The 60948-nt window shown below is 34.1% G+C and overlaps 1 protein-coding gene and 1 pseudogene across 1 annotated transcript; both read right to left on the bottom strand.

The window, feature by feature from the left end:
* Positions 1-1368: 1368 nt before the first annotated feature.
* LOC127842422 (uncharacterized) lies at positions 1369-51745 on the bottom strand. Its single transcript, XM_052371918.1, has 5 exons — positions 51589-51745; positions 3903-4203; positions 3574-3677; positions 3191-3380; positions 1369-2799 (listed from the first exon to the last, which is right to left on the bottom strand). Exons 2-5 carry the CDS (start codon positions 4197-4199, stop codon positions 2665-2667), a joined length of 726 nt encoding a protein of 241 aa, XP_052227878.1. The 5' UTR covers positions 4200-4203; positions 51589-51745; the 3' UTR covers positions 1369-2664.
* LOC127842423 (uncharacterized) lies at positions 20443-21844 on the bottom strand (annotated as a pseudogene).
* Positions 51746-60948: the final 9203 nt, after the last annotated feature.

The raw sequence follows: 60948 nt of genomic DNA, 5'->3' as shown, positions 1-60948 counted from the left end.
CATTGGGGATATGATGGTTCTAGTTTTTCTTATTATACTGATAGTTACATCAATAATAATTATTATAATTATTATAAAACTGATAATAATACAAAAATATAAAAAAAATATTATGATAATAAAATAATAATAATCATAATAATAAAAATACCTTTTACAATAATGCTACTAATAATTATTATTGTTATTGTTATTCATAAAAAAAAATAACAATATCCAAGGAATTGTTCAAATTGAATGCACTGGTACGTTTGTACACTAACATTTAATTCGGTAAGAGATACGTATTTAGCCAATAAAGGGGATATTACGACAATAAAGAGCATATAACCATTAACGCCAATACAGATGATATAACCATTTCTTTTATGACAGCTATTACATAAATATTTAAAGTGTGTTTTGTCTTACAAACATGACATTTAAACAAATATTGAGTGCATGAACTGTTTTTAACATTTAACATGTTAATTTTTAATTTTGGTATAAAATACCAATGTGTTTGTTCACACACAATTATAGTATAGGTGTATGTTGATACTTTTCGAACTGACGTTAATGCCATAAATAAAACGATCATTGAAAGATCTTGAGCCGCTTTAACTTAAAAATCAGTACGCTGAACACGAACAAAGTGTAAATAATTAGACGATGAATTCAGTAATGCACAAAGGGGACGTGCATATATATTGTGCAAAACTTTCTGGTGGAATGTATTTGTATTTCAATAATGTTTTGCTTTTGAAGGGTTTACATCATCATGTGTAACTTTAACATGTATCCCATATGATATATTCGACTTCTGTGAAGTAAACTGGCGTTTATTTTAGTTCGACCTGATAAAATAATGATGAGATTTCTTTGCATTAACTCTTTTTTAAACTAGCTATGAAATTTGCAAGAAAAAGCAAAATTCATTCTGTGGTCGATTGAATCTAAATTTTGAGAATAGTTTGTAACTACAAAAAAATATAATAGATGTGATAACGATTTATAAAAATTATACGAACATTGAGTTTACTACTGCACAAGGTTTGAGTTTTACTTTGAGTTAAATACTGTATACTAGGTCTGGTAAACACACACACAACAACAAAAACGCGTTTACGGCGACCGTTAATTAAAATTCAATCGAATATATAAGTTAACGTAAATATGTAAGAATAAAATTATGTAAATTTTAATTTAACAAAAACACTAAACAAAAAATATTTCAATTTAAAAAAAAAGATTAAACATGACGTCCATTTTGAAGAAACATACTACTTATATTTTAAAAAATGACGTCCATTTTGAAGAAACATACTACTTAAATTTTATACAAATTTAATTTAAATTTGAAAAAACTGTATCGTAGGTGATGTGATTTAAACGTGATTTAAACACGATTTAAACGGATTGCGTTCGAAGTGTTACTGTCCGACTTCGAGAAATAAGATTGGGGAACATTTGCATAATCAGGTATATGAACGTAGGTTGTGTAAACGTTCTCAATATATTATTATCGGTAAGTAAACGTTTATGCAGCAAACAACAAATGTCTCTTGAACATTTCCCATAGTTTTTTAGATTCTAAAGCAAAAAGGCGTAAAGATATCTCACACCATACACAAACAAAGTATTGTTTGCGTTCTTTATATAATAAGGCATTTGGTGCAAAACGTTCATTCCTTGTTTCCCATATTTTTCAGATCCATTTATTTCAAATTTTACTCTTATCGATACTATATATTTATCTCTAAATATTGATTTGGTATATAATTACAAATATATAAACATAGTTTAGGCTTTTATGGTAGAAAATAGTGTTGTCAATTGAACTGAATAAATTATAGGCACACGAGTGTTTGTTATCATTCGGAAACCCAGAAACAAACAAATTCTATTCATTAATCATTATACAAGACTTAAAGAAAAGATCATAACATTACTCATATACATTTTCTTAGCTGAAAAAGTTTGTTTGAAAAGTAGGAACATATTTAAGTTTCACGTGGTTAATAGCTCAAGCTTCACATGCAGGTCACCCACAATGAAACAATTGCATATGTGCAGACATATTTTTAAATATGTGAACAAATGTTGATAGTTTGAACTAATCAAAATATGAAACATACAATATGTAAACATGCTACCTGCACAGGTCAGGTGGCAATTCCTTTACCTTTGAAAATGATATGAAATTCGGCAATATTAAAGTGCAAGTACACGTACCTTACATAACCTGCTAATTAAGAACTTGCTTTTTACGAATAGATGATACAAACTCAAACCCATTTCGATCGAGCTGCAAGCCTAAGTTCTGCATTGTAAACAAATGAATTGACCATAAGTAGATGTGCAGGTATGTCCTTCAAATTAACATGGAAGAGTGTTTGAACAAAAAAACATAGCCGTGAGTCTATACATCAACAGTAATAACGCATCTACGTAAAGACAAATACGTTCACACGATTTTCTTATGACAGTTCTAATAAAATGTCTTTAAAAAGAATAGAATCACTATAAACCGTATCGGGTTAACATAATACTTTTTCCATATGACATATTATACTCTTAAGTTATCCTAATATTTATTTTATTACAAAAGCAAAAACGCAAGTTAATGCCGCATCAAAACGTATCAGTGCAAGTTCTTATAACGAGATTTAGCTACTTAGTTCCTCAGTGTACAGTGTTATACGCGATGGATATGGTGTGAACTTGACAGGCGTTACAATACACTTCCATTGTGTTGGTCTCATTTGCAAGCAGGACTGGAATCTGGTATGTCATGACGTCAAAGGAATCCATCAAAACCTGAGGACACAAAATAGTATTTTTGATAAATATCATGACTTAAAGAAAAACAACTTGGAAAAGAATGCAACCATGTGTACGTTCTTATCGCCGTTTGCCGTTTTACATTTGCAAAATTCCACGTATTCGTTAAATTATTTATTAAACAATTCCAATTGCGGACTTTGGTGGTGGTGAGGATGATTAAACGATGATGATTACGACGATTACGATGACGACGATGATGACGATGACGATTACGATGACGACGATGATGACGATGACGCTGATGATGATGGTGATCAGCCGAATTGATATGAAAAAAAACTAGGAATTACACTGGTCAGATGAGAGAAAAATAGACCGTAAGACGCCTTCTATAAAGTTGCCAAATAAAAGTATGAATTGTTACCCGAATGTGGTCCTGGTCCACGATAATGAAGGCGAATGTGTATCGTGTTTCGGCTAAGAAGTTAACTGTTATGGCGCCCGTTTCTGCTTGCCAAATTCCATTCAACATTGTGTTTAGGATTAACTTATTTCCAAAAATTCTGAGTTGTGCTAGTATGTTAGTGGCATTTTTAACGAGGTTAACGGCAAATCTGGAATAAATTAATATAAGACTGAACAAAATAGACATACATACATATTTCCGAAATGATAATAGTTGGTGATGGTCCAAAACAATGATAAAAAACCAAGAAAATAATAGCATTATTTCATCGCTAACAAATACGTACAGCCTCAGTAAACGTTAAAATGTATCGAACCACATGACGTCATATCTGTACGTACTTGGGATATGAAATTTTTGGTGTCAACGTCAAGTTGATCCTCATGCCTGTAAGGACCTCTGGAACGGGATGAAACAGTTCCACGAGGGCTTCCATTAACTGCAACTGTAACGAAGAACATTTTTTCATGGTATTTTGTATTAAAATAAGAAATATTGATGACACATAAGTCAACTGTCTTTATTTCTTTTTTTTTCCTCCTCCCTTTTCTTTCTTACTTTATTTTTCATTCAGTCAATCAAAACCGTTCCATTCGTTTATCCATTTCGTTTGTTTCTAATTTCATGAATTACATTTAAACCATTAATTTGCCAAATAAAGGATAATTACCTGTGGTATGTATGATGACACACTTCGGTACTTATTCATGTACACCGAGCCTATTGTTTCAGAGGTCAAACCATGAACAACAGCGCGGCAGCTGGACCCTTCTACAAGTAAGCTTTGTGTTCTTAGCCATGCATGTTCAACGCCACACCGGATACTGTTGTCTCTGGAAATACTGGTGGCGTCATAATCAATCACTGAATACAGTGCTGATCTTTGGATGGCGCAGATGTATGTATATGGCCTAACAAAAAGGACAGTCGCAATGCAGAACGTCAGCTTGAGCCACTTTGAATGCATCGCCCTGAAATTATGGTAATACTATGATCATCTTCATGACTTGGTAAATTATTCACTCAAAATGTAAACATAAGAATTGTAAAACAATTATATCTACTAAAGTTTACATCGTTTATTGAAGTACCTTGTTATGTAATGTGTTTTCTCATGTTCACGAGTCATAATACACGGCCGTTAATCAAGCGTGCCACCTCTTTTTTGAGATGCCTTAATAAATGAGCCAATGCTACTTCCGAGGTGGCGCTCAGGTCCGATGGTTTTAAAATTAAACAGATAGTTTTACAGGGTGAATAGGTTTTATATGGATTTTTTTCTACATAATTCGCATTATTTTTAAAAATCGGCCATTGTTGTTCTATTCAGCGATTATAAATTCAACCAAAGATGTTCAGAAACAAACAATCACAACCCATTAGGAAACGTGAGGACCTTAATAAGTTGTGTCATGGTAAAATTCGTAAAAGCAAATCGATGTATTTTGCCTGTGTGACGAGCAAATTCCCAGCCAATTAAATCGCTCATTACATAAAACGATTGCTTTAAAACTGTACAAGTTAATGCATGCACAAAAAGATCGGCCTCTAGCCGATCTAATAGATAAATTTGCATTTTTCTAAAAGAGATGGAGCCAATGCAAAGGAGGTTGCGCTCAGATTAGGAGGTGGCGCAAATGCATATGTATAGCTATTTTAAAGTGAAATATTTTATGTTATGGTTTCTATTATGTTTACATGACTTAAATTATATTTTGTTAGTTTACTACCTTTCTCAATAGATGTCGATCTCCCTAAAGAAATCCAGACCGCGCTATCACGTATATGGCCCTTTTACAAACAGGCGAAAGCAGACAACCCACGGGCGAAAGTCCAAATAGCATACCCAGCAAAACTCCTAGTTAATGGAAAGCTGCTCAGAGACGAACTACCGGACTGGGGAAGTTGATGTCCCAAAACAGATTGGCAAATCTCGATCGTTTAAGCAACATAAAATCTGCTGATCGCATGAATGAAAATGTCACTAACCAGTCTTGTTCAGCAGCAGTTTTACACCCACAGCAGTTGTTTGATGAACATATGGAGGTTCAATCTAGCGGTCTAGTCTTGGGGCTTAACGCACTTGATCAACATTGCAGGGTATCACATGACCAACAGCAAACAGCACAGCCCCGCGTTGACAACCAATTGCCGATCCACCAAGGATCAAAATCGTCATATAATGTCTCGGAAGGTAATGATTGTCTATCAACCCAGAACAATACTATCGTGAAATCTCAACCGTACGCGCAGAGTTACGCTGCTCTCGATCTGAGCCTCTCTGACACACAGTTGAATAGACATAATGCAACAGTATGCAATGCCCACAAAGTCCCAACGGAATATCCGTCACTGGAGAGCACGTTTCAAATACAAACAGCGGAGCCATCGATGCCACTGAACGTTCAGCCCGCTGCACAACATACAAGAGAACTTCCGGTACCACAAAATGCATGCTCTGATCTGTCATCATCACACAATGAGGAACTTCCGGTAACACAAACACCCGCTACATCTCAAGTGCATTTATCGGCAGCCGATACTCGGGCTACTAATCCATTTCTAATATCTAAAACCACAGATCAACACAGTCAGAATAATAATTATGTTGTGCCACCGATTTTTAAAACTCCACTCTTGCCAAGTGACAATCAACTTACATGCACTACAGAATGTGATATTCCTTAACAACCGTTTGTGCGTAAGTACACATAAACTAGTGCTACTAGTAGCTTAAAATCCCATGGAAGACCAGCTGCACGCAGTTCAGATGCCTCAATTAGAGCGGATCGATGATCGCTTTCATCGAAACCCTACAGCCGAGACATTAGTGCCTTTCCGTGTACACCTCGAAAAAACACGGATGCTATAAATAAAACTGGGAAAACCGGGAAACCAGAAAAAGCTGACACCGGGCTTATCCCGCCAGCTAGACTAATAAATAAGAACGATGGGAGAAGGCTACGCTTCGGTGCGTTGTTCTTAATGTACAGGGTTTAATTGCACGGAGAACTAATAAACTCTGCTCAGCTGAATTAAAAACAGTTTTTGAAAATAATGATGTACTTTTAACAGAAACTTGGACAAATATAAACTCTACTGTTATTTACATGTTAAAAACTTTGAGTAATATGTTTTGAACAGAATAGAAAATAAGAAGGGCAGTAAACGTTTTTCAGGTGGCATTGTCATGTATCTACGAAATAAATTTGTATGTGATGTGACACTAATTTTTACAAGCCAGGATGACATTATATGCATAAAAATCTCAAAGGACACATTGATGTTAGATAAAGATCTATATGTTTGTTTATGTTATGTTGTACCATATGATAGTAGTCGCCAAACAATGATCGATAACAATATTTTTGGTAGACTGACAACTTTTATTACAGAAATTGATGCGAAGTGTCGAAGCAATTGTTATATTTTACTTGCTTGAGACTTTAACTCACGCTCATCTGACTCGCCAGATAATGTAGTAGACGATTCGATTCAAATAACTCGAATCTAGATATTTTACCTGACGATTGTATTGCCGACATAGAAATCAAACGTTATACACACGATAAAGGCCGCATTAATAACAACGAGCATCAATTATTGGATTTATGTTAATCTTCAGGATAACGTATAGTTAACGGTCGAATGGGTGCCGATAAATATATTGGTAAATGTACATTTGTTGGGCATAGGGGCTCAAGCTTAGTTGATTATGTTATTTGTTCACCGGACTTATTCCCGGTTATTTATTATTTTCATGTCAACGAACCACACATACTAAGTGATCACTGTTCAATTAATTTTTTGGATTAATATGTACCGAGATGAATCGATTTCGGATGACAATAATTTAAACCTCTGTGCTGGTGGTAAAGATTATGTATATAAATGGGACTATCGGAAAAAAAACTTGTTTTGAAAATAGCATATCATCAGTCCTTGTACGCAATCAGCTGGAACACATTTGCCGTTCATTATCATGCGCTGTAAATCCAGAGGGCATAACCACATGTATTAGTGAATTTATGCTGTGTATGGATAACGTTATGTCTCCCTTGTTTAAGCGAAATCTTAATATTGCCGAACCAAGTAAAACATGATACTAAGAGTGCCAAACTGTCACAAGATACGCCCGTTTAAAGGTTTTGGACAACTTGATAACTTTACCATGACCCATATTTAAACTTGACCTACATATCATCTAGACACAACTTCTGCCCAAATTTGGTAAAGATCAGATGAAAATTACTTCAAATAGAGAGCGGACACCATGCTAAATGCTTGAAATGCATTAAGTGACTTCGTGATCTAGTTTTTGACCCGGCATAAACCATGTTTGAACTTGACCTAGATATTGTCTAGATACAACTTCTGACCAAATTTGGTAAAGATCGAATAAAAACTACTTCAATTAGAGAGCGGACACTTTGCTTAATGCTTGAAATGCACTTAGTGACCATGTGACCTAGTTTGTGACCCTGCATGACCCATATTCGAACTCGACCCAGATATTGTCCAGATACAACTTCTGACCAAGTTTGGTGAAGATCGGATAAAGACTACTTCAATAAGAGAGCGAAAACCATGCTAAATGCTTGAAATGCACTAAGTGACCCTGTGACCTAGTATTTGACCCGGCATAACCCATATTCGAACTTGACCTAGATACTGTCTAGATGAAACTTCTGACCAAGTTTGGTGAAGATCGGATTAAAAATATTTGCATTAGAGAGCGGAAACTGCTGTGTACGCCGCCCGCCCGCCGCCAAGGTGAAACTATAATACGACCCGTTTTTAAAACGGGCGTATAAAACTCATACATTTAATAATAAATGGTTTATCGAAGAATGTTATATAAAAAGGGATACGTTTTATCATATGCTAAATATTAACCGTACAAATAAATCGGATACAAATAGAGTAAATATGGTTACAGCAAGAAGTCAATATAAAACATGTTTACGTAAATGTAGGTATGAATATGATTAAAAAAAACAACCGAATTAACAAATGCTCGCTATAAAACGCGAAAGTGTATTGGAATATGTTGAAGGGCTGTGTCAATGTTAAACCATCGACAATACCTTTGTCTGATTTTGAGATGTACTTTAAAGCGGTTAATAATCCAGAAACACATTTCTTCACACCTGATGAAGATGTTCTGTTTTTATTGAAAGAAACGAGCGCGATGAGCTAACATGTATGTTTGATGAACTAAATGTTTGTATTACAACCGATGTTATTGTAAAAGCCATTAATAATTACAAAAAAAAATAGATGTGGCGGGCCAGATGATTACCTAAATGAGTGTTTCATTTATGGTAAAGCTGGGTTACTTCCTTTTTTTAGAATCATTGTTTAATTAAAAAAAATTGCAATTGGATATTTTACAACTGAATGGTCAGAGGGATTTGTAGTGCCTCTACATAAAAAGGGACATGTGAATGATGTTAACAATTATAGGGGCATAACATTACAGAGCACTTAAGGTAAATTATTTACACGAATTTTGAATTTACGCTTGTCAAATTGGGCCGAAAAATATAATGTTTACATTGAGGCACAGTCAGGATTTAGGCCGACAATGAGCACACTAGACAATATTTTTGTGTTACATGGTCTCATATCTCATATATTTAATTCATGTAAACAACTATATTGTGCCTTTATAGATTTTTCGAAGGCATTTGACTATGTTACAAGAGATAACCTGTGGTTGAAACTTATAAAATTTGTAATTAGAGGTAGGATTTTAAAAATTATACGCTCCATGTATGACTCAACTAAATCACGTGTTAAATATTTAATATGTTAAGTGAAAGTTTTCCATGCATGCTCGGGGTACGACAGGGTGAATGTTTAAGCCCGTTTTTGTTTGTCATGTTTTTAAACGATATAGAAGACATCTACCTTCACAGCGGCTTACCGGGTATTGATGTAAACACGTTCAAAATGTTTATAATTTTGTATGCTGATGATATTGTAATTTTTGCAAACAGCAGTCAAGAACTGCAAACTAGTCTTAATTTACTTGAACAATATTTTAACCAATGGAAACTCACTGTCAACACGTCAAAAACGAAAGTAATGATTTTCCGTACAGGTGGAAGAAACTATCAAAACCTAGCATTTACATATAAACATAACGCTATAGAAATTGTTCACAAATTTACATATTTAGGCATAGTTTTTACAACCGGTGGCTCATTGAATGAAGCACAGAACACCCTATCAGGGCAAGCACTTAAAGCTATATTTAAAATGAATTAATACTTATACAAATTTACTGATGTTACTGTCAAACACAGGTTAGACTTTTGAAAAAACTTATTGTTCCTATTTTAAATTATGGTAGCGAAGTCTGGGGATTTAACAAAGGCCAAGCCATTGAACGTTTACATTTACAATTTTGCAAAAATACTCTTTGCGATGAGAGAAGTACGCAGAATGATTTTGTATATGGTGAGTTGGGGAGGGTGTCCATGCAGAATATTAGGCATTTTAACATAATCAAATACTGGATCAAACTATTGCAATGCAATGAAAACAAATTTGCCGTAAAGGTTTACAATTTGCTTAAAAATGACTTTGAAAATAACCCAAACAAGACAAATTGGTGCTCACAAATTAAAGCTCTATTGTGTTCCATGGGATTTCAGGATGTCTGGATAATGCAGGACGTCGGAAATGTGAAACTTTTTTTGTCGACAGTCAATCAGCGTCTTAAAGACACGTTTGTGCAAAACTGGTCAAGTCGATTAAGTGACTCCAGTAAGGCCCTATTTTATCATAACATTTAATCTTTTGAATTCCAAGAATGTCTTAACCTTGTTAACATTAAATTAACATTTAACATATCCTCTAGGTTTATAGAAAGACGCTGTCAAGAGTAAGATACAATAATTGAATTACATACCTGACGATTTTTTGTGGTTTCTGGTGTAGACGATATCACAGGATTTCTAATTTTACGTTTATCAGATGCTGATCACATAGATTACATATTGAATCAGGCCGATGGAGTAAACCAGTAGTTACACCAGTTGAAAATAGAACGTGCTCCTTTTTTAATAAACTCGAAGATGAATACCATTTTATTATGGAATGCGATTTATATAAAGATTTACGAGATAAATATATACCATATTTTTTTCGCACAAGATCAAGTATGCATAAGTTCATACAATTACAACTTTGGCACTTATATATTCTATTCTTTTGAGTTGAGAAAACAGTACTTATATCAATTACATGCTCTATCATATACTACGGATACACTTTTAAGAAATGCTTATCTGTTTAATAACTTTGTTGTAAAATATCTCCACTTTCAACTTATAAGTTTATATTAAACTTTTGTCACCCTGTTTTCATATAATAAAACGCCGATTGCACTATCTCCACTTATATGTTTAGTATCATGTACTTTGTATGCGCTGTTTTGTTGTTTTTTGATTGAACAAGTAACATATATTGTCCTCATGGGTTTTGTTGTAAAAGATCTTCACTTCTTACTTATAAGTTTATAACTACCCTCTGTCATCCTGCTCTCATGTATTGAAACGTTTTTGTTTTTTGTTTTTTGCACTATTTCCAACTACATGTATATGTGTATTGTCATATACAGCGTACGCGCTGTCTTGCCATTTATTGCTTGTAAATATTTTGTCCTCATGGGTCTTTTGACCTTTTGGAACTTGTGAAATAAAACTAAACTACTTCAGCACACTTGAGTCGCGTGAGTTTTTAATTAGAAAAAGTAGTTTTCTAATAATGTCTTGATGGACTTAGTAAGATAAGAACATTTAACATATATTATACAAAAAAGTTAACGGAAAAAGACCGAGCTTCATTGTTTTGGGGTTGAAAGTGGGAAAAAACAGCATATATGTGCCTTATTAAGTTTTATTGACCTTGTCCTTTTAATAAATTAAGCATTTGGATTAAGTGCCACAAATCATCGTTTCAAGAAGAAGTATTATCTTATATTTATTTCGTTAATTATCATAGTGTATACAAATAGTGCTGTCGATGAATTATTTTGATAATGTTGAACATTAAATTATTGGATTTATTGAGTATTACACATTTTTGGTATACATCGAACACTATGTTTTATTCATGTTGGTGACTTCTTAATTGAGTTGATCACTTATAAATTTAAAAAACTACATCCTATTTATTATAGAATGTGTTTATGTTCTGTAAAGATTTGGGCCTTCGCATGTACGTTGAAAAATAAAATAAATATAAGAAATTGCATATCTAACAAATGTACGTCATGTGATAATGTAATTGCGATACGACTGTAAATTGATACATCATGCATTGGCGCCACCTCCTATCATAAGCGCCATCTCTTTATAAAAAATGCAAAAATATCTACTACGTCGGCAAGAAGCCAATATTTTTAAGCATGCTACATCTAGTTTATGTTGTATGCAATCGTTTGATGCCGGTATCGATTTAGTTGAGTGGACATTTTCTCGTTGTACAGGAAAAACTCATCAAAAAGCTTTTTAAAACTCGACCATGATACAATTAAGAAAGGTTCTCACGTTTTTAAATGTGTTGCGAATGTATGCTTCTGTACATTTTCAGATGAATAGATCTTCGCTGAATCGCACTACATAAAACGATTTTTAAAATAATGCGAAATACGTTAAATTCAAAAATGCTTTAAGAATGAAAATTACATTAGAAAAGCAAATTGCTTTTGAAAAAAAAAAATTGACCAGCATAATTAAAAATGGCACAACTTTGCAATAACAACTTGAAAAATCTTGCCTATATCCTCATCATCATATGATCTTTCTTTGTAGTCTTGTTTTTTTTATTGTATCTCTCTTCATTCCTCCTTTTTGCGGAAATTTAAGAAATTAGAAAAAACACCTATTGCTTTTTGATTATTTGTGTTAATGTTTATAAATTCTACCTCTCTCTTATAATTAAACATTTCTCCCCTCTCTCTTTCACTCTTCACCAAAATAATATAGCATCGTCTCAAAATGTATTTTCTGGGAACAATATCAAGCATTAGCAAATCAATGCATTTATAACGTGTCATTGTTAATATATACCCAAAACATGTGCTTGTACATAAATCGTAAATATATATATGAAACTTTGGTATGTATAACTATGTAGCTTCATATGTATAACCTTGTTGTAGTTGAGATGTATGTTGGAAATCAATAAAAAAAAGAAAAAAGAAATACGTTAAAACCATATAAAACCTTATCACCTTTTATAATTATTCATGAAATTTCAAAACATCCGGGCCTGAACGCCACCTCGGAAGTTGCATTGGCTCATTTATTAATGCATCTCAAAATACACGTGGCGTGCGTGATTACCGGCCGCGAATCTGATTTGCTTAAAGTCGTAATATAAAACGTCCCGTTCGATAAACATATTTCAATATACTAACAGTTAAATCAGGACGTTGTGGTATATCCATTTTCATATACAGGATCTAAAATGGTTTGTAAAGGTATTTCATATGTTTTCGAGTTAAGCACTTTCGTAAAACAACTGTTTCTATAACCACTTGATCATACTCTGAAAGTATCACATATCCTCTAGGTTTATAGAAAGACGTTGTCAAGAGTAAGATACAATAATTGTATTACATACCTGACGAATTATTGGTTTCTGGTGTAGACGATATCACAGGATTTCCAATTTTACATTTATCAGATGCTGATCACACGTACGTTTTGGTAAACCTGCGATGGATAAGTATAAGACTGACAATAAATATACAAGTCATCTTATTCCGGCCTTCTATCAATGAACCATGTGTTAAAGGTTCTTCTATGGCGAAGCATGAAATGAAGCACCGAAGCAACAAATGGAAACAAGCATAATTAATCATGCGTTTTTGGTGCTAGCAGCTTATTGAACTCTGAGGTGATCTACCTTTAGACAAGTAATTATAGTTTTTCAATATGCTTTAACTGAACTGATGAGGTTACAAAGGATTTTCTTGTGTTCCAGTGAAACTTATTTATTTCGCAAGCCATGCTATGCCGCTACACTTTGTAAAAACATAATTATTCGCTAAGAAGAGGCGGAGCGAACGCAGCGAAGAAAAACCGGTAAATTAGAATATAACTCTTTTCTGATTGGTTGGGTAAATGCGCTTCACGGGAACATGTGCATACTTGATAACCAAATATGATATCTTTAAAAATGTCGAAAAAGGTAATGTACAAAGCATCAAGTTATTTTCCCAAAATAGCTTGCATGAAGTCTAGTTTACTTCTTTGCAATATATACTCGAATACTAACCATATAAATACGAAAATGCATGCGTCAAAACGAAAAACGAGTTTTAATTTAGGCGAAACATATAATTGAATAACGATTACATGAACCGTTCACTGCACTTTCACAACTAATGTACTCCGTCATCCAAGAGAACCTAATGCTTCGATAATTTCCACTGGAGAGGAGATGCACGCGCGTAAACACAAAACAAATACGAGCCCGCCAGTAGACCGTGTTATATATATACATGTATGTTATTTTAAAAACTAATTCTGAGTGTTGGTCAAACCAGAAAAGTAATTAAAATAATAGATATACACAACAACCGTTTAAACCTGAGAAAAATCTCGCGCGATTGAACGATGAGACTCAGTGAATAATAATTTAAGTGCTGTAGGCGCTGAAGGCCAGGGGCTAGATTTAGTGTGCTTGGGAAGAAGTATTGTCCGAATTTCTCCCTTTGTCCGAATGTATACGGATTGACCCAAGCTCAGAGACTGTAAGAAAAGAAAATATTTCTGTATATACTACAGTGTTCATAGACGGTGGAGGACTACATGATACTGTTTGTGGGAACGATAACCTTTTGTTCAACTTTTCATATCTGGTAGAGGTTCGTCTACATAGGCGGTGAAGATATACAACAAAAACAACAACAACAACATGACCGCAAAAAACTGTTACTGTTGGCGTCAAATAATTCACTTTTAATAGCCGTAAATAGCTATTTATTGCATAGTTAACAGATCAGGAAAACATTCATACTTCCTTTTTAATGTGTATACACAAGAAAATCCACTTACCCTGATAAAGAAACGGTGTACAGATTGTGTACTTTGTCTCACGTAGAACTTTTCGCGCTCGATTTGCGCGCTCGATCTGCGCTGCGCAGTGAAATACCATTTCCGGTTACTTCATCTATTTTCGAGAATGATCGTGAATATGTGTTGTTGTTTTTTTCATTTGTTTTTTTTTTCTGGAATAATACATTCCAGAAAAAATCCACTACAAGACGTTAACGCAAAATAAAATAACAATATTTCAAAATATGTTTATAAATACCAAATGTAATGTCTTCAAAAAAATTCTCAATTTTTTTTATTATTTCTGTCTCCGAAAACACTCGTATCTTTGTGGCCTAGACCGTCAAGTTAGGAACTTATTTTCGCATGAATATGTACACAATAAAAGCTGTCGTAGCCAATGCTTAGCAATTTTGCTTCATTAATATTTTTTTACATTTTTTATGACACTGTCATGTTATATTGTGATAATCTGTATTTACAAGGTGGGTTATTGAGATCTGCAAAGAACTACTTTTAGTGCGCATGAATTAAGCGGTAAATCGGAGTTTTACGAATTTGGTTTTTGGCAGCCAGCCAATTCGGATAGGCTCAGAAATTGATATCATTACTATGGCCTTGGGGCTACGCCCCAGGCAATAAACTTAAGGTACGTTCATACCAAAGACTTCCTTTATTTGAATGAAATAAGGATAAACTCTTAAGTCGCGTGCATTTTTAAGCACTTAAAATTTGATCACTACTGATCGTGAAACGCTGTCTGAATGGAACAAGCATTTCAAAAAACATCACCTTTTTAATAACGTCATCATCGCTCGTTAGCCTTAGAAGTTTAAATATATTTTTTAAATCTATTCTTAGGCCAGGAACCTGGTAAAAATAATTTCCTGCTAGTTGAGACACATTTTTGCATTAAACAATTTTAATGATTAATTTTAGAACCTCTGGGATACCCTGCAGTCAACGAAACTTAATGGCGTAACTAATGAGCACCAAAAATATGGTTGGAATTGTTCCGGTCCCGTGGCATTCATTAACAATTCATAAATCGATGTTTTCGTATTTCTGGGCACTAACTGAGCCGTCTCTGTTAGAAAAACAAACAGTATTCCGAAGTTTACGAAAAATAGTTTCGCTGGTTGAATGCTTTATGATTCATCATTGCTAACATGACTTGAATATGGTTAGACAGATATCATTTTCCGATTCATAATCTTTGAAAATTAAGGCTGTTACATTGTTACATAACCATTTATTTATAAAGTAATACAAACAATAAACTAAATTGAGCTAGTTTAACCCAAATGATAAACAGCGATTACAATTAAAACTTTCTCATTTATAAGCTAGTCATTTTCATATCATACTTGTCCATTAAGTCCAAACGAAACAGAATGCTGTTCATTTAAAACCTTTCAATCGTAAGATTTGTTTAATAATTTCACTTACCGTTGAAGTTGAATAATGTTGAATAGTAATTTCCCTTTTTGTGTGCTCTGTTGTGTTGTGTAATGGTGTGTAATCCTCAGAAAGTTAAGTATATTATGCATGTCAGTACAATGATTCTAAATCCATGTATTTAATAAAAAACGGACATGGTGCTCATACACTGTAACACGTGGCGATTGTTTAATTTTACAACTATGCAAACATGGGATTACTTCCGTTAACTTTGGAGTTTTTATTTATCAATCTAAGTTATGATTCTCGAACATTAACCTGAGATGAATCTTTAGGTATGATTATACCAAATAACTGTTAAGATTTTATTAGGCTGATTATCGGCGTGGGCCTCGCGAAAAAGAAAGGACGACTTCAAGAAAGCCGAGTGTCTTTGATGCAAACGTCATTTTGCGGGAAAGGCCTTCATTGGAGCCGTTAAATGTCGCTGGAGCCACAGTGTTTCATGTTTCTACATCGCCACATGCAGAATGTTGTTGTTCCTCGTCAATAGCAGATTGAGAGGCTTTGAATGGTGGTAGATAGACTTTAACGACGATTAGATGAGCTCATAAGAAAGTTCAAGCCCAGCGTTTAGGCACACACGAGGTGAAAGGAAAAATGTTCGACGGTGCTATCTGTGTGGTTCAAAGAAGCACCTAAAAAGAAAATGCCCAAATGTTCGCCGAAGGACACATGGTCGTCAAAGGATGTCGACTACATTGAAGCTAGTAGAGCTTCAAAGAACAATGCAAATACTCTTGGGGACATTCGTGTTCTAAGTGAAACGCAGATGGTGTCAATTCTGGGTGCATCAACACATAATAAACTGATTCAAGGAGAAGTTGTGTTGAAAGAACCGCGCCAGAAAGCGGTTCAAACAAGATGTCTCAGCCGACATATAAAATTGCCGAAGTTATGGTTTCAGTGAAGTATAAACCAGGTGTAAAGAAAACGTTAGTGGTTTTGCTGGGAGATTCGAAGGTTAATCCTAGCACTATAATTCCAAATACTTACACGTCAGAACGATCTCGAGCAGACGTACACTGTAGACACTCCAGTGGCTTGTTCGAGTCACGTCGAAGCATAAAAGTACTGATATTTAATGATAAAACGTCGCCTACGTTTGGTCTGCATGTCAATGCAGAAGGTAGAGCATCCGGGGAAAAGGAGCTCATAGTTTTGGTGCAGGCTGCATCTGAAGGCGACCTTTAGAAAAAGAAGCTTGAAATAACTAACGAAGGTTTTAAAGTCTATGCAAGAGAGACCTTCAGTAACCCAGTAACCGGAGAATGGTCATTATGTATCGTAGAGACATGTGGATGCTCGAGAAGCCTCTGTGACGTTATCATTGGGTATGATAACGGGGGTTTTCGGTTAAGTACAAACCATGTTTGCGTGTGCCTAGTGTTGTGACATTGTGTGTGATGCATGTATGATCTCAGGACGAGTTTCGTTATTGTATTATGTCCGTTAGTTCTTTTTGAAGTTTGCTTCTGAACAGATTTATGAATTGTTGTACTGTTTTGTTTCAGAAGTTTTATATTTTGGAATCATACGGGGACTCATGTCAAATCGTAGGAGTGGGTAATGTGACGAAAAGATTTCGGTTCGAATAAGACGATTCACATGTCTTCACGATTACATTATAACAACCTCCCTTAGTTTTACACTTTTGAAATGTTTATTAAATAATACAGTAAGATATTGTTTGTGTCAAAAATGATTCATTAAGCATTTTTATAGCATTTTATATTAGAAATGTATCTAGTAAAATCCTGCATGTATATTCGGCTCGTTTCTGATGCGGGAAAGGATAATTTCAAAGCGATAACCTCCGTAAAATACAGAGAGCAGTCGGTAAGCTACGTCAAACGCGAAGGAAATTCGTTAACGTCGGTGGTTTCCGGATCGTGCCTTTCCGTTGGCTTGTGGCGCTCGGTTTGCCATTATATACAGGCTTGCAAATTCTTAAGAAAGGTCACATTTTCTGCGTATGCAATAAACAAACGGTACGGTACTTTAATGAACAATGCGCTGGGGCATTTGGGTATATACGTTAAACTTTACCAGGTGCTGCCTGGGAGCATATGGTTCCTGTTACTAGTAGAGAGGACGTTATGCGTTGGAAGTCGTACAAATGAGTGGCGGAAGCTCCATCTAGGGCGTTTCATATCAAACGCAGAAACTTCATAGAAGGCCACAGCTTCCTTGAAGGCAACAGCTTCATTGAAGGTAACAGCTTCATTGAAATGGTCCCCTTTTTGTCGCGCTGTAAATATTCTCGGCGACTTGATAAGTTTTTAATTTTCTAATCAAAAGGCAGGCAGCCTGAGGAAAATCATTTAATTATATTGTTATTTTGTAATTGGCTTTCGGGGGGGCATCGGAAGGTACATCGTCATTGTGAAGCCGCGCACATAGCGCTCGGTGGCGGCCTTAGGAAGTCGGCTTCGCGTTACATATAGTTGCGTCGTGCGACTGTCCGTCTCTACGTCTGTGTGAAATTTTCTCTTTCAGACATAAATTTATAATAAATCGATGAATTTAACAATACGTTTGCACAAATGTCAACAGGTAAGCTGGTCGCATATTGCATTATATTCATTTTCGCATGTTATGTCTATATAGGAACATTCAATTGCATCCTGACGATGATGGAGGTAGATTGAGAGGTTCAGGACAGCAATAATTCATTTACATATTAATGTAAGTTTTTCTCAAATTACATTTCACACCTTTGAAAAAAAATAAGTGAAGTATTCCTCTATCGCCGTTTTGAATCCCCTAGGGGTACTGTCAAGTCAATGGAACTCAAAACAATATATAGATATCATTGACACTTGGATGACTTTATCGATTTACACTAAGAATACTGTTAATTATGTGTTACCGATCCCTGGCAGGCATTAATCTTAAATAGAAAGGTTGTTTTCGCAATCGCATCAATAACCTATCCGTCCTGATGCGAAGATTCCCAACGAATAACTATGAGTATAGATGGAACTGCAAAACGTTGGAAACTGTATGGTTTACAATAAAACATATTATCACATTCACAATGTTTAATGCACACGATCTTTATTTTATAAGAAGCTGGACCACAAAATTAGATTGCTATAACCAGGTGAGCTGGTATTTACACACTAAACTAGGATGCAAGAACTTGAATTTACATATTGTTATATGCTAAACAAATCCAATGTGTATGTATTAATAAAAGGATTACTGGGATCCAATCCAGTTATAATTACATTTGAATTTGGTAATTGTATTATGTACAACTCTACCAAACATAGAATTAAGTAAACGATGAATACGTTATATATTTATTAGTTACATCTTTATTTTCTGTTATACGTGACGATCACTCTATCCCTCCCCATTCTGATTGCAATTGCGGATATCATTGTATATTTTAAACTTCTCATTCAATCTCGCACAGCGTTTATTATCTTTAATTATTTTTATTATTATTATAATTGTATCCAACTGATTTGTTCAGATTGAATGTATAATACAATTGCAAGTTTGTACACTTACATTTAGTCCGATAAGAGATACGAATTATGCCAATACATAAGATATGACCATTTACGCCAATAAAGAGGATATAACAATTGACGCCAATACAGAGGATATAACCATTTCCATTATGAGTGGTATTACATAAATACGTATAGTGTGTTTTTTTCTAAAAACATGACATTTAAACAAATCGTGCATGCATTAACTGTTTTCAACATTTAACATGTTAATGTTTAATTTTGGTATAGAATCACACTGTGTATGTTCACACACAATTATAGTATTGGTGCATGTATAAACACTTCGAACTGTCGTAATTGTCATTAATAAATCAAATATTTAAAAGATCTTGAGCAGCTTTAACTCAAAATAGTTCATTGATCACGAACGTATATGTTTTGAGTTATTGACATTTTAGCTGGTAGCTGAGAGGTGTTAAGAAATGTCACATCAACCGATGAATAGGAAATTCAAACAACACACTGAACACGAACAAAGTGTTCATAATTACACGATGAATTCGGTGATGCACATATGTTATATTCGACTTCCATGACGTTTTATGTTTTTATTTCGACCTGATAAAATAATAATGAGGCGTCTTTGCATTAAATCTTTCTTTAAACCAGATAAGAAATTCGCCAGAAGAAGCAAAATTCATTTTGGGGTCCATGCAAACTAAATTTAGAGAATAGGTTTTAAGTATAATTAAAATAGATGTTAAAATACATGCGATTACAATTTATAAAAATGAAATTACCATTGAGTTTAATTCTAGGTTTCTATACTAGTTTGAGTTTTACTTTGAGTTAAATACTTTATACTATGACTGGTATACACACACAACAGAAAAAACGCGTCAGCTTCTCCCGTTTAAAGTTTAAAAATCCGAGTGTCACTTGTGTTCGGAGGCACAGCACTTTAAATGAACACACATTTTTAAGACTTGTTTTGTCTTTATCAGGTGTAAATGAACACAAATTTTAAAGACTTGTTTTGTCTTTATCAGATGTAAATGTACACACATTTTATAGACTTGTTTTGTCTTTGTCAGATGTAAATGGACACACATTTTTAAGACTTGTTTTGTCTTTATCAGATGTAAATGAACACACATTTTAAAGACTTGTTTTGTCTTTATTAGATGTAAATGAACACACATTTTTAAGACTTGTTTTGTCTTTATCAGATTTTTCTTTCACTCTTCACACTTCACTCAAATGAGTCCTAGACTAAAATCTCACTTGTTCAAGTGTACATTTTTACAATTTGAGCAACATCCATTTGGGTTTCCTGAGTATTGTGTTTCACTGAAACCAAAGTGTTTGACCAGCAGCAATCTTAGACAATTAACGTCATCTTGGCAGTACTGTATAATTGAATCTGATATACCCTTCCTAGCCTTTGATATGTCATTATTATTGTAATACAAGAAAGCTTCAGAAGATTGACCTTTTCTTCCGGCTCGACCTATTTCCTGCATGTAGGCCTCCAAACTGGTAGGTGGTCTACAGTGAATTACCCTTGATATACTTGGGGCATCTAGTCTCATTCCTAAAGCAACTGTCGCAAGCACAAGGCGAATTGTTGGTTTCTTCTTGCACAAGTCACTCACAATAAAGGATTTCATTGCTTTTGTATAATCCTTATGATACTGAGCAAATATTTTATTCTCAGGAATTTCCTCACCAGTATATTGTCTTTTACCTAAATAAGAATTAAGGTACTGGTAAAAATAACCCAAAGCCTCCAAATTTTCTACATACATGATGGTTACTGGGAAGTCACTCAATTTATCAGTTAGCTCCACTGCCACTGGCTCAATCAATGAGTCCAACTTATCAAAAAAAAATTATATTTGGTAATCTTGATCTTTTACTTATATAAATATTGGGCCTTTCCGGATTAATAGACACACAGGTGTATTTCCTATATTGCAAAGTGTCTGTCAATTCATTCTTTCTTTGTTCAGTACATGTGGCTGTCAATGCCAAGTGGCAAGCATTAGGGAATATCACCGTAAGTTCACCTAATTTTCGGAATGCTGGTCGAAATTCACTTCCCCTGAAAACAGATAACACATTTACAATTTTTACAAGAAGCTTAGCTTGTCTAGTCCGTAAAATACAATATTTCAATGCTGAGCAGGATCCAAACTGTTGCCATTCTGATACATTTAGCGTTCTTTTAAAAAAATGAAGAAAACAATTTTGAAAATGCCAAAGGATGTTGGATGAATATGTGCACAGGATTAATACCTTATAATAACTTTATTCAAACTGTCAGGGCTTCAGATAAGGTATGTACATCACTACATGCGTAAATTACACATACAAATTACATGTTTACGCATGTAAATTAAATATGCAAACGTTTCTAATGATGCTGTATTGCACTCTTTGTCTAGGAGCCAATTTGACACAGGTCTGCTTTTAAAGATTTTTGACTGACAATGCTGACTTTAAATATCAGTATACAGATGCAGATCTCTTGAGAACAGCGAATTTAAAATAACATTTTTCAACATTAATATTTACCATTCTGAATTCATATGAACCTCATCAATAGCAACTGCACACACTCTCTGTTGGTACACAGATGAATGAAAGATCTTCTGAATCTTCTTTGTGTGTAGTGCTTCTGGGTGGCTATAGATTATATTGTAGCGTCCATTCTTCAGCTCTGTCAGATCAAACATCTTTCCGAGGACAGATGTAGTGGGAGATTCTGAAAGATTGATGAAAAAATAAATCAATATAATTATATACTTACCAAGCAAAACAGTAAACGTAAAAGGCCTTTTAATATAAAAGAATATATATTCAGTTATATTAAATAAGTAGCCCCAGTACCTAACGTTTATTGACACCTTAGAAAAGTCTAGTTTATCTTATTAAATTAAGAAAAGTCTTCTGAAATACAAAGGCTTGCCAGTTGTCATTTTGCCAATATCTGCATTCATATATCTGTGTGCATTCCACAAATGATGTCAGGAACCGTGAAATACATGGAGGATCGTATTGTTATGTTTGTAGTTTAACCATTATGCATTTGTAAATAACTATGTTGGAGAAAATCAAGACATTAAGCTGAACTAAATTAATAAAATCACAAAATTTGGTCCAAATTGGCAGTGGAAGCACAAATTGCATCTAAGAATTACATTATTATAACAACAACAGACCCGGTTTGATTTGGTCTGTTCGTGGTTGTAATGATAAATGCTACACCACTCACGCCACTAGTACACAAACCTTCAGTTTCTTTGTCTGAACTGTGTTCCTCAATGTCATCCTCATTATCACCAAAGGTCACTATCTCTTTGGCATCATAAGACAGATAACAGCCTTTCAGGTTTTTGGATCTTAAGCTTTGTATCTGAATAGGGGAGAAATTAATAAAATATTATAAATTTGTATTTCCCTGCATAAGGAACAACTGCATAATACCACATTCCATACTTTACATCTCTTGTAATCAATCTTAAAAAGATAGTAGGAAAGTGTGTTTTTTCAAATTAAATACATAAATACTTTTTGTGGTCAATACAATACCCAGTACCGTAAAACATTTTATAATTTAACAAGGCTTGTCACCATAGGATGACATATTCCCCCTGTTTCCCAATTTTTTCGAAAACTAAACGCAAAGTGTGACAGAATTTCAGACAGACAGACAGACGGACGGTGCAATCACTATATGCCCACGTTTGGGGGCATAAAAATAAGCTATAAATAGCATTTTTCCTGTAATAACTTTACATACGTGTATATGTTTACCAGAACATCAATCTCCTTTCAGTTTCATAATTTCTAATAAATACATTTATATTTTCTCAAGACCAGAGCTAAATCATGAATGTTAGTGAAAATCAACCACAATGAAGATGCATATATGCACTGTACCTGGTCTTCCATGATGGAATTAAGTGGTGCAACCACTATTGCTATCATATGTTCAGTTGCACCTGTTTTCTTCTGAATTAAATACGGCAGAAGTTGATATATAATACTATTGCCGAAGCCGGTTGGTAATATCGCCACGGTATCAATCCCATTCCATAATTCCTGTAGAGTTTGTACTTGCTCTGGCTTCAGAGCATAGAAAATCCCCATTTTCATCTTTGCAAAATGTAAACAACGCGCAAAGTCGGCCGTGTTTGTTTTTACTATGTAATTTTGATTCGCGTAGGCCCGCGTAGGTAGACCGCAATACCGCTTCCGAAATGTGTATTCATACTATCTCCTTCGAGGTACTTATCCGATGTTTGACGGAAAGGGCCGAGAATGTGCGATTGGCTTTTGGACGTGTACTCAATTTTTTAAAACCCCCCCTTCTAAGTACGAAGTTCACTATTTATAGGCGTCATTAAATTTTACAAACATATGACGTTGTTTTCATTCATAAATATTGTGCAAATGGCGTAACTTTTATTAAGAACAACAATCGTAGAAACTAAATGACGTCACTTTTATTGATGCAACTGAAAAGCTGACATGCTATAAATGTTTTCTTAATTACGTTTCCTAACAAATAACATTAATTGTAGGCGTAGTTATGCCACTTATCACCAAATATACAATATGTTGTTTAATTACATTTACATGCATGCTACATAATCATTTATTACATTTCTTTTAGAGCAGGATTTAGCACGTGCATTTATCTGCAATATTTTCTTTATTAATTCGGAACTATTTTCGAAACATTAAGCTCCGCCCATAATTTATTGCAGAATAACCGACAATTGAATTCCCTCTTTGTATATGGAAAACAAGTCGCGTGCCGTGTTAGAATCAATATCAATAGTGGCGCCTAATTCATGAATGCGTTCGGTGAGGTCCTAGCTTAGTCGTGACCGATCTGCATCGTTCGTATTACAGTCGCAGTAGATTCTTACACATCGTAGTGAAGTCGGGACCCTATTCGCAAGACTTCAACCGAACCCCACGACTCGTCGTAACTCAATCGTACTAGTGTCGTAACTGAATCGTAGACTGTCACGAGTCTTCCCGATTCAATAAATGTGATAAATCGTAGCGAATCGTGGGCTTGTTTTCGTAGTGGAGTAGGGCAATAAGTGGTGATCGATCTGCATCGTTCGTAGTGCAGTCGCAGTAGATTCATGCACATCGTAGTGAAGTCCCGACCCTATTCGAAAGACTTCAACCGAACCACACGATTCGTCGTAACTGAATCGTACCAGTATCGTAACTGAATCGTAGACTGTCACGAGTCTACCCGATTTAATAAATGTGATAACTCGTAGCGAATTGTGGGTTTGTTTTCTTAGTGGAATAGGGCCATTAAATAGCCATTCTATGCATCTTTTGACGATTTAAAAACCTGAAAAATATACAGAGAATATTAGGTCGGTGCCGAATAAAGCAAAGTTTATTTAGCGAGGCTTAGAAAATCTGAACCACGAGCCTTGGCGAGTGGTTCAGATTTTCGTGCCGAGCAAGATAAACTTTGCTTTATTCGGCACCGACCTAATATTCGATTTATCCCATCAATTTTCTTAATCGTAAATTATTTCTTTAAAAATAGAATAGGAAAATCGAACTAGACGGAAAATCCCAAAGTTATTTTAAGCAAACATTGTTTCATTATTTTAATCGTGTCGAGCCTAATACATTATTAAAAGATCAGTACCTTACCTGTTTTTCTGTTTATCATACCTCTACGTCCCCGATTTTTAAAAAATAATGAAAAAAGACACTAAACAACTGCATCTTTAGCGTGAAACAACGTGCATTGTGTCGTACGACGTGTTAATAATGACGTCACGAGTACGCGCACTTAATATTTGTAAATAATGTTTATTTGCTTTTTGAGTTGCATTATGTGTTAAAAATATATTAAATTTTGGTGTCAAAATGTTTGTTTCGTTCAATCTGATTCGATTTTACTACAAATGGTTACTTTATAGTTGATTCCGAGTAATATGACCATTCTTTGCCGCGCGTGACAGCTATATTTCAGCACTGCTGAAATACAGGAAACTTTATTCCACAGTGGTTTATTTCGACAATGCACGTCTGATGATGGGATAAAACGCGTTGCAACGCGAAACGATTGAATAATTTGGAAAGTTCTGTTGTTGTCGTTATATTTTGTGAAACTACGAGGATTGCTTATATAAAATATATAATACATCCTTCATTGTTTGAGCACGGATGTTCGAGTGGTCTAAATGGCAGACTTTTACTCCAGGACTTCAGGTGTAAGTGGTTCTAGCCATGTTGAGGGTTTACTTTTTTATAATTTTATTCTTGATTTTTGTACTGTAGCTTTTTAGATCCTATGTTCACATTTAACGATATACAGCATTTAATGACAAATTTCAATTCATACCAAATTATGTGAAAAGACCCCTTCAATAGATAAGTCCATTCCATTGACTTTGGTCGATTATTCATCCATGTATACTAGATTCTATATGATTTCAAAAAACCTTTTTGTTTGTGTTCGAATAATTGTACATTGTAATTGATTTAAAAACCTAAAAATTATAAAGCGTTGCAACGCGAAACGATTGAATAATTTGGAGAGTTCTGTTGTTGTCGTTATAACGTACTACGCTGGTTTAAAGTTTTAATGCAAACAAAAGCAAAAAATGGTTGAAATGTTTAATATTACGTAGGACAATCTAACTTGCTTATGTTGATATTGTCAGTCGTTTGGTAAGAGTATATTGATTGCTTTGGTTTGTTTATCAAATATTAATTATTAAAAAAAAATCGATATTATTATATCATTGTTACAAAATTAAAAAAAAACAACTCGTGTCATTTACGGTGTAGGATTGTTGCTTGATTGACAAGAAAATAAAAGTAATTATTTTGCAATGGAATGCCGTATTTGCAGTTGACTGCATGTTTGTGCATATTCGTTTCTATCAATCTTTTGTAAATAATTGTGTTTAAATGACAAACACAAAAGAAACAAAAAACGATGGTAAGGACAAAAAGATACGTGTAATTCAAAATTCACAAATCCGTTAATAAATCAACTCATATGAAAATCGTTATGAACTTATTTGGAACAGTTGTGCTGTTTTCGCGCAATTGCTGACAATACATGTGCAAGAGGACAGCTTCATCCTCAGCTTAATTATTTCAAACTGAAATGTTAAGATGATTCTGTTTCGAATCCCATAATTACGTTTTGCTTACATTTCTGTCTTCTTTCAATATTTGTGTGGTTCTCATTCTAAAACTATTTCTTCATCAAGAATAAATATGCCCAGCTAATACACTAAACATATAAAGCGACACTCTTCGAACAATTCTCTTAACCCATTTATGCCTAACGTCTAGAAAAAGGCCTTGGCAAACAGCGTAGACCCAGATGAGACGCCGCATAATGCGGAGTCTCATCAGGGTCTGTGCTGTTTGCTCAAATGAATTTCTGTACGAAATATTCTAAATATAGAAATAAATATACTAGACATCCCTAATTTTGGAAATAATTGATCAAATTTAGAAGGATGGAAGAGTCCACTAGGCATAAATGGGTTAATACAATGTAATTGTTTTCCACATGACTTTCCACATGACATATCTGATCGTATTGTATCGTAAAATGCTATCGATTCGTATTTCCGAATTGCGGTGGTCGCAGTCAATCAAATGCAAGAAGAACACCACGGCTTTCTATTACGCTCTTCTGCGAACTGTTGAATTCATGATGCTGATAGCCTTTCTGGTAGTATTTATTTTATGGTGGTCAAGTCGTGGGTCTTGTAAATACCTTCAATAAAGCAAATGAAATATATCGAAACCCATTCAAATCGTTTCGTATTTAACGCCCAGAGCGCATTGATGTTGTTAAACTAAGGGTTATTTATAATTCTCACAAAAACATATTTATTCGACGAACACGACTTTGTTGGATTAAGCTCCAATCGTGAACTCATTCGAAATACTTTATAGCCAGATAGTGACTCACAGGGTTGCCAAATTGTGAACAGAACGCAACCGAGCAAAGAAAGCGTATTAAAGAAAGCCTACGGTCAGTTACATGTTGCCAATCGTGGTGAATAAACCCATACGTGTTTCGCTAACAAAACGTTGAACTTACACATAAATTATGTAAAGAATAAAGCAAAAACGATTTATAATTCTTTAATGTTTTTTCTCTATTCTGAAGTTTGAATCATGACGACGGCAACTATTATTTTTCTTGAATATACAACAATTGTAGAAATCTTCCTATCCAGTTATTCCTATATGTGCAGGTTAAAATACGACATTTGTTAACAAGTCCCTATTATAATAAGGGACTGACAAACTTACGAACACTAGACTAAACAATTTTGTAACTAATGAATCATACACATATAAATCATGTGGCAAATGATATGATTTACCTTTAATCAAAGTCATATGTTCAATAAAAAATATCCAACACAAATAATAAAAAACATTTTTGCAAAATAACCGCACGGTTTGAATAGTGTGTCTCATTTGTTCTATTGACAAGTCAAAACTCCATAGCGTGAACAATCTTTACATGTTTATTCTTTGACGAAGTATTTGATTGTAGAAGCTGTTCGTTAAAGTCCACTTCCAATCAAATATCTGCTTAGACTTCATTGTTGATTTAGCACATTGAGTCGTTTACCCATGGAAAGCTGCTTTGAACAGCTCTCGTATGCTGTTTTGTATATTCAGTTTGTTTTGTACAACTATAATTGTAACGTACTTTATTGTTTTCACAATATTCACTTTTTAATTTGCATTATTACCAATGCACTATTTGACATTCACGATATCTAAACGACAGCTCTTTTATTAGAAATATACATTGTAAGAAACTGTGCTATAAAATCCACCGGTGTGCAATAGACAATAATCTATTTAAACGGCTATACCCCAGACAATCGCAGTTTGCACAATCTTTTTAGATGCAGGCACTTCAACAGACGAATATATATCATAGCACATTTTCCAGACGGTTTAATCCGCTGTTCGTTAAAGATATTATCCACCACGCCGTTGTTTAACACTTTGGACAAGTAGGGATTACAGTCGTGTGTATCCACACCATGTCCTCGTCCCTTTGAACGCTGCTTTAAACAAATTCCGCATGCTGTTTGTATGTGCATTTCGTACAGCTTTACTTTTTATATGCGTATCGATCGTTTTATATAAGTCTTTTCGACTGGTTGTTGGCATGTATTTATCCACGCGCACTCAATTTAAGACAACCATTAAAAGACCGCCTAAACACGTCTGTCCGCTTTACTCTCAACTTCATATTTATTTATATCACGATTGTTTCACCATACAAACCATGCCTAACATTTTAATTGCCTATTAAAATGTATTTCATTTAACAAATCACATTGTATTACCAATTTAACGGTTCACTTGATATGCACTGAATATAAACACAAGTAGTTTAATGACAGTGTCATTCTCTTTATTAATTATGATAATAATAGGCAATGCACAGACTGTTTTTGCGCGTTGTTTTATGACTGTTTTACTTAAGTGGCGGTTAACACTGTATCAATGTGTCTTTGTATACGTTGAGGAGATATACAGCTATTGAACAATCGCATTGTATAAAATTAACTTAAAAGTAACCACCATTCTTGACGATACTTCAAGGAAACACATACGCGAACGATAGAGTCTTCAATCATCAAAGCTGTTAATGAAAATATGGTTAAATTTTAACAGAAACGGAACACCACACATATACAAATTAAATTGAATTTGTATGAAGTAAAAAGTTTATTTGACCTTTGTGCGTACTTGAAGAATAATTATCGTTTTCAGTAAATTAATGTTTTAAACAGACTGGTGTCAAATTTTTCAAATATTTATTATTAAAACTATAATACAATTTATTATAATGTGACTCAGTTTCTCAAAATCGCATGATTCATTAAGGGAGTGATGATGCCGTGATTTATGTGAAACTTAAATTTATTGCTTTGCACGAGAATGCATGTTGTGTGCATTTTAATGCGTAAAAATCTTTTGTCATTAAGTGTGGTTTACAAACAAAGAATAAAACAATTACGACTGCACGCGATTGGTAAAGGAATTGAATATCCGTCGTTACATTTTGCAACTAATTGATTTAAGCGGTTAAAGACGCATACGGATTCATCTTAAAATAATGTTAATGGACTTTTGTGACGTTCATCTTAAAGGGATCTTTTCAAGGTTTGGTAAATTGACCAAATTGAAAAAAGTTGTTTCAGATTCGCAAATTTTCGGCTTAGTTATAATATTTGTGAGGAAACAGTATTACTGAACATTTGCCATGGTCTAATATAGCCATTATATGCATCTTTTGACGATTTAAAAACCTAAAAAATATAAGGCGTTGCAACGCGAAACGATTGAATAATTTGGAGAGTTCTGTTGTTGTCGTTTAAATTGGTGAAACTACGAAGATTGCTTATATAACGTATTAAATACGTATCTTATGTATGCTTGGCAGGATAGCTCAGTTGGCCAATGCGTTTTTACTTCAGGATTCCGGGGGTCATTGGTTCGAGCCCTGCTTCGGGCGACTTTTTTTCCTTTTTTAAATTTTATTTTTGATTTTTTACTGGAGCTTTTTAAATTTAATGTTTACCTTTATCAATATAAAGCATTTAATGACAAACTTCAAAACATGTCAAAATCTGTGAAAAGGCCCCTTTAAGATATATGCTCATTTATAAGTTCACTTGGTCCTAGTCATTAAAACGTTAACATGTGTACTTAAGTGTTATTTTAATGAGTTTGAACGCGATTCCGGTAACTAGTACTAAAGAGGATTTTCTCTTTACCTTATAAAATACATATAGAATAAGGAGTATTAATGAAAAGAAATTCGGATACGTGACATATTCAGGGGATATATCAAAATATTTGCATGGCCTATCTACATAAATGCGTTCGTGGCTTTAATATTTTTATTTACGTTTTATCTGTTTTTGAATATTATATGTGATCGTTCATAGCCCTTATTAAAGCGGGTACTTTACAAATACGACATTACAGTATTTAAGAAACTTGTGTTGGTTTTACAACTCACGATCAATGCGTTCATGTTTGAATATTGAAATTACCCATTTTTCAAAGCCCCTTTAAAAGCTCATTAAATTCATTCAAAGCTCTCGGAAGAGTGCGAACGTTAGCCACCGGAAAATTTCATCATATTTATTATACTGCATTTTTTAAATTAAAAATAAGTGCATTGTTTAAACGTCACACGTAAACTAGTTAACATTTAAAAAACTAGACCACATATGTATTTATTTCCTCTTACGACGTCACATTATCGAATAATACTAGTTTTATAGTATATGCTTAATTGTAGTTTGTGTTTGAAAAATTATCATTTAATACATAGTTTATTTGTATTAACTGTGTAGAACAAATTGCAGGGATGCCCTATATGGACTATCTGGAAAAACATCTGATAACCACTGTAACATTAAATATGATATAAAACGATATTTTACTTCTTTCTGGCATGCAGTGGCTTATTGGAGAATGTAACTTAAGTTATAAATATCACAATAATTGAGTTACCAGACATGAGTATTCCAAATATTTCCAAATCAATGCGAACAATTATTTACCAATGAATTCTATATTACTTATCTGGTGATGCGAAAAAGTTGTCTGATTGTGCTGATGTTAATTATGACGTTTATGATATGAGGATTGTGAATTTGCTGATGATTATAATTATGGTGATTGTAATTTTGATTATGATGATGAAGATGATTATGATGATGAAGTATGACCATGATGATGTTAATGATTACAATGATTATGATTATGATAATTGATCTGACGAAATGGGAATTAACAATGCACACTCAAATAGCGTTTTGTTACACTTATATATGTTATATTTCAAAGCACTGTGGTCGCGTGGTTATTTAGAAGACCGAAGTTGAGTGTACACCTAAGTGCGGTACTACAATGCCCTCCGTTGAGAAAATGTCAAACAAGTGCATTGCCTTCCTTCATCGCCTTGATAAATAATAGGACTAATTATAATATTGATTATTATAATGATTATAATAATAATAATAATAATAATAATAATAATAATAATAATAATAATAATAATAATACCAGTAATAATAATAATAATAAGAAGAAGAAGGAGAAGAAGAAGAAGAAGAAGAAGAATAGGACAGTTGTCGTATAATGAAACATAACTGGGTACAATTATCGACGGGACAGCCATTTCTGACGATTATGGGCGGAGTTTCGTAAGAAATAGTGCGAAGCATTTAAGAGGCATATTATTATTTATAATAAGTGTAAAGCCGCCCCAGAACCAAAAATATACATACAGGTCAAAGTGTTTTACCGCAAGTTTAAATAAGAAGGAGATTAAATAAACACTGATAAATTTATTTTTGAAACAGAGCTTGTTTTCAGTCAATCCATTTGGTTTTACGTAAGCGTCTTATTTCTAAAAAATTCCCAGGCAAAACACAATTGCAGACGTGCAGACGGTTTTATTTTTCTGGTACAATAGGAGTTCAGACATCGATATGTGATATTTGTTATACGAGATTATATTTTTTTAAATATAGAGAGAAAATAAATTGTTCAAACAGTGAGAGAGAAAATAAATTGTTCAAACAGTGATAATATTTTAACAATAATAGTAGTCTTCTGGATAATGGCACATGATGTTTGTGCAAAGAGGACGTCCTCGGTTGTTGGACCTATACTTTTGTACAAAAAAGACGAACATTCTACAAAAACTAAAATTCATACCGTAAACAGTCTGCTGTGTGCAATGAAGTGCCGTGAAAATGTCGGCTGTGCGGCATTCTTGTACAAATCTACCGGTAAGAGCATGCGTACATGATGCATTTCATTGGTCTTGTCAATTTGTTTTACAGCCTGAAGGAATGAAAGGCACTTTATCATTAAGATTTAGCTTGTTTATGACAATTCTATCAGGAATCGAAATCATTTAAATAAATCATGTTAACTGTCAATGCCCTAAATACCAAATAAAAGGACAAACAATACTCTATATTTGATAATAATGAACTAAACCCCCTAAAACAGCGTCATTATAATTCTTAAAAGTTAGTAAAATAGTGTGTTGCGAACACACATTTTTTGACACAAAATCGACTCGAGCATTTCAAATAACGCTTAGAGTTCTTCCAAACGTCAAGTTAATATATATGTTTATTATATGCCATGCCCATGTAATATAACTATTACGTATATTTTTTGTCCCATTTTTATACCGACATTGACGGTATAACACCTTATGGAATAAACCAGCCTGTCTCCCACCTTGTTGAATATACCTGTCGCGTGCACGGACTACTTTTTATTTTACCACTGAATGATTTTTCATAAGAAATCTCTAGAGTCGATAAAACTTAAGCTTTAAAATTATACGACCTTCAACCTTTAGATCTAGTCTAAGGACATACTTATTGCGTCATTTTTGTGATGTAATCTTTTGGTGTACACGAAACTAGTCATACTAGAAGTAGCCGATGTCTTGGAATAAAACATTCAACACGCGCATTTTTTTCGTGTTAATGTATCGTGGATGTTATTATGAAAAAGTGCATATTCTATGGACTACTTACCTCGGATGGAACCGGTGAGACGAAGGATTTAGATCTTCATGTAGATCTACCTTATTCGTGTGATTGATTTTCAGAATGTGCGTGCATATAAAATTTGGAAATTGGATGTAAAATTGTGTGTAGAGTATAGTGATGGGTGTGTATTTTGGTTCAGTAGTCTATTCGAATTGTTTTGCTTATGGATGTAAGTAACCGTAAGGGTATTTTCTTTGATGAATAAACTTTTTCTTTGTTATTTTATCAAAGAAAGTCTATTCAGTAAGAATTACCCGTTTGCAACAAGTGTTTCAAAGCTTAATAGAATTATTACGGATAATCTTGTGTTCGGGACACAAACTACACGATGTGAAGGCTAGATCTAGACTCCATCCATGAACAAAAAAGGCGAGTATAGTTTTTTTATAATTTATGTTTAGAACGACTCTGTGTGTAAATCTACATGTACATGTATGTTGACATCAACATCATTTTGTTAGGAGCTATCGCCGCCATATTGGATATTGATAATTTTCTTTCGAAAATAAAATGAATAAAATCTTCTTTTCGCGGTCGTAATGTGTTACAATTTGCATGCTGCGTAAAATTGAATCGATGCATATGGTGATGTTTTTTCTTGTTTTACATTTTTTGTGAATTTGTTTAAGACTATTTTGCGTACCAGAACAAATACATTCTATATCACTACGCATGGTTGCATTCGTTAGATTTTAAGCACTATTAAGAATGAAAGAATTATTCATTTATGTTTATGTAGCTCGGCTCGAACACCGAAAGCGCTCGCCAAGGCTCGCGCTCCCGGCGTTCTAAGCCTCGCAAAATAAACTTTTTTGTATTCAACGCTAGCCTAGTATTCTCTATATCTTACACATGTATGATATACTTTTAAAGCGTTTTCATTGGCTTAGTTTTCGTTTATTGACCAATCGCATTTTGTTATTTTGCTGAAATGACGTTGCAACGTCAAATGACGTAACGAAATGTAAACAACATTCGGGATTTATCATTATGTTTGCGTAAATATTTATTTAATTTGCTCATTTAAAAGCATGTGATGAAAAAGATCTTACACTCGTTCTCATAACATACCATATTTTATTAAACTCGTCCAGGAAATTTGTTAGTAAGCTCGCCAAAGGCTCGCTTACTTACAAAATTCCTGAACTCGTTTAATAAAATATGGTATGATATGACAACTCATGCCAGATCCTATATTTATTGTATGACTTATAAAAAATACAAGGTCATTTGTCCAGACAGTAGTTTGCGAACGACAATATGTCTCATATGAAAAAGATTAGGTTTTTCTCGCTCTATAAATTAGGTTCAACATCCTGCTGTTATTTTAGTTTTACATTGCTGATGTTCGTTCGTTGATGTTCGTTTCTAGACAACTAGAATTAACGGTTGTGCAAAAACAATCGGGACCTATCAATTTACGTCACGTACATGATGTCAACTACAAATTTGTTAAATGTTTTGGCGCATCAATTGTTATAACGAAAAATGCGCGCACCACGTCAGTAAGATTATCGTTAAACAGGAAACAACCATAGAATACGCTAAAACATCACTGCTGCGCCTCGGACATATTGTATTCCTGCCAGAGAATATCAGATGACCCTTTTGGCATTTATGATATAATATTTTAAAGATAATCGCTTTAAACGAATTAATGACCTAAAATATTCATATCTCGCTCACTAGAAAAACCGGACACATGTTGATACATTTCTGAGAACTTTAGTCAGTACCGTTGGAACTAGTCATATTCGCAGTCCAACATATCGTGTCAGAGATGGGATACACAAACCCCATACCAACATTCCTTCTGCATACTGAACCTTTTTCCAGAATTCAGCGTTACCAAGGCCGAGAATAACTGTCGAGATCCGAGCAAGTCTGGATACCCATGGTGTTATACGACCGACCCAAAAGTTCGCTGGCAGTGTTGTAACATATATCGATGTTTCAACGGCAATGGTATGTATATAATTTAATTTTGATTTTTATTATTTTAAAATAGGATGTATATTTGCTACGACACAAGTTTCGTCGATTAGAGTTATGGTCAAATAACGCAATCAGCATCATTACATATGCCCTTTATCTTATTCAACAGGTCGAAGCAGTTGACGGATTGTTTTCACATATATCGATGGTACAATGCCAAAGATATATAACCGCTCCACTCCCAATGATTCAGAAAAAAACATATACTATTTGAAGAAAATTTGTGAAAGTCAATTTGTCTTTGTAAAGGATTTTGTCCTCGCCACAAATATGGCGTGGTCGAAAGTTTTTCCTCTTTTTGCGTTTTATTGCTTCGTCGATGTAACATATCGGCAGAATTTCAATATTCAATAAGCATTTTTAATATTCAAAATTCAATATTATGTTTTAACCTTTATCTTTTCTTAATTGTGCAGTTTCTTTGTTTAGTTCTTTTTGTTGGCTTCAGAAAATTACATATTAAATACCATTTCTGAAAGTTTCACCAAATATATTATTGCGTTTAGATCTTTCACGATTCTGGCATAATACGATGGGTAAATCTTGATTGTTCATATAGATAAACATTTAGTTGAAAAGTTTGTTTCAGTCAACTGCAAGCTTTATAACAAGTCTGGAAATCCCTTTGAAGATGTCGAAGGATACGGCTACTTTAGAAAGACAGAGTACTTAACTGTGCGGTGTTCGATTACATATGTGAAGATTTGTTTCCGTCCAGTATGTGCTTAGACGACAACCTTTTCTTTTTTCAATTAAGCATACGTTTTATAAGATGACCTTTGTGTTCTGATGGGTTGTAACGCGTTATCATGTATTTTACTTACTGCATCTATTGCTTTGTATGTGTTTTCAATTGAAATACTTTAACACTGTCTATGTAATTTTGTAATTTTATCTTTCTCATTTTTATCTATATTAGAACACAGCTCAAATGGCTCACTGAAATAAAACATGGTGTTGACTGCGTTTTACCAGCTGTTATTAAAAACTAATTCAACGACGGGACACAATGTATTTTTACCGCAAATCCATACATAGACGACATTTTTATGTTCGAAACAATTGACCATAATAAAAAGTAGTAGTTGTAATCTCAAAATATAAACATATTGTTATCGTTGGACATTTGAGTTAACGTTGTATTTGGTTTTTCAGACAACGCTTATACGTTAGAGATTCCCCTGACTTTATTAAAATCAAGATTAGACATAATCGATCTGTCCAACCATCATAGCAATCATACCTCAATAAAACAGTTGGAACCTTTAACGAACGGGTAGCTCCGCTATTTTTCAGTGAACGCAATACCACAGATAATAGATTTATATAATTTGTATTTATTATTATTTTCAAGTTCGATCACGTTATATCTATGGATATTGAATTTACTCGTGTGTTATGTATGTTTTTTGTTACTTATTATAACTTTATTTGGTTTGTTATTTACCGCACATATATTGTGTTTACCTTAACATTATATAGAGATACCCTACTCGGACTTTAGAGACTGTTTGTCATCGTAAACACACAAATGCTGTGAATAAATATAAACGCCTGTATGATATGATTTTATATAGTGTAAAAAAGTGAGCTATTTGACTGTTTATTGTTTTGTTTCGAAAAGGCAGTCTGAACAAAGCGTTAATATACTACAGAAAACGATGCTGCGATTGTTTTATTCATTGAACAGTATCGTACATTTTTAGCTTGATATTAACGGAATTCATACAATACTAATTGAATTCCTAAACTGTCAATGAAATTATAAAATTGCAGTCCATTTTTTCATATCATTTTGTTTTAATAATATAATAGTATTATTCTCTATAAAGAATAACAGTTTACTCCCCCCACCGATATTTAATATATATCAGGTGATTCTTACAATAAAAGATAGCAAGGCTTTCCGAGCCATTGTTTTATTTCTGCCTTGGGTTAAAACATGTATTTCTGTTATTCATACATACGCCCCCATTTTTAAAGAAATAAGGACATAAAATCGATACGAAGCTTCTTGGTATTGGGTATGAATATTTTGTATGACGTTTGACATTTCAGCCATCGGATAATTAGCTTTTGCGCTTAACATTTATAAAAAATATGTTTTCTGCTATTGTTGGTGTTTTTGTTGTGTGTGAAATATATTACATCGTGGAATCAAATTGTTTGTTTTGTCGATTCTTACAATTTCGGTTCACCAAAACAATGATTTAATAGTCGATTTTGAATAATATGGGCTACCTTTAAACATTGACTGACATAAACCCTGTTGACTGATCTACAAATTATATAACACACATTTTTTTATTAGTAAATGTACATGTACATTTATCGATGTAGTGGTATAAAACATACATATTCTTGATCTTTAGCAATGAATTGTGACCTTGAAACTTCACATAGGAGCAGTTACATTTTACATGACACATGCTATTGCCATTTATTTAAATTAAAACAATTCTGGCAATGGCAAAGTAAGGGAGCGGAAATGAGATTATGAATTTTACCGTTTTCCTTTACTTTTGCGGAGGAAGGCATATTTTGTGACACATTATCCGGTCACGTGAATTGAAATTATTCGAACTTAAATTTCGATCCACGCACGGACATTAACGTTATAGATATGACTCGAAATCCACACGAACGGGTCACGAAAAGCCTCAGACCTTAGGTGCGACTAGATATAGACACACAAATAAATATATTCTAGAATCCATATTCTGTTAAATCAGTAATAATTTGGGATAATGGACAGAAACAGTCACTCAAATGCGTATTAATTGTACTAAGTAAAATACAAATAAAATAATGTCTTTCGGCGCATTGTGTGTTTTTAAATATCTTGCAAAATATCATAGATGCCTATTTCGCCACGTAATGTGTTAATCGTTGTTTTACCTCATCAAATCGTATGTACAATATGTACGTACAGTCTAAGGGTATGAAACGTATAATTAGACATTCACTGAGGTTTCTGCTTTATCACATAGCTGAATGTCGCTTAATGTAACGCTCCCGATTACTCATCTACAGTTTAAAGTAACATTACTACTCAAAATCAACGAAAATTGCGTACAATATTTCGTAAAATAAAGCTAAACAATTAAAAATCATTGTTCGTAATGGCCATTGCCGAAATTTCAACACCAGATGTGGTCTGGTAGAATAGATGTTTGTGGATAAAAAATGCTCGTTTTTATTATGGTTTTAACATGGTACCATTTTAGTGTTCGTGTGTCGTATGAATAGATATATTCGCAGGAAATTAGCATGGAATTTATTGTGGTCACAAATAAATAAAAACGAGCATTTTGTATCTGCAAAAATCTATGTAATCATACTACATCTAGCGTTGAAATTGTGGCTATTGCTATAAGGAACACTGATTGTTTAGGTGTTAACTTTATTTTACGAAATACTTTACGAAATTTTCGTTCATTTTGAGCGTTATAGAGACTTTAAGTACTTTACCGCATGGATTTCAATAACGCTTCGAAAATCAATTAATATAAAGCGCCCTACGTTTCGCCGTTTCGCTATCACCTCTGATATCTGATTCTTGTCAAACCCATACAGTTGAAATGTCGGCACAAGCGATCAGTTGAGGCCATATATCATCCGTAAATACTAATATGGCACAGAAAATAGTAATACCAGGGTGCATGATCACGTGACTTTGTTGGGTTCACAATTAAACGCTATTGAATATAAACACACCGGTGCTTTTGTCGAATAACTTTTTAAAACAATTTTTCTAGTGCATAAAAAATAGTATTTATGCTGTTTATGGCAATGTGAAATGCATCCGAATTAATCTATGTAATGAGCCTGTGATTTTGGCCGACAACAGCATTAATGTACACGTGTATTCTGCACGCGACGAGATATAATTTAGCACCGTTTTTAGACATGTCCAAAGATGTTTTCTTAAATTTTAAGATATCAGCAAAAAGGGCATGAAAAATTGCCTTTTATGCACTCACGATGTATTTCAATATTTTGAGATATTTGCACACAAAAAAGTTCTTAACGATGTGTTAATATTCTGTTCAGCCCGTGTACAAACCGCTGCGAACCCCGTTGACTCTGCACCCTGAATACTATATGTTGCACATTATATAATAACAATTGCGAAATAATGTTTAAACGCCTCAAATATTTATAAACATTTCAGTTGTTCACCGAGGCAGAATATGTACACGATCGAATATATTTTATTGATCGATGTGACGTCATTTCATGTAAACGACTTCTTATGCCAAAATATGTCTTGTGATTGGTCAATCGCATTACTAAAAACAAACGAAAATTGTATATTTCACAGATTAAGATACAACTATGATTAGTGGTTTTATTTGTTCGGCTGTTAAAATAAAGAAACAAATACACATGGGATCTCATATCTGTCTTTCAAGTGTCCGAATGTTGAAACGTCATACTGTGCTACTTTGGTATGGATCACTGAAGTGACAAATCGAAATAAGTATTATTTACAAGCGGTAACTTTGCTTGTAACCTTATTTAACGCTAAGCTGCTCTGCAACGAGGCTCATCCGCCACTTATTACCGTTCGCCCTTGTGCATCGAAGTTAGTTTACTGAAGTATGACTTGTGTGATCATGTAAACATGCCTTTTGTTGTATTGGGATTCAAGAGGTTATGTTTCCGTCGCATGCTCTTTTTGATGCATCTTTACATAAATATGAGTAAAGAAAGACATCAATAGTCGATGTTAGTTTTGTGACATCGATTTTTTTTCCGAATCGATTTTGTTCATTAATACCATTTTCAAAAATATATGTCAACAAGAGAGCAAATATTAACCCGCATTCAAGCGGAAAAACACTCAGTACTGTTGAACATTGTTAATTATTGTTATCTTGATATTTTCTATCCTAATATGTTGAATATGTTGCGGAGAGAAAATAGGTCACCTGCTCGAATTTTAGAGAAAAAAACTTGTTACCGCTCTAGAGACAGTCATTTTAACTCAATCTCAGTAGAACTTGGTCAAACTGTTAATCTTGACTTAATATAGGCCGAGTTGCAATATGGGTACGTGCCTTCAAAAAGCTAGGTAACCACCATATCGAATCTTTTTATTTCTTTTGTCGTGCATAAAGCCTGTGTAACATGTTCGACAACTCTTATTAATATTGAACATATAATTGTCTGTCATTTGACTGCAAAGATATTCATGTTAGTTCAGGTAGCTTTTGCGTATCATCTGTGTGTTATTATTATTCAAAAGGTAAATTATGTTGATGTCGCTTCCTAACAAGGCAGCATTTATATAAGTGTAATGTACGTCTGTCCGTCTATGCGATTTTTTCTCTTTCAGCCACAAATGAACTATATATCGATGGATTTAACAATAAGTTTGCACAAATTTCAACGTGTTGCATGTAGCACCCGTATTTCTAACTTAAAGGTCAATGTCACGCAAAGTTTAAAGGTCAAACTTTGCCATAAAGCAGCATGATAATTTATGTTTCGGCCGAACATTTACCATATGAGTCGTAAAGGCTAATCAGGGACGACACTTTCCACATTTATTATTTTTCGTTTAAATGACGTCTCTTCTTAGCAAAAAATCCAATTTAGGTGGAAAGTGTCGTCCCTGATTAGCATGTGCGGACTGCACAGGCTAATTTGTGGCGACACTTAACGCACATTTATTATACCCAGTTTTCTCAGAACACGTCTCATGTAGATTAGGAATGTTAGGTTAACTTGGTAAAACTAAAAACCATCCTATTGAACTAAAATGTACTCGTTTTTACAATTTCGCACTCTTGTTTATGCATTTTCCAATCTGAATAAGATTGCATGTGAACTGTTTAGAGCCAGTGGTTCACGTCTTTGAAGATATTTAAAGAACGCTACCAATTCAGAGAACGAACCCGTGACCTGTTGGTACTTGGGCGGACACAATATTTCTCACGCCCCGACAACTTTAGACGCATTCGATACATGCTGCTGTTAAAGAGCCTTTTATTTATGGGCGAGTAATATTTGAGCAGCTTTGTAATGTTTTTTTTTCTTACTTCACGGCATCAATATCGAACAGAATAGCTCTTGACTATACTGAGCGAACGCACAGACTGGTCAACAGGTTCGCTGGCTGCACCATTTTCGCATGTTTGGACTATATATGATAACCCAATATTACTTTAAACATATTTTATTTCTAAAATCGTGACATTAATGCACATTTATACATTTGGTTCATAAAAACATAATGGAGAAAGTGTTAGACCAAAAGTTTTGCAACATTATCGAGGGTCTTTCCATTGTTAAAGTTTGAACTTATTATTAAGGTGACTCACAAACACAAATTAAAATGATGTCGTTAACAACGTACACAGTAGAGAAAACAAAACGCAATAAATATAATGATTTCATTGGGGATATGATGGTTCTAGTTTTTCTTATTATACTGATAGTTACATCAATAATAATTATTATAATTATTATAAAACTGATAATAATACAAAAATATAAAAAAATTATTATGATAATAAAATAATAATAATCATAATAATAAAAATGCCTTTTACAATAATGCTACTAATAATTATTATTGTTATTGTTATTCATAAAATAAATAACAATATCCAAGGAATTGTTCAAATTGAATGCACTGGTACGTTTGTACACTAACATTTAATTCGGTAAGAGATACGTATTTAGCCAATAAAGGGGATATTACGACAATAAAGAGCATATAACCATTAACGCCAATACAGATGATATAACCATTTCTATTATGACAGCTATTACATAAATATTTAAAGTGTGTTTTGTCTTACAAACATGACATTTAAACAAATATTGAGTGCATGAACTGTTTTTAACATTTAACATTTTAATTTTTAATTTTGGTATAAAATACCAATGTGTTTGTTCACACACAATTATAGTATAGGTGTATGTTGATACTTTTCGAACTGACGTTAATGCCATAAATAAAACGATCATTAAAAGATCTTGAGCCGCTTTAACTTAAAAATCAGTACGCTGAACACGAACAAAGTGTAAATAATTAGACGATGAATTCAGTAATGCACAAAGGGAACATGCATATATATTGTGCAAAACTTTCTGGTGGAATGTATTTGTATTTCAATAATGTTTTGCTTTTGAAGTGTTTACATCATCATGTGTAACTTTAACATGTATCCCATATGATATATTCGACTTCTGTGAAGTAAACTGGCGTTTATTTTAGTTCGACCTGATAAAATAATGATGAGATTTCTTTGCATTAAATCTTTTTTTAAACTAGCTATGAAATTTGCAAGAAAAAGCAAAATTCATTCTGTGGTCGATTGAATCTAAACTTTGAGAATAGTTTGTAACTACAAAAAAATATAATAGATGTGATAACAATTTATAAAAATTATACGAACATTGAGTTTACTACTGTACACAAGGTTTGAGTTTTACTTTGAGTTAAATACTGTATACTAGGTCTGGTATACACACACACAACAACAAAAACGCGTTTACGGCGACCGTTAATTAAAATTCAATCGAATATATAAGTTAACGTAAATATGTAAGAATAAAATGATGTAAATTTTAATTTAACAAAAACACTATACAAAAAATATTTCAATTTAAAAAAAAAGATTTAACATGACGTCCATTTTGAAGAAACATATTACTTATATTTTAAAACATGACGTCCATTTTGAAGAAACATACTACTTATATTTTAAAAAATGACGTCCATTTTGAAGAAACATACTACGTATATTTTAAAACACGACGTCCATTTTGAAGAAACATACTTCTTAAATTTTATACAAATTTAATTTAAATTTGAAAAAACTGTATCGTAGGTGATGTGATTTAAACGTGATTTAGACATGATTTAAACGGATTGCGTTCGAAATGTTACTGTCCCACTTCGAGAAATTAGATTGGGGAACATTTGCATAATCAGGTATATGAACGTAGGGTGTGTAAACGTTCTCAATATATTATTAACGGTAAGTAAACGTGTATGCAGCAAACAACAAATGTCTCTTTAACATTTTCCATATTTTTTTTATATTATTAAGCAAAAAGGCGTAAAGATATCTCACACCATACACAAACAAAGTATTGATACAACCCCTTTGTGTACTATTTGCGTTCTTTATATAATAAGGCATTTGGTGCAAAACGTTCATTCCTTGTTTCCCATATTTTTCAGATCCATTTATTTCAAATTTTACTCTTATCGATACTATATATTTATCTCTAAATATTGATTTGGTATATAATTACAAATATATAAACATAGTTTAGGCTTTTATGGTAGAAAATAGTGTTGTCAATTGAACTGAATAAAATATAGGCACACGAGTGTTTATTATCATTATACAAGACTTAAAGAAAAGATCATAACATTACTCATATACATTTTCTTAGCTGAATTATTGTTTGAAAAGTAGGAACATATTTAAGTTTCACGTGGAAAATAGCTCAAGCTTCACATGCAGGTCACCCACAATGAAACAATTGCATATGTGCAGACATATTTTTAAATATGTGAACAAATGTGGATAGTTCGAACTAATCAAATTATGAAACATACTATATGTAAACATGCTACCTGCACAGGTCAGGTGGCAATTCCTTTTCCTTTGAAAATGATATGAAATTCGGCAATATTAAAGTGCAAGTACACGTACCTGACATAACCTGCTAATTAAGAACTTGCTTTTTACGAATAGATGATACAAACTCAAACCCATTTCGATCGAGCTGCACACCTAAGTTCTGCATTGTAAACAAATGAATTGACCATAAGTAGATGTGCAGGTATGTCCTTCAAATTAACATGGAAGAAAGTTTTAACAAAACAAAATAGCCGTGAGTCTATACATCAACAGTAATAACGCATCTACGTAAAGACAAATACGTTCACACGATTTTCTTATGACAGTTCTAATAAAATGTCTTTAAAAAGAATAGAATCACTATAAACCGTATCGGGTTAACATAATACACTTTCCATATGACATATTATACTCTTAAGTTATCCTAATATTTATTTTATTACAAAAGCAAAAACGCAAGTTAATGCCACATCAAAACGTATCAGAGCAAGTTCTTATAACGAGATTTAGCTACTTAGTTCCTCAGTGTACAGTGTTATTCGCGATGGATATGGTGTGAACTTGACAGGCGTTACAATACCCTTCGATTGTGTTGGCCTCATTTGCAAGCAGGACTGGAATCTTGTATGTCATGACGTCAAAGGAATCCATCAAAACCTGAGGAAACAAAATAGTATTTTTGATAAATATCATGACTTAAAGAAAAACAACTTGGAAAAGAATACAACCATGTGTACGTTCTTATCGCCGTTTGCCGTTTAACATTTGCAAAATTTCACGTATTCGTTAAATTATTTATTAAAAAATTCCAATTGCGGACTTTGGTGGTGGTGAGGATGATTAAACGATGATGATTACGACGATTACGATGACGACGATGATGACGATGATGACGATTACGATGACGACGATGATGACGATGACGATGATGATGATGGGGATCAGCCGAATCGATATGGAAAAAAAACTAAGAATTACACTGGTCAGATGAAAGAAAAATAGACCGTAAGACGCCTTCTATAAAGTTGCCAAATAAAAGTATGAATTGTTACCCGAATGTGGTTCTGGTCCACGATAATGAAGGCGAATGTGTATCGTGTTTCGGCTAAGAAGTTAACTGTTATGGCGCCCGTTTCTGCTTGCCAAATTCCATTCAACATTGTGTTTAGGATTAACTTATTTCCAAAAATTCTGAGTTGTGCTAGTATGTTAGTGGCATTTTTAACGAGGTTAACGGCAAATCTGGAATAAATTAATATAAGACTGAACAAAATAGACTTACATACATATTTCCGAAATGATAATAGTTGATGACGGTCCAAAACAACGATAAAAAAACAAGAAAATAATAGCATTATTTCATCGCTAACAAATACGTTCAGCCTCAGTAAACGTTAAAATGTATCGAACCACATGACGTCATATCTGTACGTAATTGGGATATGAAAGTTTTGGTGTCAACGTCAAGTTGATCCTCATGCCTGTTAGGACCTCTGGAACGGGATGAAACAGTTCCACGAAGGCTTCCATTACCTGCAACTGTAACGAAGAACATTTGTTCATGGTATTTTTTATTAAAATAAGAAATATTGATGACACATAAGTCAACTGTCTTCATTTCTTTTTTTTTTTCCTCCTCCCTTTTCTTTCTTACTATATTTTTCATTCAGTCAATCAAAACCGTTCCATTCGTTTATCCATTTCGTTTGTTTCTAATTTCATGAATTACATTTAAACCATTAATTTGCCAAATAAAGGATAGTTACCTGTGGTATGTATGATGACACACTTCGGTACTTATTCATGTACACCGAGCCTATTGTTTCAGAGGTCAAACCATTAACAACAGCGCGGCAGCTGGAACCTTCTACAAGTAAGCTTTGTGTTCTTAGCCATGCATGTTCAACGCCACACCGGATACTGTTGTCTCTGGAAATACTGGTGGCGTCATAATCAATCACTGAATACAGTGCTGATCTTTGGATGGCGCAGATGTATGTATATGGCCTAACAAAAAGGACAGTCGCAATGCAGAACGTCAGCTTGAGCCACTTTGAATGCATCGCCCTGAAATTATGGTAATACTATGATCATCTTCACGACTTGGTAAATTATTCACTCAAAATGTAAACATTAGAATTGTAATACAATTATATCTACTAAAGTTTACATCGTTTATTGAAGTACCATGTTATGTAATGTGTTTGCTCACATTCACGAGTCATAATACATGGCGTTAATCAAGCGTGCCACCTCTTTTTTGAGATGCCTTAATAAATGAGCCAATGCTACTTCCGAGGTGGCGTTCAGGTCCGGTTGTTTTAAAATTAAACAGATAGTTTTACAGGGTGAATAGGTTTTATATGGGGGGGGTTCTACATAATTCGCATTTTTTTTTTTAAATCGGTCATTGTTGTTCTATTCAGCGATAATAAATTCAACCAAAGATGTTCAGAAACAAACAATCACAACCCATTTGAAAACGTGAGGACCTTAATAAGTTGTGTCATGGTAAAATTCGTAAAAGCAAATCGATGTATTTTGCCTGTGTGACGAGCAAATTCCCAGCCAATTAAATCGCTCATTACATAAAACGATTGCTTTAAAACTGTACAAGTTAATGCATGCACAAAAACATCGGCTTCTAGCCGATCTAATAGATAAATTTGCATTTTTCTAAAAGAGATGGAGCCAATGCAAAGGAGGTTGCGCTCAGATTAGGAGGTGGCGCAAATGCATATGTATAGCTATTTTAAAGTGAAATATTTTATGTTATGGTTTCTATTATGTTTACATGACTTAAATTATATTTTGTTAGTTTACTACCTTCCTCAATAGATGTCGATCTCCCTAAAGAAATCCAGACAGCGCTATCACGTATATGGCCCTTTTACAAACAGTCGAAAGCAGACAACCCACGGGCGAAAGTCCAAATAGCATACCCAGCAAAACTCCTAGTTAATGGAAAGCTGCTCAGAGACGAACTACCGGACTGGGGTAGGTTGATGTCCCAAAACAGATTGGCAAATCTCGATCGTTTAAGCAACATAAAATTTGCTGATCGCATGAATGAAAATGTCACTAACCAGTCTTGTTCAGCAGCAGACTTACACCCACAGCAGTTGTTTGATGAACATATGGAAGTTCAATCTAGCGGTCTAGTCTTGGGGCATAACGCACTTGATCAACATTGCCGGGTATCACATGGCCAACAGCAAACAGCACAGCTTTGCGTTGACAACCAATTGCCGATCCACCAAGGATCAAAATCGTCATATAATGTCTAGGAAGGTAATGATTGTCTATCAACCCAGAACAATACTATCGTGAAATCTCAACCGTACGCGCAGAGTAACGCTGCTCTCGATCTGAGCCTCTCTGGCACAAAGTTGAATAGACATAATACAACAGTATGCAATGCCCACAAAGTCCCAACGGAATATCCGTCACTGGAGAGCACGTTTCGAATACAAACAACGGAGCCATCGATGCCACTGAACGTTCAGCCCGCTGCACAACATACAAGAGAACTTCCGGTACCACAAAATGCATGCTCTGATCTTTCATCATCACACAATGAGGAACTTCCGGTAACACAAACACCCGCTACATCTCAAGTGCATTTATCGGCAGCCGATACTCGGGCTACTAATCCATTTCTAATATCAAAAACCACAGATCAACACAGTCAGAATAATAATTATGTTGTGCCACCGATTTTTAAAACTCCACTCTTGCCAAGTGACAATCAACTTACATGCACTACAGAATGTGATGTTCTTAAACAACAGTTTATGCGTAAGTACACAGAAACTAGTGCTACTAGTAGCTTAAAATCCCATGGAAGACCAGCTGCACGCAGTTCAGATGCCTCAATTAGAGCGGATCGATGATCGCTTTCATCGAAACCCTACAGCCGAGACATCAGTGCCTTTCCGTGTACACCTCGAAAAAACATGGATGCTATAAATAAAACTGGGAAAACCGGGAAACCAGAAAAAGCTGACACCGGGCTTATCCCGCCAGCTAGACTAACAAATTAGAACGATGGGAGAAGGCTACGCTTCGGTGCGTTGTTCTTAATGTACAGGGTTTAATTACACGGAGAACTTATAAACTCTGCTCAGCTGAATTAAAAACAGTTTTTGAAAATAATGATGTACTTTTAACAGAAACTTGGACAAATATAAACTCTACTGTAATTTACATGTTGAAAACTTTGAGTAATATGTTTTGAACAGAATAGAAAATAAGAAGGGCAGTAAACGTTCTTCAGATGGTATTGTCATTTATCTACGAAATAAATTTGTATGTGATGAGACACTAATTTTTACAAGCCAGGATGACATTATATGCATAAAAATCTCAAAGGACACATTGATGTTAGATAAAGATCTATATGTTTGTTTATGTTATGTTGTACCAGATGATAGTAGTCGCCAAACAATGATCGATAACAATAATTTCGGTAGACTGACAATTTGTATTACAGAAATTGATGCGAAGTGTCGAAGCAATTGTTATATTTTACTTGCTTGAGACTTTAACTCACGCACATCTGACTAGCAAGATTATGTAGTAGACGATTCGATTCAAATAACTCGAATCTAGATTTTTTTCCTGACGATTGTATTGCCGACATAGAAATCAAACGTTATACACACGATAAAGGCCGCATTAATAACAACGGGCATCAATTATTGGATTTATGTAAATCTTCAGGATTACGTTTAGTTAACGGTCGAATGGGTGCCGATAAATATACAGGTAAATGTACATTTGTTGGGCATAGGGGCTCAAGCTTAGTTGATTATGTTATTTGTTCACCGGACTTATTCCCGGTTATTAATTATTTTCATGTCAACGAACCACACATACTAAGTGATCTCTGTTCAATTAATTTTTGGGATTAATATGTACCGAGATGAATCGATTTCAGATGACAATAATTTAAACCGCTGTGCTGGTGGTAAAGATTATGTATATAAATGGGACTATCGGAAAAAAATTTGTTTTGAAAATAGCATATCATCAGTCCTTGTACGCAATCAGCTGGAACACATTTGCCGTTCATTATCATGCGCTGTAAATCCAGAGGACATAACCACATGTATTAGTGAATTTATGCTGTGTATGGATAACGTTATGTTTCCCTTGTTTAAGCGAAATCTTAATATTGCCGAACCAAGTAAAACATATGATACTAAGAGTGCCAAACTGTCACAAGATACGCCCGTTTGAAGGTTTTGGACAACTTGATAACTTTACCATGACCCATATTTAAACTTGACCTACATATCATCTAGACACAACTTCTGACCAAATTTGGTGAAGATCAGATGAAAATTACTTCAATTAGAGAGCGGACACCATGCTAAATGCTTGAAATGCACTAAGTGACCATGTGATCTAGTTTGTGACCCTGCATGACCCATATTCGAGTGACCTCGTGATCAAGTTTTTGACCCGGCATAAACCATATTTGAACTTGACATAGATATTGTCTAGATACAACTTCTGACCAAATTTGGTAAAGATCGGATAAAAACTACTTCAATTAGAGAGCGGACACCATGCTTCATGCTTGAAATGCACTAAGTGACCATGTGACCTAGTTTGTGACCCTGCATGACCCATATTCGAACTCGACCCAGATATTGTCCAGATACAACTTCTGATCAAGTTTGGTGAAGATCGGATATAGACTACTTCAATAAGAGCGCGAAAACCATGCTAAATGCTTGAAATGCACTAAGTGACCCTGTGACCTAGTTTTTGACCCGGCATAACCCATATTCGAACTTGACCTAGATATTGTCAAGATGAAACTTCTGACCAAGTTTGGTAAAGATCGGATTAAAAATATTTGCATTAGAGAGCGGAAACTGCTGTGGACGCCGCCCGCCCGCCCGCCTACCCGCCCGCCCGCCGCCAAGTTGAAACTATAATACGTCCCGTTTTTAAAACGGGCGTATAAAAATCATACATTTAATAATAAATGGTTTATCGAAGAATGTTATATAAAAAGGGATACGTTTTATCATATGCTAAATATTAACCGTACAAATAAATCGGATACAAATAGAGTAAATATGGTTACAGCAAGAAGTCAATATAAAACATGTTTACGTAAATGTAGGTATGAATATGATAAAAATAGAACAACCGAATTAACAAATGCTCGCTATAAAACGCGAAAGTGTATTGGAATATGTTGAAGGGCTGTGCCAATGTTAAACCATCGACAATACCTTTGTCTGATTTTGAGATGTACTTTAAAGCGGTTAATAATCCAGAAACACATTTCTTCACACCTGATGAAGATGTTCTGTTTTTTATTGAAAGATACGAGCGCGATGAGCTAACATGTATGTTTGATGAACTAAATGTTTGTATTACAACCGATGTTATTGTAAAAGCCATTAATAATTTAAAAACAAATAGACGTGGCGGGCCAGATGATTACCTAAATGAGTGTTTCATTTATGGTAAAGCTGGGTTTCTTCCTTTGTTAGAATCATTGTTTAATAAAAAATTTGAAATTGGATATTTTACAACTGAATGGTGAGAGGGATTTGTAGTGCCTCTACATAAAAAGGGAAATGTGAATGATGTTAACAATTATAGGGGCATAGCATTACTGAGCACTTAAGGTAAATTATTTACACGAATTTTGAATTTACGCTTGTCAAATTGGGCCGAAAAATATAATGTTTACATTGAGGCACAGTCAGGATTTAGGCCGACAATGAGCAGAATAGACAATATTTTTGTGTTACATGGTCTCATATCTCATATATTTAATTCAGGTAAACAACTATATTGTGCCTTCATAGATTTTTCGAAGGCATTTGACTATGTTACAAGAGATAACCTGTGGTTGAAACTTATAAAATGTGTAATTAGAGGTAGGATTTTAAATATTATACGCTCCATGTATGACTCAACTAAATCACGTGTTAAATATTTAATATGTTAAGTGAAAGTTTTCCATGCATGCTCGGGGTACGACATGGTGAATGTTTAAGCCCGTTTTTGTTTGCCATGTTTTTAAACGATATAGAAGACATCTACCTTCACAGCGGCTTACCGGGTATTGATGTAAACACGTTCAAAATGTTTATAATTTTGTATGCTGATGATATTGTAATTTTTGCAAACAGCAGTCAATAACTGCAAACTAGTCTAAATTTACTTGAACAATATTTTAACCAATGGAAACTCACTGTCAACACGTCAAAAACGAAAGTAATGATTTTCCGTAAAGATGGAAGAAACTATCAAAACCTAGCATTTACATATAAACATAACGCTATAGAAATTGTTCACAAATTTACATATTAAGGCATAGTTTTTACAACCGGTGGCTCATTTAATGAAGCACAGAACATCCTATCAGGGCAAGCACTTAAAGCTATATTTAAAATGAATTAATGCTTATACAAATTTACAGATGTTACTGTCAAACACAGGTTAGACTTATTTGAAAAAAAACTTATTGTTCCTATTTTAAATTATGGTAGCGAAGTCTGGGGATTAAACAAAGGCCAAGCCATTGAACGTTTACATTTACAATTTTGCAAAAATACTCTTTGCGATAAGAGAAGTACGCACAATGATTTTGTATATGGTGAGTTGGGGAGGGTGTCCATGCAGAATATTAGGCATTTTAACATAATCAAATACTGGATCAAACTATTGCAATGCAATGAAAACAAATTTGCCAAAAAAGTTTACAATTTTCTGAAAAACGACTTTGAAAATAACCCAAACAAGACAAATTGGTGCTCACAAGTTAAAGCTCTATTGTGTTCCCTGGGATTTCAGGATGTCTGGATAATGCCGGGCGTCGGAAATGTGAAACTTTTCTTGTCGACAGTCAATCAGCGTCTTAAAGACACGTTTGTGCAAAACTGGTCAAGTCGATTAAGTGACTCCAGTAAGGCCCTATTTTAAAATAACATTTAATCTTTTGAATTCCAAGAATATCTTAACCTTGTTAACATTAAAAAATTTCGCATTTCACATATCCTCTAGGTTTATAGAAAGACGTTGTCAAGAGTAAGATACAATCATTGAATTACATACCTGACGATTTTTTGTGGTTTCTGGTGTAGACGATATCACAGGATTTCCAATTTTACATTTATCATGTGCTGATCACATAGATTACATATTGAATCAGGCCGATGTAGTAAACCAGTAGTTACACCAGTGGAAAATAGAACGTGCTCCTTTTTTAATAAACTCGAAGATGAATACCATTTTATTATGGAATGCGATTTATATAAAGATTTACGAGATAAATATATACCATATTTTTTTCGCACAAGATCAAGTATGCATAAGTTCATACAATTACTTCAAACAAGAAACAGAAAAGTACTTAATACATGCTTATCTGTTTAATAACTTGTTGTAAAATATCTCCACTTTCAACTTATAAGTTTATATTAAACTTTTGTCACACTGTTTTCATATAATGAAACGTCGATTGCACTATCTCCACTTATATGTTTAGTATCATGTACTTTGTTTGCGCTGTTTTGTTGTTTTTTGATTGAACAAGTAACATATATTGTCCTCATGTGTTTTGTTGTAAAAGATCTTCACTTCTTACTTATAAGTTTATAACTACCCTCTGTCATCCTGCTCTCATGTATTGAAACGTTTTTGTTTTTTGTTTTTTGCACTATTTCCAACTACATGTATATGTGTATTATCATATACTTCGTACGCGCTGTCTTGCCATTTATTGCTTGTAAATATTTTGTCCTAATGGGTCTTTTGACCTTTTGGAACTTGTGAAATAAAACTAAACTACTTCAGCACACTTGAGTCGCGTGCGTTTTTAATTAGAAAAAGTAGTTTTCTAATAATGTCTTGATGGACTTAGTGAGATAAGAACATTTAACATATATTATACAAAAAAGTTAACGGAAAAAGACCGAGCTTCATTGTTTGGGGGTTGAAAGTGGAAAAAAACAACATATATGTCCCTTATTAAGTTTCATTGACCTTGTCCTTTTAATAAATTAACCATTTGGATTAAGTGCCACAAATCATCGTTTCAAGAAGAAGTATTATCTTATATTTATTTCGTTAATTATCATAGTGTATACAAATAGTGCTGTCGATGAATTATTTTGATAATGTTGAACATTAAATTATTGGATTTATTGAGTATTACACATTTTTGGTATACATCGAACACTATGTTTTATTCGTGTTGGTGACTTCTTAATTGAGTTGATCACTTATAAATTTAAAAAACTACATTCTATTTATTATAGAATGTGTTAATGTTCTGTAAAGATTTGGGCCTTCGTATGTACGTTGAAAAATAAAATAAATATAAGAAATTGCAATCTAACAAATGTACGTCATGTGATAATGTAATTGCGATACGACTGTAAATTGATACATCATGCATTGGCGCCACCTCCTGTCATAAGCGCCATCTCTTTATAAAAAAATACAAAAATATCTACTACGTCGGCAAGAAGCCAATATTTTTAAGCATGCTGCATCTAGTTTATGTTGTATGCAATCGTTTGATGCCGGTATCGATTTATTTGAGTGGACATTTTCTCGTTGTAAAGGAAAAGTCATCAAAATGCTTTTTAAAACTCGACCATGATACAATTAAGAAAGGTTCTCACGTTTTTAAATGTGTTGAGAATGTATGCTTCTGTACATTTTTAGATGAATAGATCTTCGCTGAATCGCACTACATAAAACGATTTTTAAAATAATGCGAAATACGTTAAAACCATATAAAACCTTATCACCTTTTATAATTATCCATGAAATTTCAAAACATCCGGGCCTGAACACCACCTCGGAAGTTGCATTGGCTCATTTATTAATGCATCTCAAAATACACGTGGCGTGCGTGATTACCGGCCGCGAATCTGATTTGCTTAAAGTCGTAATATAAAACGTCCCGTTCGATAAACATATTTCAATATACTAACAGTTAAATCAGGACGTTGTAGTATATCCATTTTCATATACAGGATCTAAAATGGTTTGTAAAGGTATTCCGTATGTTTTCGAGTTCAGCACTTTAATTACCACCTTCGTAAAACAATTGTTTCTATGACCACTTGATCATACTCTGAAAGTATCACATATCCTCTAGGTTTATAGAAAGACGTTGCCAAGAGTAAGATACAATAATTGTATTACATACCTGACGAATTTTTGTGGTTTCTGGTGTAGACGATATCACAGGATTTCCAAATTTACATTTATCAGATGCTGATCACACGTACGTTTTGGTAAACCTGCGATGGATAAGTTTAAGACTGACAATAAATATACAAGTCATCTTATTCCGGCCTTCTACCAATGAACCATGTGTTAAAGGTTCTTCTATGGCGAAGCATGAAATGAAGCACCGAAGCAACAAATGGAAACAAGCATAATTAATCATGCGTTTTTGGTGCTAGCAGCTTATTGAACTCTGAGGTGATCTACCTTTAGACAAGTAATTATAGTTTTTCAATATGCTTTAACTGAACTGATGAGGTTACAAAGGATTTTCTTGTGTTCCAGTGAAACTTATTTTTTTTCGCAAGCCATGCTATGCCGCTACACTTTGTAAAAACATAATTGTTGGCTAAGAAGAGGCGGAGCGAACGCAGCGAAGAAAACCCGGTAAATTAGAATATAACTCTGTTCTGATTGGTTGGGTAAATGCGCTTCACGGGAACATGTGCATACTTGATAACCAAATATGATATCTTTAAAAATGTCGAAAAAGGTAATGTACAAAGCATCAAATTATTTTCCCAAAATAGCTTGCATGAAGTCTAGTTTACTTCTTTGCAATATATACTCGAATACTAACCATATAACTACGAAAATGCATGCGTCGAAACGAAAAACGAGTTTTAATTTAGGCGAAACATATAATTGAATAACTATTACATGAACCGTTCACTGCACTATCACAACTAATGTACTCCGTCATCCAAGAGAACCTAATGCTTCGATAATTTCCACTGGAGAGGAGATGCACGCGCGTAAACACAAAACAAATACGAGCCCGCCAGTAGACCGTGTTATATATATACATGTATGTTATTTTAAAAACTAATTCTGAGTGTTGGTCAAACCAGAAAAGTAATTAAAATAATAGATATACACAACAACCGTTGAAACCTGAGAAAAATCTCGCGCGCTTGAACGATGAGACTCAGTGAATAATAATTAAAGCGCTGTAGGCGCTGAAGGCCAGGGGCTAGATTAAGTGTGCTTGGGAAGAAGTATTTTCCGAATTTCTCCCTTTGTCCGAATGTATACGGATTGACCCAAGCTCAGAAAAGAAAATATTTCTGTATATACTACAGTGTTCATAGACGGTGGAGGACTACATGATACTGTTTGTGGGAACGATAACCTTTTGTTCAACTCTTCATATCTGGTAGAGGTTCGTCTACATAGGCGGTGAAGATATACAACAACAACAACAACAACAACATGACCGCAAAAAACTGTTATTGTTGGCGTCAAATAATTCACTTTTAATAGCCGTAAATAGCTATTTATTGCATAGTTAACAGATCAGGAAAACATTCATACTTCCTTTTTAATGTGTATACACAAGAAAATCCACTTACCCTGATAAAGAACGGTGTACAGATTGTGTACTTTGTCTCACGTAGAACTTTTCGCGCTCGATTTGCGCGCTCGATCTGCGCTGCGCAGTGAAATACCATTTCCGGTTACTTTATCTATTTCCGAGAATGATCGTGAATATGTGTTGTTGTTTTTTTCATTTGTTTTTTTTTCTGGAATAATACATTCCAGAAAAAATCCACTACAAGACGTTAACGCAAAATAAAATAACAATATTTCAAAATATGTTTATAAATACCAAATGTAATGTCTTCAAAAAAATTCTCAATTTTTTTATTATTTCTGTCTCCGTAAACACTCGTATCTTTGTGGCCTAGACCGTCAAGTTAGGAACTTATTTTCGCATGAATATGTACACAATAAAAGCTGTCGTAGCCAATGCTTAGCAATTTTGCTTCATTAATATTTTTTTACATTTTTTATGACACTGTCATGTTATATAGTGATAATCTGTATTTACAAGGTGGGTTATTGAGATCTGCAAAGAACTACTTTTAGTGCGCATGAATTAAGCGGTAAATCGGAGTTTTGGGAATTTGGTTTTTGGCAGCCAGCCAATTCGGATAGGCTCAGAAATTGATATCCTTACTATGGCCTTGGGGCTACGCCCCAGGCAATAAACTTAAGGTACGTTCGTACCAAAGACTTCCTTTATTTGAATGAAATAAGGATAAACTCTTAAGTCGCGTGCATTTTTAAGCACTTAAAATTTGATCACTACTGATCGTGAAACGCTGTCTGAAAGGAACAAGCATTTAAAAAAACATCACCTTTTAATAACGTCATCATCGCTCGTTAGCCTTAGAAGTTTAAATATATTTTTAAATCTATTCTTAGGCCAGGAACCTGGTACAAATAATTTCCTGCTAGTTGAGACACATTTTTGCATTAAACAATTTTAATGATTAATTTTAGAACCTCTGGGATACCGTGCAGTCAACGAAACTTAACGGCGTAACTAATGAGCACCAAAAATATGGTTGGAATTGTTCCGGTCCCGTGGCATTCATTAACAATTCATAAATCGATGTTTTCGTATTCTGGTCACTAACTGAGCCGTCTCTGTTAGAAAAACAAACAGTATTCCCAAGTTTACGAAAATTGTTTCGCTGGTTGAATGCTTTATGATTCATCATTGCTAACATGACTTGAATATGGTTAGACATATATCATTTTCCGATTCATAATCTTTGAAATATTGTTACATTGTTACATAACCATTTATTTATAAGTAATACAAACAATAAACTAAATTGAGCTAGTTTAACCCAAATGATAAACAGCGATTACAATTAAAACTTTCTCATGTATAAGCTAGTCATTTTCATATCATACTTGTCCATTAAGTCCAAACGAAACAGAATGCTGTTCATTTAAAACCTTTCAATCGTAAGATTTGTTTAATAAGTTCACTTACCGTTGAAGTTGAATAATGTTAATAGTAATTTCCCTTTTTGTGTGCTCTGTTGTGTTGTGTAATGGTGTGTAATCCTCAGAAAGTTAAGTATATTATGCATGTCAGTACAATGATTCTAAATCCATGTATTTAATAAAAAACGGACATGGTGCTCATACACTGTAACACGTGGCGATTGTTTAATTTACAACTATGCAAACATGGGATTACTTCCGTTAACTTTGGAGTTTTTATTTATCAATCTGAGTTATGATTCTCGAACATTAACCTGAGACGAATCTTTAGGTATGATTATACCAAATAACTGTTAGTATTTTATAGTCCTGATTATCGGCGTGGGCCTCGCGAAAAAGAAAGGACGACTTCGAGAAAGCCGAGTGTCTTTGATGCAAACGTCATTTTGCGGGAAAGGCCTTCATTGGAGCCTTTAAATGTCGCTGGAGCCACAGTGTTTCATGTTTCTACATCGCCACATGCAGAATGTTGTTGTTCCTCGTCAATAGCAGATTGAGAGGCTTTGAATGGTGGTAGATAGACTTTAACGACGATTAGATGAGCTCATGAGAAAGTTCAAGCCCTGCGTTTAGGCACACACGAGGTGAAAGGAAAAATGTTCGACGGTGCTATCTGTGTGGTTCAAAGAAGCACCTAAAAAGAAAATGCCCAAATGTTCGCCGAAGGACACAAGGTCGTCAAAGGATGTCGACTACATTGAAGCTAGTAGAGCTTCAAAATACAATGCAATACTGTTGGGGACATTCGTATTCTAAGTGAAACGCAGATGGTGTCAATTCTGGGTGCATCAACACATAATAACTGATTCAAGGAGAAGTTGTGTTGAAAGAACCGCGCCAGAAAGCGGTTCAAACAAGATGTCTCAGCCGACATATAAAATTGCCGAAGTTATGGTTTCAGTGAAGTATAAACCATGGTGTAAAGAAAACGTTAGTGGTTTTGCTGGGAGATTCGAAGGTTAATCCTAGCACTATAATTCCAAATACTTAACACGTCAGAACGATCTCGAGCAGACGTACACTGTAGACACTCCAGTGGCTTGTTCGAGTCACGTCGAAGCATAAAAGTACTGATATTTAATGATAAAACGTCGCCTACGTTTGGTCTGCATGTCAATGCAGAAGGTAGAGCATCCGGGGAAAGGATCTCATAGTTTTAGTGCAGGCTGCATCTGAAGGCGACCTTTAGAAAAAGAAGCTTGAAATAACTAACGAAGGTTATAAAGTCTATGCAAGAGAGACCTTCAGTAACCCAGTAACCGAAGAATGGTCATTATGTATCGTAGAGACATGTGGATGCTCGAGAAGCCTCTGTGACGTTATCATTGGGTATGATAACGGGGGTTTCGGTTAAGTACAAACCATGTTTGCGTGTGCCTAGTGTTGTGACATTGTGTGTGATGCATGTATGATCTCAGGACGAGTTTCGTTATTGTATTATGTCCGTTAGTTCTTTTTGAAGTTTGCTTCTGAACAGATTTATGAATTGTTGTACTGTTTTGTTTCATTAGTTTTATATTTTGGAATCATACGGGGACTCATGTCAAATCGTAGGAGTGGGTAATGTGACGAAAAGATTTCGGTTCGAATAAGATGATTCACATTTCTTCACGATTACATTATAATTACCTACCTTAGTTTTACACTTTTGATATGTTTATCAAATAATACAGTAAGATATTGTTCGTGTCAAAAATGATTAATTAAGCTTTTTTATAGCATTTAATATTAGAAATGTGTCTAGTAAAATCCTGCATGTATATTCGGCTCGTTTCTGATGCAGGAAAGGAGAATTTCATAGCGATAACCTCCGTAGAATACGGAGAGCAGTCGGTAAGCTAAGTCAAACGCGAAGGAAATTCGGTAACGTCGGTGGTGTCCGGATCGTGCTTTTCCGTTGGCTTGTGGCGCTCGGTTTGCCAGTATATACAGGCTTGCAAATTCTTAAGAAAGGTCACATTTTCTGCGTATGCAATAGCAAACGGTACGGTACTTTAATGAACAATGCGCTGGGGCATTTGGGTATATACGTTAAACTTTAAACAGTGCTGCCTGGGAGCATATGGTTCCTGTTACTAGTAGAGAGGACGTTATACGTTGGAAGTCGTACAATGAGTGGCGGAAGCTCCATCTAGGGCGTTGGATATCAAACGCAGAAGCTTCATAGAAGGCCACAGCTTCCTTGAAGGCAACAACTTCATTGAAGGTAACAGCTTCATTGAAATGGTCCCCTTTTTTTCGCGCTGAAAATATTCTCGGCGACTTGATTAGTTTTTAATTTTCTTATCAAAAGGCAGGCAGCCTGAGGAAAATCATTTAATTATATTGTTATTATGTAATTGGCCTTCGGGGGGCATCGGAAGGTACATCGTCATTGTGAAGCCGCGCACATAGCGCTCGGTGGCGGCCTCAGGAAGTCGGCTCCGCGTTACATATAGTTGCGTCGTGCGACTGTCCGTCTCTACGTCTGTGTGAAATCAGTGTATATTGTAAACTTCTTATTCAATCTCGCACAGCGTTTATTCTAATTGCAAATATTTGAAGTACCATTATGCCTTGACTTGATTAGTTGTTTCGTGTGTGTTGGGTCACTTAATGCATGTACGATCAACTTATACAAGTATAATTGAGTAAATAATCCCCTTTAGTGTATATGAATTGTATTTGCCTTCAATGATCATTTTTATGATTATTTTATTTATTAACTTTTTATTTTATCTTTTATTATTTTTATGATTATTATTATTGTATCCAATCGATTTGTTCAGATTGAATGTATAATACAATTGCACGTTTGTACACTTACATTTAGTCCGATAAGAGATACGAATTATGCCAATACATAAGATATGACCATTTACGCCAATTAAGAGGATATAACAATTGACGCCAATACAGAGGATATAGCCATTTCCATTATGAGTGGTATTACATAAATACGTATAGTGTGTTTTGTCTAAAAACATGACATTTAAACAAATCGTGCATGCATTAACTGTTTTCAACATTTAACATGTTAATGTTTAATTTTGGTATAGAATCACAATTTGTATGTTCACACACAGTTATAGTATTGGTGCATGTATAAACACTTCGAACTGTCGTAATTGTCATTAATAAATCAAATATTTCAAAGATCTTGAGCAGCTTTAACTCAAAATAATAGTTCATTTATCACGAACGTATATGTTTTGAGTTATTGACATTTTAGCTGGTAGCTGAGAGGTGTTAAGAAATGTCACATCAACCGATGAATAGGAAATTCAAACAACACACTGAACACGAACAAAGTGTTAATAATTACACGATGAATTCGGTGATGCACATATGTTATATTCGACTTCCATGACGTTTTATGTTTTTATTTCGACCTGATAAAATAATAATGAGGCGCCTTTGCATTAAATCTTTCTTTAAACCAGATAAGAAATTCGCCAGAAGAAGCAAAATTCATGTTGGGGTCCATGCAATCTAAATTTAGAGAATCGGTTTTAAGTATAATTAAAATAGATGTTAAAATACATGTGATAACAATTTATAAAAATGAAATTACCATTGAGTTTAATTCTGTATACTAGGTTTGAGTTTTACTTTGAGTTAAATACTTTATACTATGACTGGTATACACACACAACAGAAAAAACGCGTTTACGGCGACCGTTAATTAAATTCCAAACGAATATTAAGCTAATGTAAATATGTAAGAATAAATTGATATAAATTTAACGTAAACTTTTTTATAAATTTGACAAAAAAACTCAAGTTTAAGGTTGAGTATATTTCAATTGTATTTCAATTTTAAAAAATAAAGATACAACACAACGTACATTTTGAAGAAAAATGTTACTTCATATTATATTTTAAACAAATTTAATTCTAATGTGGAAAAACGGTATGTTAAGAACTGTGATTTAAACGTGATTTTAACGGATTTCGTTTGAAATGTTAAACTCAGCCTTCCAGAAATTAGATTGAAGAATATTTGAATATTCAGTTAAGTAGGTTGCGGAAACGTTATTAATATAGTATTGTCGGTAATTGAACGACTATGCAGCAAACTACAAATGTCTCTTTTAAATTCCCCATATTTGTTTAGATTATTTAGCAAAAAGGCGTAAACATATCTTTCACCATACACCAACATATAATTGATATTACACTTCGTGCACTATTGTCATTATTTACATATACGTGTTGCAATTATTAAACTACATTTTTACATGATGTGATCACAATGCATTAACCTCATCCATGTGGGATCCTCACTAAACATGTTGTATTTCATTCCTTTTTTAATTGATTTTTCTTCGAAATGATGCTTGTTTTGTATTTGATTCAAAAGCATGCTGTTATTGCATATGTATTTTTATG

The sequence above is a fragment of the Dreissena polymorpha genome, chromosome 8 (assembly GCF_020536995.1).
Source record: "Dreissena polymorpha isolate Duluth1 chromosome 8, UMN_Dpol_1.0, whole genome shotgun sequence".
NCBI classification, from domain to species: domain Eukaryota; kingdom Metazoa; phylum Mollusca; class Bivalvia; order Myida; family Dreissenidae; genus Dreissena; species Dreissena polymorpha.
Note: the sequence above shows the minus strand (reverse complement) of the source record. Positions and strands in the feature narration are given on the sequence as shown.

Bases quoted from the DNA above. Each gene is read 5' to 3' on its own strand.
- LOC127842422 (XM_052371918.1), bottom strand. From the start codon at position 4,199: ATGCATTCAAAGTGGCTCAAGCTGACGTTCTGCATTGCGACTGTCCTT. The intron at 3,678-3,902 runs GTAATTATCCTT...TCTTCGTTACAG, and splicing joins TGTCATCATACATACCACAG to TTGCAGTTAATGGAAGCCCT. The intron at 2,800-3,190 runs GTAACAATTCAT...TTGTGTCCTCAG, and splicing joins TGGACCAGGACCACATTCGG to GTTTTGATGGATTCCTTTGA.